The sequence below is a fragment of the Panulirus ornatus genome, chromosome 37 (genome assembly GCF_036320965.1).
Source record: "Panulirus ornatus isolate Po-2019 chromosome 37, ASM3632096v1, whole genome shotgun sequence".
Taxonomy (NCBI): domain Eukaryota; kingdom Metazoa; phylum Arthropoda; class Malacostraca; order Decapoda; family Palinuridae; genus Panulirus; species Panulirus ornatus.
The window spans coordinates 5,789,702-5,861,790 of NC_092260.1; the positions used below are offsets into that span (position 1 = coordinate 5,789,702).

The 72,089-nt window shown below is 42.2% G+C and overlaps 2 protein-coding genes across 2 annotated transcripts in view; one reads left to right on the forward strand and one right to left on the reverse strand.

The window, feature by feature from the left end:
- Positions 1-5,646: 5,646 nt before the first annotated feature.
- Positions 5,647-50,191, reverse strand: ND-B17 (NADH dehydrogenase (ubiquinone) B17 subunit). Its single transcript, XM_071683739.1, has 5 exons — positions 50,146-50,191; positions 49,376-49,491; positions 32,717-32,836; positions 15,618-15,719; positions 5,647-5,998 (listed from the first exon to the last, which is right to left on the reverse strand). The coding sequence occupies exons 1-5, from the start codon at positions 50,156-50,158 to the stop codon at positions 5,858-5,860; spliced, it is 492 nt and encodes a 163-aa protein (XP_071539840.1). The 5' UTR covers positions 50,159-50,191; the 3' UTR covers positions 5,647-5,857.
- A 14,423-nt stretch (positions 50,192-64,614) lies between these two features.
- LOC139760470 (RWD domain-containing protein 3-like) overlaps positions 64,615-72,089 on the forward strand; it is a 66,633-nt gene continuing 59,158 nt past the window's right edge. Inside the window, 1 exon segment of the mRNA XM_071683740.1 lies at positions 64,615-64,833. Within this exon segment, the coding sequence (XP_071539841.1) occupies positions 64,755-64,833 (79 nt within the window). The 5' untranslated portion in view covers positions 64,615-64,754.

A 72,089-nucleotide genomic window follows, 5' to 3' on the forward strand; every position in this document is an offset into this window, starting at 1 on the left:
TCCTCACCCACTCCCCTCATGTCATTTGCTCTAACTTTTTGCCATTCTACACTCAATCTCTCCTGGTACTTCCTCACACAAGTCTCCCTTCCAAACTCACTTACTCTCACCACTCTCTTCTCCCCAACATTCTCTCTTCTTTTCTGAAAGCCTCTATAATTCTTCACATTTGCGTCCACAAGATAGTGATCAGACATATCTTCAGCTTCCCCTATCAGCACTTTAACATTCAAAAATCTCTCTTTTACATGCCTGTCAATTAACACATAATCCAATAATGCCCTCTGACCATCTCTCCTCCTTACATACGTATACTTATGCATATCTCTTTTTAAACCAGGTATTCCCAATCACTAGTCTTTTTGTAGCTCACAAATCCATGAACTCTTCACCATTTCCATTTACAACACTTAACACACCTTAATTATACCCTCAACTGCCACATTACTCACCTTTGCATTCAAATCACCCATCACTATAACCCGGTCTCGTGCATCAAAACTGCTTATATACTCACTCGGCTGCTCTCAAAACACTTGCCTGTCTTGGTCTTTCTTCTCATGACCAGGTGCATAGGCACCAATAATCACCCATCTCTCTGCATCCACTTTCAGTTTTACCCATATCACTCTAGAATTTACTTTCTTACGCTCTATCACACACTCCCACCACTCCTGCTACAGGAGTAGTGCTACTCCTTCCTTAGGTCTTGTCCTCTCACCAATCCCTGCCTTCACTTCCAAGACTTTCTCAAATTCCTCTTCCCCTTTACCACTGAGCTTTGTTTCACTCAAAGCCAGAACATATATTTTTATATTTTTATTGTCCTTAATCACTGTTCCCCGCATCAGTAATGCAGCACCAGGAAACAGACGAAGAAGGCCCATTCACTCGTATACATATATATATACACATGTATATATACATTTATATCCCTGGGGATAGGGGAGAAAGAATACTTTCCATGCACTGACCACGTGTCGTAGAAGTGGAGGGGTAGGAACCCTCCCCTCCTTGTATTTTAACTTTCTAAAAGGGGAAACAGAAGAAGGAGTCAAGCGGGGAGTGCCTCAAAGGCTCAGATTGGGATGTCTAACTGTGTGTGGATGTAACCAAGATAAGAAAAAAGGAGAGATAGGTAATATGTTTGAGGAAAGGAACCTGGATGTTTTGACTCTGAGTGAAACGAAGCCCAAGGGTAAAGGGGAAGAGTGGTTTGGGAAAGTCTTGGGAATAAAGTCAGGGGTTAGTGAGAGGACAAGAGCAAAGGAAAGAGGAGCACTACTCCTGAAGTACGAGTTGTCAGAGTATGTGATAGTGTAAGAAAGTAAATTCTAGATTGATATGGGTAAAACTGAAAGTGGATGGAGAGAGATGGGTGATTATTGGTGCCTATGCACCTGGTCATGAGAAGAAAGATCTTGGGAGGCAAGTGTTTTGGGAGCAGCTGAGTGTGTTAGCAGCTTTGATGCACAAGACCAGGTTATAGTGATGGGTGATTTGAATGTAAAGAAGAGTAATGTGGCAGTTGAGTGTACATGGGGTGTTCAGTGTTGTAAATGGAAATGGTGAAGAGCTTGTAGATTTGTGTACTGAAAAAGGACTGGTGATTGGGAATACCTGGTTTAAAAAGAGAGATATACATAAGTATGCTTATGTAAGCAGGAGAGATAGCCAGAGAGTGTTACTGGATTATGTGTTAATTGATAGGCACGTGAAAGAGAGACTTTTGGATGTCAATGTGCTGAGAGGTGCAACTGGAGGGATGTCTGATCATTATCTTGTGGAGGCGGAAAGTGAAGATTTGTAGAGGTTTTCAGAAAAGAAGAGAGAATGTTGGGGTGAAGAGATTGGTGAGAGTATGTAAGCTTGAAAAGAAGACTTGTGTGAGGAAGTATCAGGAGAGATTGAGTGCAGAATGGAAAAAGGTGAAAGCAAATGATGTAAGGGGAGTGGGGGAAGAATGGGATGTATTTAGTGAAGGCTTGCACAAGTGATGCCTGTGGCACGAGAAAGGTGGGAGGTGGGCAGATTAGAAAGGGTAGTGAGTGGTTGGATGAAGAAGTAAGATTGTTAGTGAAAGAGAAGAGAGAGGCGTTTGGATGATTTTTGCAGGGGAGCAGGGGAGTAGTGCAAATGAGTGGGAGATGTATAAAAGAAAGAAGCAAGAGTCAAGAGAAAGGTGCAAGAGGTGAAAAAGACGGCAAATGAAAGTTGGGGTGAGAGAGTATCATTAATTTTTAGGGAGAATAAAAGATGTTTTGGAAAGAGGTAAATAAAGTGCATAAGAAAAGAGAACAAATGGGAACTTCAGTGAAGGGCGCAAATGGGGAAGTGATAACAAGTAGTGGTGAAGTGAGAGGGAGATGGAGTGAGTATTTTGAAGGTTAATTGAATATGTTTGATGATAGAGTGGCAGATATAGGGTGTTTTGGTCGAGGTGGTGTGCGAATTGAAAAGGTCAGGGAGATTGTTTTGGTGAACAAAGAAGAGGCAGTGAGAGCTTTGCGGAAGATGAAAGCCGGCAAGGCAGGTGGTTTGGATGGTATTGCAGTGGAAGTTATTAAAAAAGGGGGTGACTGTGTTGTTGACTGGTTGGTGAGGATATTCATTGCATGTATGACTCATGGCGAAGTGCCTGAAGACTGGTGGAATGCATGCATAGTGCCATTGTACAAAGGCAAAGGGGATAAAGTTGAGTGTTCAAATTACAGAGGCATAAGTTTGTTGAGTATTCCCGGGAAATCATATGGGAGGGAATTGATTGAGAGGGTGAAGGCATGTACAGAGCGTCAGATTGGGGAAGAGCAGTGTGCTTTCAGAAGTGGTAGAGGATGGGTGGATCAGGTGTTTGCTTTGAAGAATGTATGTGAGAAATACTTAGAAAAGCAAATGGATTTGTATGAAGCATTTATGGATCTGGAGAAGTCATGTGATTGAGTTGATAGAGATGCTTTGTGGAAGGTATTAAGAGTATATGGTGTGGGAAGTAAGTTGTTAGAAGCAGTGAAAAGGCTTTATCAAAGACGTACGGGATGTGTACAAGTAGGAAGAGAGGAGAGTGATTGATTCCCAGTGAATGTCGGTTTGTGGTATGGGTGCGTGATGTCTCCATGGTTGTTTAATTTGTTTATGGATGGGGTTGTTAGGGAGGTGAATGCAAGAGTTTTGGATGAAGGGGCAATTATGTAGTCTGTTGTGGATGAGAGGGCTTGAAAAGTGAGTCAGTTGTTGTTTGCTGATGATACAGCGCTGGTGGTTGATATGGTAGAGAAACTGCAAAAGTTGCTCTCTCAACCACACTCTTTTTATTACCACACATCTCTCTTACCCTTTCATTACTTTCTTGATCAAACCACCTCACACCACATATTGTCCTCAAACATCTCATTTCCAACACATTCACCCTCCTCTGCACAACCCTATCCATAGCCCACGCCTCACAACCATATAACATTGTTGGAACCAGTATTCCTTCAAACATACCCATTTTTGCTCTCCGAGATAGCTTTCTCTCCTTCCACGCATTCTTCATCGCTCCCAGAACCTTTGCCCCCTCCCCCACCCTGTCACTCACTTCTGCTTCCATGGTTACATCCGCTGCTTAGTTCACTCCCAGATATCTAAAACACTTCACTTCCTCCAGTTTTTCTCTATTCAAATTTACCTCCCGATTGACTTGTCCCTCAACCCTGCTGAACCTAAAGACATTGCTCTTATTCACATTTACTCTCAACTTTCTTCTTTCACACACTTTTCCAAACTCAGTCAACAACTTCATCAAATCAGCCACCAGTGCTGTATCATCAGCAAACAACAACTGACTCACTTCCAACGCCCTCTCATCCACAACAAACTGCATACTTACCCCTCTCTCCAAAACTTTTGCATTCACCTCCCTGACAACCCCATACATAAACAAATTAAACAACCATGGAGACATCACACACCCCTGCCACAAACCAACATTCACTGGGAACCAGTCAGTCTCCTCTCTTCCTACTCATACACATGCCCTACATCTTCAATAAAAACTTTTCACTACTTCTAGCAACTTATCTCCCACACCATATACTCTTAAAACCTTCCACAAAGCACCTCTATCAACTCTATCATATGCCTTCTCTAGATCCATAAATGCTATATACAAATCCATTTGCTTTATGCCTTCTCCAGATCCATAAATGCTACATACAAATCCATTTGCTTTTCTAAGTATTTCTCACATACATTCTTCAAAGCAAACACCTGATCCACACATCCTCTACCACTTCTGAAACCACACTGCTCTTCCCCAATCTGATGCTCTGTACATGCCTTCACCCTCTCAATCAATACCCTCCCATATAATTTCCCAGGAATACTCAACAAACTTATACCTCTGTAATTTGAGCACTCACCTTTATCCCGTTTGCCTTTGTACAATGGCTCTATGCATTCATTCCGCCAATCCTCAGGCACCACACCATGAGTCATACATACATTAAATAACCTTATCAACCAGTCAACAACACAGTCACCCCCTTTTTTAATAAATTCCACAGCAATACCAACCAAACTCGCTGCCTTGCCGGCTTTCATCTTCCACAAAGCTTTCACTTCCTCTTCTCTGTTTACCAAACCAATCTCCCTGACTCTCTCACTTCGCACACAATCTCGACCAAAACACTCTATATCTGCCACTCTATCATTTTACACATTCAAAAAACCTTCAAAATACTCACTCCATCTCCTTATCACTTCACCACTACTTGTCATTACCTTCCCATTAGCCCCATTCACCAATGTTCCCATTTGTTCTCTTGTCTTACGCATATTATTTACCTTCTTCTAAAACAGCTTTCATTCTCCAGAAAGTTTAATGATGCTCTCTCATCCCAACTCTCATTTGCCCTCTTTTTCAATCCTTGCACCTTCCTCTTGACTGCCGCTCTCTTTTATACATCTCCCAGTCATTTGCACTACTTCCTCTCTTTTCTCTTTTGCTAACAACTTTATTTCATTCCACCAGGTACACTTACCTTTATCCCCCTTTGCCTTTATACAGTGGAACTATACATGCATTCCATTAATCCTCAGACAACTCACCATGAACAATATGATCATCCCTTTTCTGAAGAAATTCATAAGGTAGTACCATAGACCATGACACATTTCATTTTATGTGGTGCTTACACCACCTCTTCTCTGTTCACTAAACTACTCTCCATGATTATCACTTCTCATGCTTCTGTGTCTAAAATATTCCACACCAGCCATCTGTCTTGTATACATTTAACAACCCTTCAAAATATTTACTCCGTCTTATCTTCACCTCATTTCTACCTGATACATCTTCCCTATTTGCTCCCTTCACCAGTGTTACAATTTATTCTTTTTTTCTCACAATATTTTCCTTCTCCCAAAAACATTTTCTTATTCTCCCTGAAATTTGATAAAACTCACTCTCCTTAACTCTCAATTCCTCTCTGATGCTTTTATGTGAAATATTAGTACCTCACCCTTTTATTCTTTAAATGTTTAAGCAATTAATGTTAGGAAAATGGATATTTATAACTTTTAAGGTCTTTTAAAGTACAGTCCATAGGCACAGTTTAATTTGAGACTTTGCATGATACAATTCCATAAGGTAAAACAAACCAGAAGAATAATGAAATATTGTATTACTGAATATATGTACAATAAATAAACTATAGTTGTAATATCTGTAACTCCTGGTTCTAATGGTCAAAGTAAAGGAACCTATTACACATTCACTGTGATGAGAAAAATTCAATGCTTCAGACCAAAATGGATGTTTCTAGTGAGAATGGTACATTACTATATGTCAATTCCATCCTTGACAACAAAGTAAAGTTTAAATAGGACTGGTCTTAAAACCTCGAGCAGCAAAATCAGCACCTTCCTTTCTGTCTGATACTTGGGGGAATCTGGAGTCGATAGGAGTTATCATCTCTTTGCTCTTAAAAACTCGCCAGCCACCAGCTCGTGACCAGTCCTGTAGGATATACATAAAAAATATATCTTCAGGATCAATAATAGTTTTAACTGCATTTTTCACCAATATTTAGAAACTGTACTTACTGATGCAAGGAGGGTAATATGGTAGGCATGTCTTAATTCAATAACTACTACTCCTACATACTGAGAAACAACATACATGGCATGTCTTGATTCAATAACTACTGCTCTTACATACTGAGAAACAACATATATGGCACGTCTTGATTTAATTACAGGTACACCACCGAATTTTCAACAACTGATGGTTCAGAACCTCCTCTAGTTCGGACAAAATTACATGAGGAACTTGAAATTACCGCAGCCACCAGACTAGTTTACTAGGCGGCCACAGATGGCTTTGTGTGTTGGGGACACTTATTTACATTCTTTACACTGCACTTGTTGGTGGTGATACCGCAATTCTAAGATTCTTAGCTTATTTTGCTTAAATTTAACCCTAGCTATGGCTTCTAAGACATATGAGACTGTCAGTTGTGGTGTCAAATGTAAACATCAGTCCATATCGATCCAAGATAAAGTAGAACTGTTGAAAAAAATGGACCGTGGTGTTTTGGTGCATAAGCTGTGTGACATCTACAGTATTAGTTCATCAACTGTTTATGATATAAAGAAGCAAAGGGAGAAAATATTGAAATTCTATGCAGATAGCAATTCCAAGAAGCACATGATTATTAGAAAACCTATGAAAGACAGTAAAAGTACTGAGCACGATTGAGTGATGATGGAATGGTTTTGACAGCATCGAAGTGGATAATGGACCAGGCTAAGTTGTTCCATTAAGAACTTAAATTACAACATGACTGTGATTATAGTGAAGGATGGCTTCAAAGATTCAAGAAGCGTCATGAAATTTCCATGAATAAAGTGTGTGCAGAAAAGCGGTCTGCAAACCACAAAGGAGCTGCAGAGTATGTGGATGAATTTGCGAAACTCGTAGCAGACAAGCACCTCAGTCCTGAGCAGGTGTATAATGCAGAAGAATACTTTAAACACATGGTATACTCTAGACACATGGTGTACTTTAGACAGATGCAAGATGTATAATTAGTGGGTTAGAGGTGTGTTGATAAATTATCATTAAGTGGCCACGGTTGTTCCAACAAAATGGTTAATCCGGCAAGGCTTTGGAACCAAGAGTGCCGGAAAATCAGTGGTGCACCTGTACTACTCTTACATACTGCAAAACAATATATACCCAAATAAAAGAAAATTTCATACATTTGCTCCTCCACTTCATCCCTTTAATATCAACCTTTTTCTTTACTTTCAATAAATGAGGAAGTATTTCTAAAATTCATACAAAGGTCAAAGAAATAGTAGTAGTAAATCCCTACAATGACCTTCATATTATAAGTGACATTCAAGTTAGCAGTCGTCCCACAAAAAAGTGCAAAGAACTGAAATGGAGCATAGCTGGCTGGGAATATGGAGTTGTTCGTTAAAGTTTACATGGATAGGGCACTAAACGAGATGAGAATGAGGTGGGGTGACTATACTAAAATACTTGATCAAGGAGAAACAGTTTTCCATAGTTGCTAAAAACAATGAGAAAGAGCTGCTCAATATTCTGGATCACTTTCATAATTTTTGTAGGAGGGACAGTGGTGGATTAATGCATAAGCATCTGGGATGTAAGTCCTGGACCTTTGAAAAAGTTGACCTCATGAAAAATGAACATAAGTGAGAGACTAATCATTGAGGTATAGCAAAAATACAAGCAGTTCAAAAATTTGTGTTGGCATACCATTTCTAGTCTTCAAGGTGAAGCCATTGTGAGTGACTCTCGCATAGCAGTCAACTTTGAAATAGGCCAACCCATTTTTTGTCACTGTTGTGGAGGAGGGTGTCAATAATTGTTTGTGTGAGGATGTGCTGTGGGACAGTACCAAATGTTTTATAGATGTCTATTGCCACTAGTAGTGTGTGTGTGTGTGTGTGTGTGTGTGTGTGTGTGTGTGTGTGTGTGTGTGTGTGTGTGTGTGTGTGTTGGACTGAGAGGTGAAAAAGGAAAGAGGTGGATGAAAGAGTGGAAATGTTAATGTGAGAAGTAAGAAAGGGGAGTTGTTGAATCAAAGGAGGAAATGAAAGGAAGATGAAACAATATTTTGAAAAACTGATGAATGTGGGAGAAGATGAGTTAGCTGTTATTACATGCATGGGTATGGAGGAGGGAAAGAAGAGGATACAAGTCCAGGGGTCTATAGCAAAGAGGGAGGTAAGAAGGGCAGTAATGAGGCTGAAGATGAGAAAGGTATATGCCTGAAATGTTGAAGTATGGAGGAGAAAGTGTGATAGAGTGTCTGCATCTGTTATGTAATTTAGCATGGAAACAAGGATATGCCTGAGGATTGGGTGAAAGCTGTTATTGTTCCTTTATTCAAAAGAGAAGGTGCGAAGGATGTATGCAGCAATAATAGGGGAATAAGTCAGTTAAGTATGCTAGTAAAAATGTATGCAAGTGACACAGTGATGAAAGTGACTGACTGCAGAATAAGTGAGAAGCAAGGTGTGAATCAGATTTTGCTGAGAAAGAACTGGGAAAATATTAAGCAAAAGGTAAAAAGTTGTACGCAGCTTTTACTGATTTGCATAAAGCATATGACAGAATTGAAAGGAATGCTTTATGAGATGTGTTAAGGATATATGAGGTCAAGGTACAACTGATGAATGGTGTCTGATAGCCTTCTGTAGAGGAGCAAATGCACATGTATCAGTGGATGGAGAGTTAAGCAAAAGTTTTGGTATACACTTGAGTGTGGGGCAGGGTTGAGTGATGTCACCGTGGCTCTTTCATATATACATGGTTGGGGTGTTAAGAAAGATGAAAGCAAAACTAAGGAAGGGGGGGGTGTGCAGAGATGGAGTATGGTGGTGAAGTACCAAGACTAGTGACAAACCTGTTTCCAAATGATACTGTGTCATTTGCTGAGAGTGAAGAGGAGTTGCAGAAGGCTGTGTTTTATGATGTGGGTAATCAGAACTGATTGAACATTAATGTATATTTAAGTAAATCAATGATGTGTGAAAAGAGTGAAAGGAAACAAAGTGAAAGTACAGATTTCGCAAAGCCCTATAAGATGAGAGAAGTTTACTACTTTCTGTACAGACATAGGGGGAAAAAGAATGGAAGAGGTGACAGAATTTAAGTATCTGGGCACTACCTTGGTTAAGTTTGATGAGATGGAAGGAGAGATATGGAAGAGAACAGTACAGGGTAAAGGAGTCATTGACTCCCTTAATAGAATAATGAAGGATTGAGGTGTTAGTATGAGAGTGATGAAAGGATTAAGGGACAGCATAGTTATCCCAACCCTGACCTATACAGCCTAAATACAGACTTGGAATGAGTCACAGACATCAAGTATCCAGGCTGCAGCAATGAACTATCTGAGAGGAGCATGTGGTATGACGAGATGGAATGAAGAAAGAAATGAGGGAGTGTATGAGAGACGTGGTATGGTAGGGAATGTAAAGGGAATGAGTTGTGGAGTGGCAGAATGGGTGAAACATCATACTTTGAGAAGGTTTAGGCATGTGGAAAGAACGCAAGATGGGAAGCATACAAGGACAGTGTATGATATGATTACAGGGGTCAGTATGAGAGGAAGACCACCTGTGACATGGAGAAACACAGTGGAAGAGAATTGGTGGGAGAGAAATTGGGAAGGATGCATTGAATGGTGTATGCAAGGGGTAATGTAAGGACAGGGATACATAGAGACTTTTAAGGTGGCCACCCCCTTGATGGAAGTTCCTAGAGGAAATGGGAATCAGAGATATTGACAAAAATAGATAGAAACGTTACATCAACTGATGTAACCCAATATTTCTTAAGAATACACTAGTTGATGTATACTATACTACTGTGTGGAATCACCAAGGATGGATTGTTCTATGCCTTTTAAATGGTTAAGTGGTTCCTACTCTCAACTAAATTCCCAAATGATTCTCCTAGAATCACATATATGTGCGAAAGAATGATATGAGCAAACTTGATGGAAAAATATACTTAGAAACTTCAAGCTTTTGACTGCATTTCAAGCCACCTTCATTAATACTCAATCAAGGTGAATAAAAGAATATAAACTATTTATTTATTATTTATTTTGCTTTGTCACTGTCTCCCGCATTAGCGAGGTAGTGCAAGGAAACAGACGAAAGAATGGCCCAACCCGCCCACATACACATGTATATACATACACGTCCACACAAACAAATATACATACCTATACATCTCAATGTATACATATATATCCACACACAGACATGTACATATATATACATGTACATAATTCACACTGTCTGCCTTTATTCATTCCCATCGCCATCCCGCCACACATGAAATAACAACCCCCTCCCCCCGCATGTGCGCGAGGTAGCGTTAGGAAAAGACAACAAAGGCCACATTCGTTCACACTCAGTCTCTAGCTGTCATGTATAATGCACTGAAACCACAGCTCCCTTTCCACATCCAGGCCCCACACAACTTTCCATGGTCTACCCCAGACGCTTCACATGCCCTGGTTCAATCCATTGACAGCACATCGACCCCGGTATACCACATAGTTCCAATTCACTCTATTCCTTGCACGCCTTTCACCCTCCTGCATGTTCAGGCCCGGATCACTCAAAATCTTTTTCACTCCATCTTTCCACCTCCAATTTGGTTTTCCACTTCTCCTTGTTCCCTCCACCTCTGACACATATATCCTTTTGGTCAATCTTTCCTCACTTATTCTCTCCATGTGACCAAACCATTTCAAAACACCCACTTCTGCTCTCTCAACCACACTCTTTTTATTACCACACATCTCTCTTACACTATTACTACTTACTCGATCAAACCACCTCACATCACATATTGTCCTCAAACATCTCATTTCCAACACATCCACCCTCCTCCACACAACTCTATCTATAGCCCACGACTTGCAACCATATAACATTGTTGGAACCACTATTCCTTCAAACATACCCATTTTTGCTTTCCGAGATAATGTTCTCCACTTCCACACATTCTTCAACGCTCCCAGAACTTTTGCCCCCTCCCCCACCCTATGATTCACTTCCGCTTCCGTGGTTCCATCCACTGCCAAATCCACTCCCAGATATCTAAAACACTTCACTTCCTCCAGTTTTTCTCCATTCAAACTTACCTCCCAACTGACTTGTCCCTCAACCCTACTGCACCTAATAACCTTGCTCTCATTCACATTTACTCTCAGCTTTCTTCTTTCACACACTTTACCAAACCCAGTCACCAGCTTCTGCAGTTTCTCACACAAATCAGACACCAGCGCTGTATCATCAGCGAACAACAACTGACTCACTTCCCAAGCTCTCTCATCCACAACAGACTGTATACTTACCCCTCTTTCCAAAACTCTTGCATTCACCTCCCTAACAACCCCATCCATAAACAAATTAAACAGCCATGGAGACATCACACACCCCTGCCGCAAACCAACATTCACTGAGAACCAAGCACTTTCCTCTCTTCCTACACGTACACAAGCCTTACATCCTCGATAAAAAGTTTTCACTGTTTCTAACAACTTGCCTCCCACACCCTATATTCTTAATACCTTCCACAGAGCATCTCTATCAACTCTATCATATGCCTTCTCCAGATCCATAAATGCTACATACAAATCCATTTGCTTTTCTAACTATTTCTCACATACATTCTTCAAAGCAAACACCTGATCCACACATCCTCTACCACTTCTGAAACCACACTGCTCTTCCCCAATCTGATGCTCTGTACATGCCTTCACCCTCTCAATCAATACCCTCCCATATATTTTCCCAGGAATACTCAACAAACTTATACCTCTGTAATTTGAGCACTCACTTTTATCCCCTTTGCCTTTGTACAATGGCACTATGCAAGCATTCCTCCAATCCTCAGGCACCTCACCATGAGTCATACATACATTAAATAACCTCACCAACCAGTCAACAATACAATCACCCCCTTTTTTAATAAATTCCACTATAATACTATCCAAACCCACTGCCTTGCCGGACTTCATCTTCCGCAAAGCTTTTACTACCTCTTCTCTGTTTACCAATTCATTCTCCCTAACCCTCTCACTTTGCACACCACCTTGACCAAAACACCCTATATCTGCCTCTCTATCATCAAACACATTCAACAAACCTTCAAAATACTCACTCCATCTCCTTCTCACATCACCACTACTTGTCATCACCTCCCCATTAGCCCCCTTCATTGAAGTTCCCATTTGCTCCCTTGTCTTACACACTTTATTTACCTCCTTCCAAAACATCTTTTTATTCTCCCTAAAATCTAATGATGCTCTCTCACCCCAACTCTCATTTGCCCTCTTTTTCACCTCTTGCACCTTTCTCTTGACCTCCTGCCTCTTTCTTTTATACAGCTCCCACTCATTTGCATTATTTCCCTACAAAAATTGTCCAAATACCTCTCTCTTTTCTTTCACTAATAATCTTACTTCTTCATCCCACCACTCATTACCCTATCTAATCTGCCCACCTCCCACACATCTTTTGCACAAGCCATCACTGCTCCCCTAAATACATCCCATTCCTACCCCACTCCCTTTACCTCCTTTGTTCTCACCTTTTTCCATTCTGTACTCAGTCCCTCCTAGCACTTCCTCACACTGGTCTCCTTCCCAAGCTCACTTACTCTCACCACTTTCTTCACCCCAACATTCTCTCTTCTTTTCTGAAATCCTCTACAAATCTTCACCCTCGCCTCCACAAGATAATGATCAGACATCCCTCCAGTTGCACCTCTCAGCACATTAACATCCAAAAGTCTCTCTTTCCCACGCCCATCAATTAACACGTAATCCAGTAACACTCTCTGACTTGCATAAGCATACTTATGTATATCTCTCTTTTTAAACCAGGTATTCCCAATCACCAGTCCTTTTTCAGCACATAAATCTACAATCTCTTCACCATTTCCATTTACAACACTGAACACCCCATGTATACCAATTATTCCCTCAACTGCTACATTACTCACCTTTGCATTCAAATCACCCATCACTATAACCTGGTCTCGTGCATCAAAACTACTAACACACTCACTCAGCTGCTCCCAAAACACTTGCCTCTCATGATCTTTCTTCTCATGCTCAGGTATTTAGTTTTAAGTATTTAGATTTAAATTACGAAAATGGGAAACAGAAGGAGAAAAGCGGGGAGTGCTCATCCTCCTTGAAGGCTCAGACTTGGGTGTCTGAATGTGTGTGGATGTAACTAAGATGAGAAAAAAGGAGAGATAGGGAGTATGTTTGAGGAAAGAAACCTGGATGTTTTGGCTCTGAGTGAAGTGAAGCTCAAGGATAAAGGAGAAGAGCGGTTTGGGAATGTCTTGGGAGTAAAGTAAGGGGTTGGTGAGAAGACAAAGAGCTAAGGAAGGAGTGGCACTACTCCTGAAGCAGGAATTGTGGGAGTATGTGATACAGTGTAAGAAGGTAAATTCTAGATTGATTTGCATAAAACTGAAAGAGGACGGTGAGCAATGGGTGTTTACTGGTGCTTATGCAACTGGTCATGAGAAAAAGGATCGTGAGAGAAAAGTGTTTCGGGATCAGCTGAGTGAGTGTGTTAGTAGCTTTGATGCACGAGATCAAGTTATAGTGACGGGTGACTTAAATGCAAAGGTGAGTAATGTGGCAGTTGAGGGTATAATTGGTGTAAGTGGGGTGTTCAGTGTTGTAAATGGAAATGGTGTAGAGCTTGCAGATTTGTGTGTTGAAAAAGGACTGGTGATTGGGAATACGTGAGAGATACACATAATACATATGTGAGTAGGAGAGATGGTCAAAGGGCATTATTGGATTATGTGTTAATTGACAGGCATGTAAAAGAGAGGCTTCTAGATGTTAATGTAATGTGCTTAGAGAGGCAGCTGGAGGGATGTCTGATCACTATCTTGTGGAGGCAAAGGTGAAGATTTGTGGAAGTTTCCAGGAAAGAAGAATGTTGGGGAGAAGAGAGTAAGTGAGCTTAGGAAGGAGATTTGTGTAAGGAAGTACCAGGAGAGATTGAGTGTAGAACGGCAAAAGGTGAGAGCAAATGACGTGAGGGGGGTGGGATGTATTTACGGAAGCAGTGGAAGTAGTGCAAATGACAGGGAAATGTATAAAAGAAAATGGCAGGAGGTCAAAAGAAAGGTGCAAAAGGTGAAAAAGAGGGCAAATGAGAGTTGGGGTGAGAGTTAAATTAAATTTTAGGGAGGATAAAAAGATGTTTTGGAAGGAGGTAAGTAACGTGTGTAAGACAAGAGAACAAATGGGAACATAAGTGTAGGGGGCAAATACGGAGGTGATAATGGGTAGTGATGAAGTGAGAGGAAGATGGGGTGGGTATTTTGAAGGTTTGTTGAATGTGTTTGATGACAGAATGGCAGATATAGTGTGTTTTGGTCAGGGTGGTGTATGAAGTGAAAGGGCCCAGGTTTGGTAAACAGAGAAATGGTAGTGAAAGCTTAGCGGAGGATGAAATCCGGCAAGGCGGCGGGCTTGGATGGTATTACAGTGTAATTTACTGAAAAAGGGAATGACTGTTGTTGATTAGTTGGTAAGGTTAATCAATGTACGTATGGATCATGGTGATGTGCCTGAGCATTGGTAGAATGCATGCATAGTGCCATTGTACAATGGCAAAGGGTATAAAGGTGAGTGTTCAAATTACAGAGGTATAAGTTTGTTGAGTATTCCTGGGAAATTATATGGGAGGGTTTTGATTGAGAGGGTAAAGGCATGTACAAAGCATCAGACTGGAGAAGAGCAGTGTGGTTTCAGAAGTGGTAGAGGATGTGTGGATCAGGTGTTTGCTTTGAAGAATGTATGCAAGAAATACTTAGAAAAACAGATGGATTTGAATGTAACATTTATGGATCTAGAGAAGGCATATGACAGGGTTGATAGAGATGCTTTGTTGAAGATTTTAAGAGTATGGTGTGGGAGGTAAATTGCTGCAAGCAGTGAAAAGTTTCTACTGAGGATGTAAGGCATGTGTATGAGTATGGAGAGAAGAAAGTGATTGGTTCCCAGTGAATATTGGTTTGTGGCAGAGGTGTGTGATGTCTCCATGGTTGTTTAATTCGTTTATGGATGGGGTGGTTAGGGAGGTAAATGCAAGAGTTTTGAAGAGAGGGGTGAGTAAGCAGTCTGTTATTAGGGATACTCAACCTGTAGTTTCTGATACTGAACATTATTAACTTCCAAAGGAACTGCAAAAAGAGACAGCAAAGACAGTGGAAGAGAAAGCTGATGACCATAACCTCAGTCCTTGTCATACATCAATCAGACTAAGGTAGCTGATAAAAACAATTATGTATCTTACTAAGTATCATATTTTCAAGATCAAGGGTACATGTTCTTTGTAAAACTGTTCTCAAATTACTGATTTCCCAATTTTTTGAGATAATTCACATGTATAGAGAGACTGGGGGAAGGGATAAGTGTAAAACGGTAAAACGGTTATGATGCATATAGAGAATGACAACTTATGTTTCACACCATAAACTTACTCAAGATTGTTGCATAAAAATGATTTGAAGTTAAAGCTTTACTAGATGTACTTACATTCTGGTTATATTTGAAGTAATAATATCCAGCATAGACCGCACCAAAAATCATGGCAAACTTTCCAGTGAACCAACGTAACTTTGCTGCACTCTCATAACCCTAGAGGAAACAAAAAATAAAGATCTTATCTAGACAGTACATATATATCTCAACAAAACTCTGTTTTTAATCATATTTCATTTCATTAATGCACATTTAAAAATATTCTGAATGCATTCATCTTTCCTGATCAAACATCTATTAATTTCAGTATTACAGAACAACTAACTTAAATGCATTCATTAGCTCCCCAGGGTTGAGCACATAGCTTCGAATCCTGGATGAAGCAGTCATTCCACAGTCATCTGTTCTTTCACCCCTAGGGGGTGGTCAATAATATGGGTACCTGGCTCAGGATAGCATATACATTTATTCATAAATATCATTATACTTGATCGCCTTTTCCCTCGTCAGTGAGGTGGCACCAAGAAACAAATGAAGAAAGACCCATCCATTCATATACACACATGTATAAATACATGCACATGCACATACATATACATTTATATTTTATCATATTTAGTCGCTGTCTCCCGTGTTAGCGAGGTAGCGCAAGGAAACAGACGAAAGAATGGCCCAATCTAACCACATACACATGTATATACATAAACACCCACACACGCACATATACATACCTATACATTTCAACGTATACATTTTTTTTTTTTTTTTTTTTTTATACTTTGTCGCTGTCTCCCGCGTTTGCGAGGTAGCGCAAGGAAACAGACGAAAGAAATGGCCCCCCCCCCATACACATGTACATACACACGTCCACACACGCAAATATACATACCTACACAGCTTTCCATGGTTTACCCCAGACGCTTCACATGCCTTGCTTCAATCCACTGACAGCACGTCAACCCCTGTATACCACATGACTCCAATTCACTCTATTTCTTGCCCTCCTTTCACCCTCCTGCATGTTCAGGCCCCGATCACACAAAATCTTTTTCACTCCATCTTTCCACCTCCAATTTGGTCTCCCTCTTCTCCTCGTTCCCTCCACCTCCGACACATATATCCTCTTGGTCAATCTCTCCTCACTCATTCTCTCCATGTGCCCAAACCATTTCAAAACACCCTCTTCTGCTCTCTCAACCACGCTCTTTTTATTTCCACACATCTCTCTTACCCTTACGTTACTTACTCGATCAAACCACCTCACACCACACATTGTCCTCAAACATCTCATTTCCAGCACATCCATCCTCCTGCGCACATCTCTATCCATAGCCCACGCCTCGCAACCATACAACATTGTTGGAACCACTATTCCCTCAAACATACCCATTTTTGCTTTCCGAGATAATGTTCTCGACTTCCACACATTTTTCAAGGCTCCCAAAATTTTCGCCCCCTCCCCCACCCTATGATCCACTTCCGCTTCCATGGTTCCATCCGCTGACAGATCCACTCCCAGATATCTAAAACACTTCACTTCCTCCATACATACATACATACATACATATACATTTTTTCTTTTATACTTTGCCGCTGTCTCCTGCGTTAGTGAGGTAGCGCAAGGAAACAGACGAAAGAATGGCCCAACCCACCCACATACATATGTATATACATACATGCCCACATACAGCATATAAACAAACCTATACATCTCAACTTATATATACACATGGACATATACATATATACACATGTACATAATTCATAGTCTGCCCTTACTCATTCCCATCGCCACCCTGCCACGCATGAAATGACAACCTCCGCATGTGCGTGAGGTAGCGCTAGGAAAATATAAAAAAGGCCACATTCGTTCACACTCAGTCTCTAGCTGTCATGTATAATACATATACATACACAGACATATACATATACACACATGTATATATATCCATACTTGCTGCCTTCGTCCATTGCCATCGCCACCCTGCCACACATGAAAATAGGACCCCCTTTCCCCCGCGCGTGCACAAGGTAGCGCTAGGAAAAGACAACAAAGGCCACATTTGTTCACACTCAGTCTCTAGCTGTCATATGTAATGCACCAAAACCACAGTTCCCTTTCCACATCCAGGCCCCACAAAACTTTCCATGGTTTACCCCAGACGCTTCACATGCCCTGGTTCAATCCATTGACATCACGTCGACCCTAATATACCACATCGTTCCAATACACTCTACTCCTTGCACGCCTTTCACCCTCCTGCATGTTCAGGCCCTGATCGCTCAAAATCTTTTTCACTCCATCTTTCCACCTCCAATTTGGTCTCCCACTTCTCCTCGTTCCCTCCACCTCTGACACATATATCCTCTTGGTCAATCTTTCCTCACTCATTCTCTCCATGTGACCAAACCATTTCAAAACACCCTCTTCTGTTCTCTCAACCACACTCTTTTTATTACCACACATCTCTCTTACCCTTTCATTACTTACTCAATTAAACCACCTCACACCACATATTGTCCTCAAACATCTCATTTCCAACACATCCACCCTCCTCTGCACAATTCTATCTATAGCCTACACCTCACAACCATATAACATTGTTAGAACCAATATTCCTTCACACATACCCATTTTTGCTTTCTGAGATAATGTTCTCGCCTTCCACACATTTTTCAAAGCTTCCAGAACTTTCACCCCCTCCGCCACCCTGTGACTCAGGCTTCCATGGTTCCATCTGCTGCCAAATCCACTCCAAGATATCTAAAACACTTTACTTCCTCCAGCATTTCTCCATTCAAACTTACCTCCCAAATGACTTGTCCCTAAACCCTACTGTACCTAATAACCTTGCTCTTATTCACATTTACTTTCAACTTTCTTCTTTCACACACTTTATCAAACTCAGTCACCAGATTCAGCAGTTTCTCACATGAATCAGCCACCAGCGCTGTATCATCAGCAAACAACAACTGACTCACTTCCCAAGCTCTCTCGTCCACAAAAGACTCATACTTGACCCTCTTTCCGAAACTCTTGCATTCACCTCCCTAACAACCCCATCCATAAACAAATTAAACTACCATGGAGACATCACGCACCCCTGCCGCAAACCAACATTCACTGAGAACCAATCACTTTCATCTCTTCCTACATGTACACAAGCCTTACATCCTCGATAAAAACTTTTCACTGCTTCTAGCAACTTGCCTCCCACACCATATATTCTTAATACCTTCACCAGAGCATCTCTATCAACTCTATCATATGCCTTCTCTAGATCCATAAATGCTACATACAAATCCATTTGCTTTTCTAAGTATTTCTCACATACATTATTCACAGCAAACACCTGATCCACACATCCTCTACCACTTCTGAAGCCACACTGCTCTTCCCTAATCTGATGCTCCGTACATGCTTTCACCCTCTCAATCAATACCCTCCCATAAAATTTCCCAGGAATACTCAACAAACTTATACCTCTGTAATTTGAGCACTCACTTTTATCCCCTTTGCCTTTGTACAATGGCACCATGCAAGCATTCCGCCACTCCTCAGGCACCTCACCATGAGTAATACATACATTGAATAATCTTACCAACCAGTCAACAATACAGTCACCCCCTTTTTCAATAAATTCCACTGCAATACCATTAAACCCGCTGCCTTGCTGGCTTTCATCTTCCGCAAAGCTTTTACTATCTCTTCTCTGTTTACCAAATCATTCTCCCTAACCCTCTCACTTTGCACACCACCTTGACCAAAAGACCCTATATCTGCCACTCTATCATCAAACACATTCAACAAACCTTCAAAATACTCACTCCATCTCCTTCTCACATCAGCACTACTTGTTATCACCTCCCCATTAGCCCCCTTCATTGATGTTTCCATTTGTTCCCTTGTCTTACGCACTTTATTTACCTCCTTCCAAAACATCGCCTTATTCTCCCTAAAATTTAATGATACTCTCTCACCCCAACTCTCATTTGCCCTCTTTTTCACCTCTTGAACCATTTCTCTTGACCTGCCTCTTTCTTTTATACATCTCCCTCTCATTTGCATTATTTCCCTTTCCCTTCAAAAATCCTCCAAATGCCTCTCTCTTCTCTTTCACAAATTATCTTACTTCTTCATCCCACCACTCACTACCCTTTCTAATCTGCCCACCTCCCACGCATCTCATGCCACAAGCATCTTTTGCACAAACCATCACTGCTTTCCTAAATACATCCCATTCCTCTCCCACTCCCCTTACGTCCTTTGTTCTCACCTTTTTCCATTCTGTACTCAGACTCTCCTGGTACTTCCTCACACAAGTCTCCTTCCCAAGCTCACTTACTCTCACCACTCTCTTCACCCCAACATTCTCTCTTCTTTTCTGAAAACCTCTACAAATCTTCACTTTTGCCTCCACAAGATAATGATCAGACATCCCTCCAGTTCCACCTCTCAGTACATTAACATCCAAAAGTCTCTCTCGCGAGCTTATCAATTAACACGTAATCCAATAACACTCTCTGGCCATCTCTCCTACTTACATACGTATAGTTATGTATATCTATCTTTTTAAACCAGGTATTCCCAACCACCAGTCCTTTTTCAGAACATAAATCTACAAGCTCTTCATTTCCATTTACAACACTGAACACCCATGTACACAAATTATTCCCTCAACTGAGAGAACAAGAGCAAGGAAAGGAGTAGCACTACTCCTGAAACAGGTGTGGTGGGAGTATGTGATAGAGTGTAAGAAAGTAAACTCTAGATTGACATGGGTAAAACTGAAAGTGGATGGAGAGAGATGGGTGATTATTGGTGCATATGCACCAGGGCATGAGAAGAAAGGTCATGAGAGGCAAGTGTTTTGGAAGCAGACGAGTGAGTGTGTTATTAGTTTTGATGCACGAGACCAGGTTATAGTGATGGGTGATTTGAATGCAAAGGTGAGTAATGTGGCAGGTGAGGGAATAACTGGTGTACATGGGGTGTTCAGTGTTGTAAATGGAAATGGTGAAGAGCTTGTAGATTTATGTAAAGAAAAAGGACTAGAGATTGGGAATACCTGGTTTAAAAAGAGAGATATACATAAGTATATGTATGTAAGTAGGAGAGAAGGCCAAAGAGTGTTATTAGATTACGTGTTAATTGATAGCCACGCGAAAGAGAAACTTTTGGATGTTAAAGTGCTGAGAGGTGCAACTGGAGGGATGTCGGATCATTATCTTGTGGAGGCGAAGGTGAAGATTTGTAGAGGTTTTCAGAAAAGAAGAGAGAATGTTGGGGTGAAGAGAGTGGTGAGAGTAAGTGTGCTTGGGAAGGAGACTTGTGTGAGGAAGTACCAGGAGAGACTGAGTACAGAATGGAACAAGGTGAGAACAAAGGACATAAGGGGAGTGCGGGAGGAATGGGATGTATTTAGGGAAGCAGTGATGGTTTGTGCAAAAGACGCTTGTGGTATGAGAAGTGAGGGGGTTAATGGGGAGGTGATAACAAGTAGTGCTGATGTGAGAAGGAGATAAAGTGAGTATTTTGAAGGTTTGCTGAATGTGTTTGATGATAGAGTGGCAGATATAGGGTGTTTTGGTCGTGGTGGTGTGCAAAGTGAGAGGGTTATGGATAATGATTTGGTAAACAGAGAAGAGGTAGTAAAAGCTTTGCGGAAGATGAAAGCCAGCAAGGCAGCGGGTTTGGATGGTATTGCAGTGGAATTTATTAAAAAAGGGGTGACTGTATTATTGACTGGTTGGTTTGGTTATCTAATGTATGTACGACTCAAGGTGAGGTGCCTGAGGACTGGCGGAATGCTTGCATAGTGCCATTGTACAAATACAAAGGGGATAAGAGTGAGTGCTCAAACTACAGAGGTATAAGTTGTTGAGTATTCCTGGGAAATTATATGGGAGGGTATTGATTGAGAAGGTGAAGGCATGTACAGAGCATCAGATTGGGGAAGAGCAGTGTGGTTTTAGAAGTGGTAGAGGATGTATGGATCAGGTGTTTGCTTTGAAGAATGTATGTGAGAAATACTTAGAAAAGCAAATGGATTTGTAAATAGCATTTATGGATCTGGAGAAGGCATATGATAGAGTTGATAGAGATGCTCTGTGGAAGGTATTAAGAATATATGGTGTGGGGGGAGGGGCAAGTTGTTAGAAGCAGTGAAAAGTTTTTATTGAGGATGGAAGGCATGTGTACATGTGGGAAGAGAGGAAAATGATTGGTTCCCAGTGAATGTTGGTTTGCGGCAGGGGTGTGTGATGTCTCCATGGTTGTTAAATTTGCTTATGGATGGGGTTCTTAGGGAGATGAATGCAAGGGTTTTGGAAAGAGGGTCAAGTATGCAGTCTGTTGTGGATGGGAGAGCTTGGGAAGTGAGTTAATTGTTGTTTGCTGATGATACAGCGCTGGTGGCTGATTCGGGTGAGAAACTGCAAAAGCTGGTAACTGAGTTTGGTAAAGTGTGTGAAACAAGAAAGCTGAGAGTAAATGTGAATCAGAGCAAGGTTATTACGTACAGTAGGGTTGAGGGACAAGTCAATTGGGAGGTAAGTTGGGAGGTAAGTTTGAATGGAGAAAAACTGGAGAAAGTGAAGTGTTTTAGATATCTGGGAGTGGATTTGGCAGTGGATGGAACCATGGACGCGAAAGTGAATCATAGGGTATGGGAGGGGGCGAAAGTTCTGGGAGCATTGAAGAATGTGTGGAAGTCGAGAACATTATCTCGGAAAGCGAAAATGGGTATGTTTGAAGAAATAGTGGTTCCAACAATGTTATATGGTTGGGAGGCATGGGCTATAGATAGAGTTTTGCAGAGGAGGGTTGATATGCTGGAAATGAGATGTTTGAGGACAATATGTGGTGTGAGGTGGTTTGATCGAGTAAGTAATAATACGGTAAGAGAGATGTGTGGTAATAAAAACAGTGTGGTTGAGAGAGCAGAAGAGGGTGTTTTGAAATGGTTTGGTCACATGGAGAGAATGAGTGAGGAAAGATTGACCAAGAGGATATATGTGTCAGAGGTGGAGGGAACGAGGAGAAGAGGGAGACCAAATTGGAGGTGGAAAGATGGAGTGAAAAAGATCTTGAGAGATTGGGGCCTGAACATGCAGGAGGGAGAAAGGCGTGCAAGGAGCAGAGTGAATTGGAACGATGTGGTATACCGGGGTTGACATGCTGTCAATGGATTGAACCAGGGCATGTGAAGCGTCTGGGGTAAACCATGGAAAGTTCTGTAGGGCCTGGATGTGGAAAGGGTCTGTGGTTTCAGTGCATTATACATGACAGCTAGAGACTGAGTGTGAACAAATGTGGCCTTTGTTGTCCTTTCCTAGTGCTACCTCGCGCACATGCGGGGGGAGGGGGTTGTTATTTCATATGTGGTGGGGTGGCGATGGGAATGAATAAAGGCAGATAGTATATATATTTTTTTTTTTTTTTTTTTTTTTGGTTTGTCGCTGTCTCCCGCGTTTGCGAGGTAGCGCAAGGAAACAGACAAAAGAAATGGTCCAACCCACCCCCATACACATGTATATACATACGTCCACACACGCAAATATACATACCTACACAGCTTTCCATGGTTTACCCCAGACGCTTCACATGCCTTGATTCAATCCACTGACAGCATGTCAACCCCGGTATACCACATCGCTCCAATTCACTCTATTCCTTGCCCTCCTTTCACCCTCCTGCATGTTCAGGCCCCGATCACACAAAATCTTTTTCACTCCATCTTTCCACCTCCAATTTGGTCTCCCTCTTCTCCTCGTTCCCTCCACCTCCGACACATATATTCTCTTGGTCAATCTTTCCTCACTCATTCTCTCCATGTGCCCGAACCATTTCAAAACACCCTCTTCTGCTCTCTCAACCACGCTCTTTTTATTTCCACACATCTCTCTTACCCTTACGTTACTTACTCGATCAAACCACCTCACACCACACATTGTCCTCAAACATCTCATTTCCAGCACATCCATCCTCCTGCGCACAACTCTATCCATAGCCCACGCCTCGCAACCATACAACATTGTTGGAACCACTATTCCTTCAAACATACCCATTTTTGCTTTCCGAGATAATGTTCTCGACTTCCACACATTCTTCAAGGCTTTTTCAGGAATACTCGACAAACTTATGCCTCTATCGTTTGAACACTCACCTTTATCCCCTTTGCCTTTGTACAATGGCACTATACATGCATTCCACCAATCCTCAGGCACTTCATCATGATCCATATATACAATGAATATCCTTACCAACCAAATCAACAACACAGTCACCCCTTTTCTTAATAAATTCTACTGCAATACCATCCAAAACTGCCGCCTTCCCAGATTTCATCTTCCACAAGGCTTTCACCACCTCTTCTCTCTTCACCAGACCACTCTCCCCAACTCTCTCACTTCACACACAATCCCAACCAAAACACCCTATATCTGCCACTCTATCATCAAACACATGCAACAAACCTTCAAAGCATTAACTCAATCTCTCACTTCATCACTACCTGTTATTACTTTCCCCCATTGCCCCCTTCACCAATGTTCTAATTTGTTCTCTTATCTTACTTACATTATTTACCTCCTTCCAAAACATCCTTTCATTCTCTCTAAAGTTAAATGATACTCTCTCATACCAACTCTCATATGCCATCTTTTCCACCCCTTGCACCTTCCTCTTGACCTCCTGCCACTTTCTCATACATACATTTCCCAGTCATTTGCACTCCTTCCTTGCGAGTATTATCCAAACCAAACGCCTCTCTTTTCTCTTTCTCTAACAACTTTAGTTCATCCCACCACTCAATACCCTTTCTAATCTGCCCACTCCCACCTTTCTCATGCCACATGCATCTTTTGCACAAGCCATCACTGCTTCCGTATACATCCAATTCCTCATCCATTCCTCTCACATCATCTACTCACTTCTTCCCTAAATACATACAATTCCTCATCCATTCCTCTCACATCATCTGCTCTCACCTTTTGCCATTCTACACGAAATCTCTCCAGGTACTTCCTCACACAAGTCTCCTTTCCAAGCTAACTTACTCTTACCACTCTCTTCTGAACATTCTCTATCTTATCTTCATCTTCGCCTCCACAAAATAGTGATCAGACATCCCACTAGCTGCCCCTCTCAGCACATTAACATCCAAAAGTCTCTTTAACATGCCTATCAATGAACATGTAATCTTATAATGCTCTCTGACCATCTCTCCTACTCTCATATGTATATTTGTGTACATCTCTTTTTAAATCAAGCATTCTCAATCACATCTTTTTTCAGCACACAAATCCACAAGCTCTTCACCTTTTCCATTCACAACACTGCAAACCTCATGTACACCAATAATACCCTCAACTGCCACATTACTCATCTTCGCATTTCAATCACTCATCATTAATACCTGGCCTCATGCACCAGAACTGCTGGCACACTCACTCAGCTGCTCCCAAAATAATTGCCTCTCAACATCTTTCTTCTCACGACCAGGTGTATAAGCATCAATAATTACCCACCTTTCTTCATCCACTTTCTACAACTTACTTTCTTACTCTCTATCACACATTCCCACAACTCCTGCTTTCAAAGCAGTGCTGCTCTTTCCCTAGATCTTGTCCTCTCACCAACCTCTGACTTTATTCCCAAGATGTTTCCAAACCATTCTTCCCCTTTAAGCTTGAGCTTTGTTTCCATTAGAGCCAGAAATCCAGGTTTCTTTCCTCAAACATACTATTTATCTCTTCTTTCTTCTCATCTTGGTTACATCTTCACACATTCTGGCACCCCAATCTGAGCCTTCGAGGAGGATGAGCAATCCCCACCTGACTTGTCCTTCTGTTTCCTCTTTTAGAAACTGAAAGACAAGGGGGGAAGGGTCCACCCCCTCTTGCGCCCTCCTTTTACAACACACAGAGAATACATAGGAAGTGAAGGGTTTTAGATATCTGCAAGTGGACTTAGCAGCAAATGGAACCAAGGAACCGGAAGTGAGTCACAGGGTGGGGACAAGGAAAAGGTCCTTTTAAAGTCAGGGGGTAATAATCCTGGTTTAAGGGGAGTCAGTTTTGATATCTACACTGAAACTAACCGTGTTATGGGCACAAGTGCCTAGATGCCGCAACAAAGGTATTAGCTACTAACAATTCCTTGGATGCATGAACTGAATCGAGTATATTTGTTAAACTCGTTGGCTCAGTTATGGTTTGGTAGAGAAAACTGTCTTTGACAATGTTGATAAGTCTAGCAGATTCTACACTTGAGATAGTTTGCCAGTTGATTTCTGGAAAACCAACATCCCCAAGAATGACTGAGTCTTGATCCTGTTTTGCTCATTATAAACTCTTGTGCATGACAGTGTTAATATCTGCTGGCTGACTTGAGTGTCTACATATGATGTGTATGTATAGTTTGGAAAATTCTGTGCTAATCTGAACACAGCAGCATATATTGTAGTCTGAACTTCAATGGGGTTTTATGTAAGATTTTACATGCAGTGCAGTTTTGCCTCCTCAATCATCCCTAACCCTTACAAATAATTTGTAGTCTGTAGATTGTACTCGCTAATAATGTTGTTTTCCTTGTTAAAAAAATGTTTTTGTTAAACCAGTGATACCAATGTATTAAATGTTTACCAAACAATGTTTCGGATCAATCTTATTACAGGGGAGAGACAATACTTCCCGTGTATTCCTACGTGTCGTAGAAGGCTACTAAAGGTGGCAGCAGCAGGGGGCTGGAAACTCTCCCCTCCTTGTATTTCAATTTCTAAAAGGGGAAACAGTAGAAGGAGTAAAGCAGGGAGTGCTCATCCTCCTTGAAGGCTCAGATTGGGGTGTCTGAATGTGTTTTGATGTAACTGAGATGAGAAGAAGGGAGAGACAGGTAGCATGTTTGAGGAAAGGAACCTGGATTTTCTGGCTCTGAGTGAAAGAAAGCTCAAGGGTAAAGGAGAAGGGTGGTTTGGGAAAGCCTTGGGAGTAAAGTCAGGGTTTGGTAAGAAGACAAGAGCCAAGGAAGGAGTAGAACTACTCCTGAAGCAGGAGTTGTGGAAGTATGTGACAGAGTGTAAGAAAGTAAATTCCAGATTGATGTGGGTAAAACTAAAAGTGGATGGAGAGAGATGGTTGATTATGAGAAGAAAGATCATGAGAGGCAAGTGTTTTGGGAGCAGCTGAGTGTGTCAGCAGCTTTGATGCACAAGAGCGCGTTTTAGTGATGCATAATTTAAATGTGAAGAAGAGTAATGTGGCAGTTGAGGGTATAATTGGTGGACATCAGGTATTCAGTGTTGTGAATGGAAATGATGAAGAGCTTGGGGATTTGTGTGTTAAAAAAAGACTGCTGATTGGGAATACTTGGTTTAAAAAGAGAGATATACACAAGTATGCATATGTGAGCAGGAGAGATGGTCAAAGGGCATTAATGGATTATGTGCTAATTGATAGGCATGTAAAAGAGACTTTTGGATGTTAATGTGCTGAGAGGGGCAGCTGGAGGGATGCCTGATCACTATCTTGTGAAGGCAAAGGTGAAGATTTGCAGAGGTTTTCAAAAGAGAAGAGAGAATGTTGGGGAGAAGAGAGTGGTGAGAGTAAGTGAGCTTGGAAAGGAGACTTGTGTGAGGAAGCACCAGGAGAAATTGAGAGTACAATGGCAAAAGGTGAAAGCAAAGTATGTAAGGGGAGAGGGTGAGGAATAGGGTGTATTTAGGGAAGCAGTGATGGCATGTGCAAAAGATCCATGTGGCATGAGAAAGGTAAGAGGTGGGCAGATTAGAAAGGGTAGTGAGAAGTGGGATAAAGAAGCGAAATTGTAAGAGAAAGAGAAAAGGCAGGCGTTTGGATGATACCTGCAAGGAAGGAGTGCAAATGACTGGGAGATGTATAAAACAAGGCAGCAAGAGGTCAAGAGAAAGTGGCAAGGGTTGAAAAAGAGGGCAAATGAGAGTTTTGGGTGAGAGAGTATCATCAAGCTTTAGGGAGAATAAAAAGATGCTTTTGGAAGGAGGTAAATAATGTGCATAGAACAAGAAAACAAATGGGAATATCAGTGAATGGGGCAAACGGGGAAGTAATAACAGGTAGTCATGAAGTGAGTTGGAGTGAGTATTTTGAAGGATTGTTGAATGTGTTTGATGACAGAGTGGGATGTGGTAATGCTGGGAATGGATAAAGGTAAGCAAGTATGAATGTGTACATGTGTATATATGTATATGTCTGTGTATGTGTATGCATTCATATGTGTATAATTTGATAAGCATATGTATGTACATGTGTGTGTATGGGTGTTTATGTATATATGTGTGTATATGAGCCAATGTGTGTGAAAGAAGAAAGCTGAGAGTAAATGTGAATAAGAGCAAGGTTATTAGGTACAGTAGAATTGAGAGACTAGTCAATTGGGAGGTAAGTTTGAATGGAGAAAAACTGGAGGAAGTGAAGTGTTTTAGATATCTTGGAGTGGATTTGGCAACAGATGGAGCCATGGAAGCAGCAGTGAGTCACAGGGTGGGGGAGGGGGCAAAAGTTCTGGGAACGTTGAAGAATGTGTGGAAGGCAAAAGCATCATCTTGGAATGCAAAAATGGGTTTGTTTGAAGGAATAGTGGTTCCAACAATGCTATATGGCTGCGAGGCATGGGGTATAGATAGAGTTGTGCAGAGGAGGGTGGATGTGTTGGAAATGAGGTGTTTGAGGACAATATGTGGTGTGAGGTGGTTTGATCGAGTAAGTAATAATAGGGCAAGAGAGATGTGTGGTAATAAAAAGCGTGTGGTTGAAAGAGCAGAAGAGGGTGTTTTGAAATGGTTTGGTCACATGGAGAGAATGAGTGAGGAAAGACTGACAAAGAGGATATATGTGTCAGAGGCGGAGGGAACGAGAAGTGGGAGACCAAATTAGAGGTGGAAAGATGGAGTGAAAAAGATTTTGAGCAATCGGGGCCTGAACATGCAGGAGGGTGAAAGGCATGCAAGGAATAGAGTGAACTGGAATGATGTGGTATACAGGGGTCGATGTGATGTCAATGGATTGAACCAGGGCATGTGAAGCGTCTGGGGTAAACCATGGAAAGTTTTGTGGCGCCTGGATGTGGAAAGGGAGCTGTGGTTTCGGTGAACTATACATGACAGCTAGAGACTGAGTGTGAACGAATGTGGCCTTTGTTGTCTTTTCCTAGCGCTACCTCATGCGCATGTGGGGGAAGGGGGGTTGTCATTTCATGTGTAGAGGGGTGGCGACAGGAATGAATAAAGGCAGCAAGTATGAATTATGTGCATGTGTATACATGTTTATGTCTGTGTATGTATATATATGTATATGTTGAAATGTATAGGTATGTATATGTGTTTGTGTCGATGTGTATGTATATACATGTGTATGTGGGTGGGTTGGGCCATTCTTTCGACTGTTTACTTGCGCTACCTTGCTAATGCGGGAGACAGCGACAAAGTATAATAAATGAAATAAAGAATGAGCCAATGGGCGATTCTTCGTCTCTTCCCTGGCGCTACCTCGCTGACACTGGAAACAGCGATCAAGTATTATAAAATGTAATAACAGATATACACTATTTCATTTCTTCGAGTGATTTCTGTATGAGACAGGTGGTATGATTTAGCAACCAAATATTTCTAGAATGAGGTGAGACAAGCTTCCATGTTCTGTCCCCCAGTTGTCACTGTCTGATGGGGTGGGGAGGGATATGATCTGGCCTCCCTCATGTGACATATAATATAACCTGGTCAGACCTTAACTCTTCATTTGATGTCATCAACACAGCAACCTCTATTCAGCCTCAACAAAAAAATTTTCCCCTGCAGTTCTAAGGGTTGGGGTGGGGGTCCCCTATGAGGAAGGAGGAGGGGAAAAGTTGGATGGGTGGTTGAGGTATGACATAAATTTGGAGGAGTTTATGGAAATAGGGCAAGGGAGGGCCTTTGTGGAGGGACAAGACTGGGAGTTTGGGTGAGGAGTTTAAGTGGAAGTGAAAGGAGGTAGCAGAAAAGTGGTGTTTGAAGGGTAGGGTGAACAAGATGGGATTTAGGAGGGGCTGTGGGGCTACAGGCTGTGAGGGCAGGGAATGGGTGATGAATGAGTGTTGAAAGGTAGGTTGCATGGGGAGAGTGCACGTAAGGGAGGAGTGGACCAGGACGGCGATGGGGAAGTAGGCACTGGGAGGGAGATAGTAAAATTAAGGTCACAGTGTGCCATTTTCAAAAGCTATATCTTGTCCCTAAGTATTAAATTTCCACAGTTGAGGCTTTGAGTGCTGCCTTAATTTCACGTAAATTAATTTGTTTAACCTTTTCTTCCAGATTTCTAGGGTTTACACAGAACAAACAATCTTTGTATGCTCCCTCTGGTCCTGTTATCATAAAATCCTCAATAAACCCTCGACCACAGGATGAACATGGGTAGCGAGCAGCTGATGCTGTTGTCATAAAATAGTACACAGATGTAAACTAAAGGGTTAATAAAGGTATATAAAAGAGAAGGAATGCTTAATAGTAACAGAAGCACTTATCAGTGATAATACACTGTGATCTTAGAGACTTGTTGGCTGGATGGTGACCTTACTTAACCTGACAACAAGGCAGAAAGTGACACATCCTACCAGTACAACCTCCTGAGATGAAATGAGCTCCTGAGTATGAGAATGAGAGAAGGAAGCATACTAAACTGCATTACAGATATGGTGGGAAAAAGGTTGGAAGAGGTGACAGAATTGAAGTATTTGGGAGTTATCTTGGATAAGTTCAGAGACATGGAAGGAGATATATGGATGACAGCAGTACAGGCTAGAGGGAGCTTAGGGATCCTTGACAGAATAATGCTGGGCAGAGGTGTAAGTACGGCAGTGAAGAAAGGATTAAGGAAAAGTACAATCCTCCCGACCCTGATCTATGAGGCCAAAACATGGACATGGAACAAGTGACAGAGGTCAAGAATCCAAGCGATGGAAATGAGTTTTTTGAAAGGAGCATGTGGTATGACTAGATGGAGTGAAGAAAGGAATGAGGAGGATGTATATGAGATTCGATATGGCAAGGAATGCAAAGAGAATGAATTGAAGAGTGGGTGTAATGCAATACTTTGAGATGGTTTGGGCAAGAGGAAAGAATGCAAGACAAGGAGTTTACAAGGGGAGTGTATGATAGTACAATTATAGGGCTACGACGTAAGGGGAAAACCACCTGTAACAGGAAAATAGAGTGGAAGAGTACTGGAGGATCAGAAACGGCAGAGGAATGTGTGTAATGGTCTAAGTGCAGGAGGTATGTAAGGACAGGGATAAGAAGAGACTCTTCTGCTGGAAGGAACAGGCATGAGATAGATAGACAGACTGATAGACAGATGGGCAGATAGATAGTTAAATAGAAAATAGGTGTTCATATCTTACGTAAGGCCAAAACAAGAATATGCTTCTCAAGTTTGGTCAGCACACCTACAGAAGCATGAAGAGGTAATAGAGAATGTCAAATAGAAGGCAACAAAGATGTTACCAGAACTGAGAAAGCTGAGTTACAATTAGAGGCTAGAAGCTTTGAACTCTCCTGACTTGAAAGAAAGATGGGTAAGGGGTGGCCTGATCACAACCTTTAAGTTTTGAAAATGGACTGATGACAAATACAGACAATTCTTTGTAAGCTGTAGGGATAGAGGGATGAAGACATAACATGAGATTAAGCAATAAACTTGTTAAAATATATGTAAAGTACTTTTATAAAAAAAATGGCACAAGAATGGAATAAGATGGCTAAGGACATGGTTAATTCATACAGCATACAATAATTAAGAAGTTGTATGACAGAGAGTGTCCAAGATATGGGGACCCATGAGTAAAACTCCCTTCCCATACAGTGCAAATGGGTAATTTCAAGAAACAATTATGACTTCTAAATGAGTAAACAAGGTCAAACTTTGAATATTCAAGTTGCTCGTTATGGTCCTTAAACTCTAAACTGGATGATACTAAACTCTAACAAGCACAAAAAGGGGCTACAAAACTAATTCCAGCTCTTAGAAACTACCATTATCCCAGGGGATAGGGAGAAAGAATACTTCCCACATATTCCCTGCATATCGTAGAAGGCGAATAATAAGGGGAGGGAGCGGGGGGGGCCTGGAAATCCTCCCCTCTCATTTTAAATTTTCCAAAAGAAAGAACAGAGAAAGGGCCAAGTGAGGATATTCCCTCTAAGGCCCAGTCCTCTGTTCTTAATGCTAACTCGCTAAAGCGGGAAATGGCAAATATATATGAAAAAAACTACCATAAGACTGGCTAAAAAGAATTGATCTTGCAGTGACCTGCTACATATTTTCAAAGTTCTGGATAAACTGAATAATATAAATCAACAAGAGCTTGTTGAAAAATGAAATGCTAACATGGAAAAAAGTTTCTTTGCTAAGAGAACCATTAAGCAATTGAACAAGTTACAGTTAAATGATGTTAATGTAGAGACTATAAATACCTTTAAAATAATTAACAAATATTTCATCAGTCACTGTATCTACTGTGTAAAGTGTCTCTCATTCCCCCACAAAAGAATGAAACCTCTGACCAAGACCACTGCCAAAGAGTTGTGTTGTACAACGACAAAATATGTTAATCATTGCCAGTAGTACAGCATATAGACAGCTTTCCATATCATTCTTTCCTATACAATTTCATACTTGCTCTATTTTAGCAATGCATGTTTTTTGTCTTTTCCTTTACCTCCTGGCTATCTCGGTGTTAATGTAGAAACTTACAGGTAACCTCATCATAGGGCAAAAAGCATTGTATTTTCTAAACATCCTATGTACTTCTATTTCCTAAAGCTTAAACTCAGTTTTCTCTTAATCACTCATATCACGCCACAACACCATTATACCATTCACTGCCTAAGGTCATAAAGTTGTTAATGTTACACTCACCTGTAGAAGGTATGGTAATATGGCATATATATCATTTGTTTCTAAAACGAACATGGCAAGTTCTGTGGGGCCTGGTTGTAGATAAGGAACTGTTTTGGTGCATTACAATAGACAGCTAGAGAATGGATGGGAGCAGATATGGTCTTTCTTCATCTGATCCTGGCACTACCTCACTACTCTGAGAAAAAGTTATCAAGAAAAAAAAATCTATATATAATTACCAAGATAGGCACTAAAGGTTTGAAAGCAGTGTCCAGAGGCCAACGATAAAAGCGGCGGATGGGGTTATAGCGAGCCTCATAATATCCTGGGACAACAGCTGGTTCACTTTCAGCAAGAATCTGAAAAATATAATTAAATATAACATACCTCATTTGTTATTCAAACTAGCTACAATTATATAACTAATAAACATCTGTATTAATTCATTACCTTATATTACTTATATCCATACACTGTCCAATAATACATTTGCATTCATTGAAATAATTATTGTTTACATAATCTACGTAATAGGATGTATTTAGGGAATCAGCGATGGAGTGCGCAAAAGATGCTTGTGACATGAGAAGCGTGGGAGGTGGGTTAATCAGAAAGGGTAGTGAGTGGTGGGATGAAGAAGTAAGATTATTAGTGAAAGAGAAGAGAGGCATTTGGATGATTTTTGCAGGGAAAAAATGCAATTGAGTGGGAGATGTATAAAAGAAAGAGACAGGAGGTCAAGAGAAAGGTGCAAGAGGTGAAAAAGAGGGCAAATGAGAGTTGGGGTGAGAGAGTATCATTAAATTTTAGGGAGAATAAAAAGATGTTCTGGAAGGAGGAAATTAAGTGCGTAAGACAAGGGAGCAAATGGGAACTTCAGTGAGGGGCGCTAATGGGGAGGTGATAACAAGTAGTGGTGATGTGAGAAGGAGATGGAGTGAGTATTTTCAAGGTTTGTTGAATGTGTTTGATGATAGAGTGGCAGATATAGGGTCTTTTGGTCGAGGTGGTGTGCAAAGTGAGAGGGTTAGGGAAAATGATTTGGTAAACTGAGAAGAGGTAGTAAAAGCTTTGCGGGAGATGAAAGCCGGCAAGGCAGCAGGTTTGGATGGTATTGCAGTGGAATCTATTAAAAAAGGGGGTGACTGTATTGTTGATTGGTTGGTAAGGTTATTTAATGTATGTATGACTCATGGTGAGGTGCCCGAGGATTGGCGGAATGCGTGCATAGTGCCATTGTGCAAAGGCAAAGGGGATAAGAGTGAGTGCTCAAATTACAGAGGTATAAGTTTGTTGAGTATTCCTGGGAAATTATATGGGAGGGTATTGATTGAGAGGGTGAAGCCATGTACAGATCATCAGATTGGGGAAGAGCAGTGTGGTTTCAGAAGAGGTAGAGGATGTGTGGATCAAGTGTTTGCTTTGAAGAATGTATGTGAGAAATACTTAGAAAAGCAAATGGATTTGTAAGTAGCATTTATGGATCTAGAGTAGGCATATGATAGAGTTGATAGAGATGCACTGTGGAAGGTATTAAGAATATATGGTGTGGGAGGCAAGTTCTTAGAAGCAGTGAAAAGTTTTTATCAAGGATGTAAGGCATGTGTACGTGTAGGAAGAGAGGAAAGTGACTGGTTCTCAGTGAATGTAGGTTTGCGGCAGGGGTGTGTGATGTCTCCATGGTTGTTTAATTTGTTTATGGATGGGGTTGTTAGGGAGGTGAATGCAAGAGTTTTGGAAAGAGGGGCAAGTATGAACTTTGTTGTGGATGAAAGAGCTTGGGAAGTGAGTCAGTTGTTGTTCGCTGATGATACAGCGCTGGTGGCTGATTCATGTGAGAAACTGCAGAAGCTGGTGACTGAGTTTGTTAAAGTGTGTGAAAGAAGAAAGTTAAGAGTAAATGTGAATAAGAGCAAGGTTATTAGGTACAGTAGGGTTGAGGGTCAAGTCAAATGGGAGGTAAGTTTGAATGGAGAAAAACTGGAGGAAGTAAAGTGTTTTAGATATCTGGGAGTGGATCTGGCAGCGGATGGAACCATGGAAGCGGAAGTGAATCATAGGGTGGGGGAGGGGGCGAAAATCCTGGGAGCCTTGAAGAATGTGTGGAAGTCGAGAACATTATTTCGGAAAGCAAAAATGGGTATGTTTGAAGGAATAGTGGTTCCAACAATGTTGTACGGTTGCGAGGCGTGGGCTATGGATAGAGTTGTGTGCAGGAGGGTGGATGTTCTGGAAAATAGATGTTTGAGGACAATGTGTGGTGTGAGGTGGTTTGATCGAGTAAGTAATGTAAGGGTAAAAGAGATGTGTGGAAATAAAAAGAGCGTGGTTGAGATAGAAGAGGGTGTTTTGAAATGGTTTGGGCACATGGAGAGAATGAGTGAGGAAAGATTGACCAAAAGGATATATGTGTCAGAGGTGGAGGGAACGAGGAGAAGTGGGAGACCAAATTGGAGGTGGAAAGATGGAGTGAAAATGATTTTGAGTGATCGGGGCCTGAACATGCAGGAGGGTGAAAGGCGGGCAAGGAATAGAGTGAATTGGATTGATGTGGTATACCGGGGTTGACGTGCTGTCAGTGGATTGAATCAGGGCATGTGAAGCGTCTGGGGTAAACCATGGAAAGTTGTGTGGGGCCTGGATGTGGAAAGGGAGCTGTGGTTTCGGGCATTATTGCATGACAGCTAGAGACTGAGTGTGAACGAATGGGGCCTTTGTTGGCTTTTCCTAGCGCTACCTCGCACACATGAGGGGGGAGGGGGATGGTATTCCATGTGTAGCGGGGTGGCGTTGGGAATGAATAAAGACAGACAGTGTGAACTGTGTGCATGGGTATATATGTATGTGTCTGTGTGTGTACATATATGTGTACATTGAGATGTATAGGTATGTATCATTGCGTGTGTGGACGTGTATGTACATACATGTGTATGGGGGTGGGTTGGGCCATTTCTTTCGTCTGTTTCCTTGAGCTACCTCGCAAACGCGGGAGACAGATACAAAGCAAAATAAAATGAATACATAAATATAAATAATCTACGTATATATATATATATATATATATATATATATATATATATATATATATATATATATATATATATATTTTCCCTGGGGATAGGGGAGAAAGAATACTTCCCACGTATTCCCTGCGTGTCGTAGAAGGCGACTAAAAGGGGAGGGAGCGGGGGGGCTGGAAATCCTCCCCTCTCGTTTTTTTTTTAATTTTCCAAAAGAGGGAACAGAGAATTGCGCCAGGTGAGGGTATTCCCTCAAAGGCCCAGTCCTCTGTTCTTAACGCTACCTCGCTAATGCGGGAAATGGCGAATAGTTTGAAAGAAAGAAAGATATATATATATATATATATATATATATATATATATATATATATATATAGATTATATTATTTTTATTATACTTTGTCGCTGTCTCCCGCGTTTGCGAGGTAGCGCAAGGAAACAGACGAAAGAAATGGCCCAACCCCCCCCCATACACATGTATATACATACGTCCACACACGCAAATATACATACTACACAGCTTTCCATGGTTTACCCCAGACGCTTCAATGCCTTGAGTCAATCCACTGACAGCACGTATATATATATATATATATATATATATATATATATATATATATATATATATATATATAAATATAAATATATATATATATATATATATATATATATATATATATATATATATTTTTTTTTATACTTTGTCGCTGTCTCCCGCGTTTGCGAGGTAGCGCAAGGAAACAGACGAAAGAAATGGCCCAACCCCCCCATACACATGTATATACATACGTCCACACACGCAAATATACATACCTACACAGCTTTCCATGGTTTACCCCAGACGCCCCACATGCCCTGATTCAATCCACCGACAGCACGTCAACCCCGGTACACCACATCGCTCCAATTCACTCTATTCCTTGCCCTCCTTTCACCCTCCTGCATGTTCAGGCCCCGATCACACAAAATCTTTTACACTCCATCTTTCCACCTCCAATTTGGTCTCCCTCTCCTCCTTGCTCCCTCCACCTCCGACACATATATCCTCTTGGTCAATCTTTCCTCACTCATCCTCTCCATGTGCCCAAACCACTTCAAAACACCCTCTTCTGCTCTCTCAACCACGCTCTTTTTATTTCCACACATCTCCCTTACCCTTACGTTACTCACTCGATCAAACCACCTCACACCACACATTGTCATATATATATATATATATATATATATATATATATATATATATATATATATATATATATATATATATAAATATGTGTGTGTGTGTGTGTGCGTGTGTATATGAGACAATAGGTTTCTCTTCATCTGTTTCCTGGTGCTACCTCGCTGATGTGGGAAACTGCAAAAAGTATAATAATATTTTCTTTATTATACTTTGTTGCTGTCTCCCGCGTTAGTGAGGTAGCGCAAGGAAACAGACGAAGGAATGGCCCAACCAACCCACATACACATGTATATACATACACGTCCACACACGCACATATACATACCTATACATCTCAACGTATACATATATATACACACAAAGACATATACATATATACACATGTACATAATTCATACTGTATGCCCTCATTCATTCCCGTCGCCACCCAGCCACACATGAAATAACAACCCACTCCCCCCGCATACACGCTAGGTAGGGCTAGTAAAGACAACAGAGGCCACATTTGCTCACACTCAGTCTCTAGCCGTCATGTATAATGCACCAAAACCAAAGCTCCCTTTCCACATCCAGGCCCCACAGAACTTTCCATGGTCTACCCCAGATGATTCACATGCCTTGGTTCAAACCAATGACAGCACATCGACTCTGGTATACCACGTCGTTCCAATTCACTCTATTCCTTGCACGGCTTTCACCCTCCTGCATGTTCAGGCCCCAATCACAAAATCTTTTTCACTCCATCTTTCCACCTCCAATTTGGTCTCCCACTTCTCGTTCCCTCCACCTCTGACACATATATCCTCTTTGACAATCTTTCCTCACTCATTCTCTCCATGTGACCAAACCATTTCAAAACACACTCTTCTGCTCTCCCAACCACACTCTTTTTATTACCAATCATCTCTCTTATCCTTTCATTACTTATTCGATCAACCCACCTCACACCATATATTGTCCCGAAACATCTCGTTTCGAGCACATCTACCCTCCTCCGCACAACTCTATCTACAGCCCACGCCTCGCAACCATACATCATTGTTGGGACCACTATTCCTTCAAACATACTCATTTTTCCTTTCCGAGATAACGTTCTCAACTTCCACACATTCTTCAACACTCCCAGAACTTTTGCCTCTCCACCACTCCATGATTCACTTCCACTTCCATGGTTCCATCCGCTGCCAGATCCACTCCCAGATATCTAAAACACTTCACTTCCTCCAGTTTTTCTCTATTCAAACTTACCTCAACTTGTCCCTCAACCCTACTGTACCTAATAACCTTACTCTTATTCACATTTACTCTCAGCTTTCTTCTTTCACGCACTTTACCAAACTCAGTCACCAGCTTCTGCAGTTCCTCACACGAATCAGCCACCAGCGAGTGTATCATCAGCGAACAACAACTGACTCACTTCCCAAGCTCTCTCATCCACAACAGACTGCATACTTGCCCCTTTCCAAAACTTTTGCATTCACCTCCCTAACAACCCCATCCATAAACATATTAAACAACCATGGAGACATCATGCACCCCTGCCACAAACCTACATTCACTAAGAACCAATCACTTTTCTCTCTTCCTACACATACACATGCCTTACATCCTCAATGAAAACTTTTCACTGCTTCTAACAAATTACCTCCCACACCATATATTCTTAATACCTTCCACAGAGCATCTCTATCAACTCTGTCATATGCCTTCTCCAGATCCATAAATTCTACATACAAATCCATTTGCTTTTCTAAGTATTTCTCACATCCATTTTTCAAAGCAAACACCTGAACCACACATCCTCTACCACTTCTGAAACCACACTGCTCTTCCCCAGTCTGATACTCTGTACATGCCTTCACCCTCTCAATCAATACCCTCCCATATAATTTCCCAGGAATACCCAACAAACTTATACCTCTGTAATTTGAGCACTCATTTCTATTCCCTTTGCCTTTGTACAACGGCACTATGTAAGCATTCCGCCAATCCTCGGGGACCTCACCATGAGTCATACATACACTAAATAATCTTACCAACCAGTCAACAATACAGTCACCCCCTTTTTTAATAAATTCCACTGCAATACCATCCAAACCCGCTGCCTTGCCGGCTTTCATCTTCCGCAAAGCTTTTACTACCTCTTCTCTGTTTACCAAATCATTCTCCCTAACCCTCTCACTTTGCACACCACCTCAACCAGAACACCCTATATCTGCCACTCTATCATCAAACACATTCAACAAACCTTCAAAATACTCACTCCATCTTCTCACATCACCATTACTTGTTATCACCTCCCCATTAGCCCCCTTCACTGATGTCCCCATTAGTTCCCTTGTCTTACGCACTTTATTTACCTCCTTCCAAAACATCTTTTTATTCTCCCTAAAATTTAATGATACTCTCTCATCCCAACTCTCATTTGCCCTCTTTTTCACCTCTTGCACCTTTCTCTTGACCTCCTACCTCTTTCTTTTATACATCTCCCACTCATTTGCATTATTTCCCTGCAAAAATCGTCCAAATGCCTCTCTCTTCTCTTTCACTAATAATCTTACTTCTTCATCCCACCACTCACTACTCTTTCTAATCTGCCCATCTCCCATGCTTCTCATGCCACAAGCATCTTTAGCACAAGCCATCACTGCTTCCCTAAATACATCCCATTCCTCTCCCACTCCCCTTACGTCCTTTGTTCTCGCCATTTTCCATTCTGTACTCAGTCTCTCCTGGTACTTCCTCACACAAGTCTCCTTCCCAAGCTCACTTACTCTCACCACTCTCTTCACCCCAACATTCTCTCTCCTTTTCTGAAAACCTCTACAAATCTTCACTTTTGCCTCCACAAGATAATGATCAGAGATCCCTCCAGTTGCACCTCTCAGCACATTAACATCCAAAAGTCTCTCTTTCACGCGCCTATCAATTAACACATAATCCAATAATGCTCTCTGGCCACCTCTCCTACTTACGCATGTATACTTATGTATATCTCTCTTTTTAAACCAGGTATTCCCAATCACCAGTCCTTTTTCAACACATAAATCTACAAGCTCTTCACCATTTCCATTTACAACAATGAACACCCCATGTACACCAATTATTCCCTCAACTGCCACATTACTCACCTTTGCATTCAAATCACCCATCACTATAACCCGGTCTCGTGCATCAAAACTACTATCACACTCACTCAGCTGCTCCCAAAACACTTGCCTCTCATGATCTTTCTTCTCATGCCCAGGTGCATAGGCACCAATAATCACCCATCTCTCTCTATCCACTTTCAGTTTTACCCATATCAATCTAGAGTTCAATTTCTTACACTCTATCACATACTTCCACCACTCCTGTCTCAGGAGTAGTGGTACTCCTTCCCTTGCTCTCGTCCCCTGACTAACCCCTGACTTTACTCCCAAGACATTCTCAAGCCACTCTTCCCCTTTACCCTTCAGCTTTGTTTCACTCAGAGACAAAACATTCAGTATCTCTCCTTTTTTCTCATCTTGGTTACATCCACACACATTTAGACACCCCAATCTGAGCCCTCGAGGAGGATGAGCACTCCTCACATGACTCCTTCTGTTTCCCCTTTTAGAAAGTTAAAATACAAGGAGAGGAGGGTTTCTAGCCCCTCGCTCCCGTCCCCTTTAGTCCCCTTCTACACCACGTGAGGAATGTGTGGGAAGTATTTTTTCTCCCCTATCCCCAGGGATAACAGGGATAATAATAATAATGATGATAATAATAATAATAATAATAATAATAATAATAATAATAATAATAATAACAATGATATTGAGGATATTCCAAAAAAGGCCCAGTCCTCTGTTCCCAACGCTACCTCGCTAACGGGGGAAATGGCGAATAGTTTAAAAGAAAAGAAAGAAATATCCCTGGGGATAGGGGATTAAGAATACTTCCCATGTATTCCCTGCGTGTCGTAGAAGGCGACTAAAAGGGGAGGGAGCGGGGGGCTGGAAATCCTCCCCTCTCATTTTTTTTTTGATTTTCCAAAAGAAGGAACAGAGGGGGCCAGGTGAGGATATTCCAAAAAAGGCCCAGTCCTCTGTTCCTAACGCTACCTCGCTAATGCGGGAAATGGCGAATAGTTTAAAAGAAAAGAAAGAAAATAATAATAATAATAATAATAATAATAATAATAATAATAATAATAAGAAGAAGAAGAAGAAGAAGAAGAAGAAAGTTAAGAGTAAATGTGAATAAGAGCAAGGTTATTAGGTACAGTAGGGTTGAGGGTCAAGTCAATTGGGAGGTGAGTTTGAATGGAGAAAAACTGGAGGAAGTGAAGTGTTTTAGATATCTGGAAGTGGATCTGGCAGCGGATGGAACCATGGAAGCGGAAGTGGATCATAGGGTGGGGGAGGGGGCGAAAATCCTGGGGGCCTTGAAGAATGTGTGGAAGTCGAGAACATTATCTCGGAAAGCAAAAATGGGTATGTTTGAAGGAATAGTGGTTCCAACAATGTTGTATGGTTGCGAGGCGTGGGCTATGGATAGAGTTGTGCGCAGGAGGATGGATGTGCTGGAAATGAGATGTTTGAGGACAATGTGTGGTGTGAGGTGGTTTGATCGAGTGAGTAACGTAAGGGTAAGAGAGATGTGTGGAAATAAAAAGAGCGTGGTTGAGAGAGCAGAAGAGGGTGTTTTGAAGTGGTTTGGGCACATGGAGAGGATGAGTGAGGAAAGATTGACCAAGAGGATATATGTGTCGGAGGTGGAGGGAACAAGGAGAAGAGGGAGACCAAATTGGAGGTGGAAAGATGGAGTGAAAAAGATTTTGTGTGATCGGGGCCTGAACATGCAGGAGGGTGAAAGGAGGGCAAGGAATAGAGTGAATTGGAGCGATGTGGTATACCGGGGTTGACGTGCTGTCAGTGGATTGAAGCAAGGCATGTGAAGCGTCTGGGGTAAACCATGGAAAGCTGTGTAGGTATGTATATTTGCGTGTGTGGACGTATGTATATACATGTGTATGGGGGGGGTTGGGCCATTTCTTTCGTCTGTTTCCTTGCGCTACCTCGCAAATGCGGGAGACAGCGACAAAGTATAATAAATAAATAAATAAATATAAATATAATAATAATAATAATTATTCATTTATATATTATTATACTTTGTCGCTGTCTCCCGCGTTTGCGAGGTAGCGCAAGGAAACAGACGAAAGAAATGGCCCAACCCCCCCCCATACACATGTATATACATACGTCCACACACGCAAATATACATACCTACACAGCTTTCCATGGTTCACCCCAGACGCTTCACATGCCTTGATTCAATCCACTGACAGCACGTCAACCCTGGTATACCACATCGCTCCAATTCACTCTATTCCTTGCCCTCCTTTCACCCTCCTGCATGTTCAGGCCCCGATCACACAAAATCTTTTTCACTCCATCTTTCCACCTCCAATTTGGTCTCCCTCTTCTCCTCGTTCCCTCCACCTCCGACACATATATCCTCTTGGTCAATCTTTCCTCACTCATTCTCTCCATGTGACCAAACCATTTCAAAACACCCTCTTCTGCTCTCTCAACCATGCTCTTTTTATTTCCACACATCTCTCTTACCCTTACGTTACTCACTCGATCAAACCACCTCACACCACACATTGTCCTCAAACATCTCATTTCCAGCACATCCATCTTCCTGCGCACAACTCTATCCATAGCCCACGCCTCGCAACCATACAACATTGTTGGAACCACTATTCCTTCAAACATACCCATTTTTGCTTTCCGAGATAATGTTCTCGACTTCCACACATTCTTCAAGGCCCCCAGAATTTTCGCCCCCTCCCCCACCCTATGATCCACTTCCGCTTCCATGGTTCCATCCGCTGCCAGATCCACTCCCAGATATCTAAAACACTTCACTTCCTCCAGTTTTTCTCCATTCAAACTCACCTCCCAATTGACTTGACCCTCAACCCTACTGTACCTAATAACCTTGCTCTTATTCACATTTACTCTTAACTTTCTTCTTCCACACACTTTACCAAACTCAGTCACCAGCTTCTGCAGTTTCTCACATGAATCAGCCACCAGCGCTGTATCATCAGCGAACAACAACTGACTCACTTCCCAAGCTCTCTCATCCCCAACAGACTTCATACTTGCCCCTCTTTCCAAAACTCTTACATTTACCTCCCTAACAACCCCATCCATAAACAAATTAAACAACCATGGAGACATCACACACCCCTGCCGCAAACCTACATTCACTGAGAACCAATCACTTTCCTCTCTTCCTACACGTACACATGCCTTACATCCTCGATAAAGACTTTTCACTGCTTCTAACAACTTTCCTCCCACACCATATATTCTTAATGAATGTGGCCTTTGTTGTCTATTCCTAGCGCTACCTCGCGCACATGCGGGGGGACGGGGTTGTTATTTCATGTGTAGAGGGGTCGCAATGGGAATGAATAAGGGCAGACAGTATGAATTATGTACATGTGTATATATGTATATGTCTGTGTGTGTATATATATGTATATGTTGAGATGTATAGGTATGTATATTTGCGTGTGTGGACGTGTATGTATATACATGTGTATGGGGGTGGGTTAGGCCAATTCTTTTGTCTGTTTCCTTGCTCTACCTCGCAAATGCGGGAGACAGCGACAAAGCAAAATAAAATAAATGTATTCATTTATTTATTTATTTTGCTTTGTCGCTGTCTCCCGCATTTGCGAGGTAGAGCAAGGAAACAGACAAAAGAATTGGCCTAACCCACCCCCATACACATGTATATACATACACGTCCACACACGCAAATATACATACCTATACATCTCAATGTACACATATATATACAAACACAGACATATACATACATACACATGTACATAATTCATAGTCTGCCTTTATCTATTCCCATCGCCACCTCGCCACACATGGAATACCATCCCCCTCCCCCCTCATGTGTGCGTGGTAGCACTAGGAAAAGACAACAAAGGCCCCATTCGTTCACACTCAGTCCCCAGCTGCCACGTAATAATGCCCGAAACCAGAGCTCCCCCTCCACATCCAGACCCCACAGAACTTTCCATGGTTTACCCCAGACGCTTGACATGCCCTGATTCAATCCATTGACAGCACGTCGACCCCGGTATACCACATCGATCCAATTCACTCTATTCCTTGCCTGCCTTTCACCCTCCTGCATGTTCAGGCCCCGATCACTCAAAATCTTTTTCACTCCATCTTTCCACCTTCAATTTGGTCTCCCACTTCTCCTCATTCCCTCCACCTCCGACACATATATCCTCTTGGTCAATCTTTCCTCACTCATTCTCTCCATGTGCCCAAACCATTTCAAAACACCCTCTTCTGCTCTCTCAACCACGCTCTTTTTATTTCCACACATCTCTCTTACCCTTACATTACTTACTCGATCAAACCACCTCACACCACATATTGTCCTCAAACATCTCATTTCCAGCACATCCACCCTCCTGCGCACATCTCTATCCATAGCCCACGCCTCGCAACCATACAACATTGTTGGAACCACTATTCCTTAAAACATACCCATTTTTGCTTTCCAAGATAATGTTCTCAACTTCCACACATTCTTCAACCCCCCCAGGATTTTCGCCCCCTCCCCCACCCTATGATTCACTTCCGCTTCCATGGTTCCATCCGCTGCCAGATCCACTCCCAGATATCTAAAACACTTTACTTCCTCCAGTTTTTCTCCATTCAAACTTACCTCCCAATTGACTTGACCCTCAACACTACTGTACCTAATAACCTTGCTCTTATTCACATTTACTCTTAACTTTCTTCTTTCACGCACTTTACCAAACTCAGTCACCAGCTTCTGCAGTTTCTCACACGAATCAGCCACCAGCGCTGTATCATCAGCGAACAACAACTGACTCACTTCCCAAGCTCTTTCATCCCCAACAGACTGCATACTTGCCCCTCTTTCCAAAACTCTTGCATTAACCTCCCTAACAACCCCATCCATAAACAAATTAAACAACCATGGAGACATCACACACCCCTACCACAAACCTACATTCACTGAGAACCAATCACTTTCCTCTCTTCCTACACGTACACATGCCTTACATCCTCGATAAAAACTTTTCACTGCTTCTAACAACTTGCCTCCCACACCATATATTCTTAGTACCTTCCACAGAGCATCTCTATCAACTCTATCATATGCCTTCTCCAGATCCATTAATGCTACATACAAATCCATTTGCTTTTCTAAGTATTTCTCACATACATTCTTCAAAGCAAACACCTGATCCACACATCCTCTACCACTTCTGAAACCACACTGCTCTTCCCCAATCTGATGCTCTGTACATGCCTTCACCCTCTCAATCAATACCCTCCCATATAATAATAATATAATTGGTGTATATGGGGTGTTCAGTGTAGTAAATGGAAATGGTGAAGAGCTTGTAGATTTGTGTACTGAAGAGGGAGTGGTGATTGGGAGTACCTGGATCAAAAAGAGATCTTTTTTATTTTCATTATTATACTCTGCTGCTGTCTCCTGCATTAGCAAGGTAGTGCAAGGAAACAGATGAAAGTATGGCCCAACCCACCCATACACGTATATAATTCATACTTGCTGCCTTTATTCATTCCCGTCACCACCCTGCTACACATGAAATAACAACCCTCTCCCCCCGCACGTGCATGAGGTAGTACTAGGAAAAGACAACAAAGGCTACAATCGCTCACACTCAGTCTCTAGCTGTCATGTATAATGCACTGAAACCACAGCTCCCTTTCCACATCCAGGCCCCTCAAATCTTTCCATGGTTTACCCCAGAAGCTTCACATGCCCTGGTTCAATCCACTGACAGCACGTCGACCCCAGTATACCACATTGTTCCAATTCACTCTATTCCTTGCACGCTTTTCACCCTACTGCATTTTCAGGCCCCGAACGCTCAAAATCTTTTTCATTCCACCCTTCCACCTCCAATTTGGTCTCCCACTTCTCATTCCTGCCACCTTTGACACATATATCCTCTTTGTCAATCTTTCCTCACTCTTTCTTTCCATGTGACCAAACCATTTCAATACATCCTCTTCTGCTCTCTCAACCACAGCAATATATACATAAGTATAGGTATGTAAGTAAGAGAGATGGCCAGAGAGCATTATTGGATTATGTGTCAATTGATAGGTGCATGAAAGAGAGACTTTTGGATGTTAATGTGCTGAGAGGGGCAACTGGAGGGATGTCTGATCATTATCTTGTGGAGGCAAAGGTGAAGATTTGTAGAGGTTTTCAGAAAAGAAGAGAGAATGTTGGGGTGAAGAGAGTGGTGAGAGTATGTGAGCTTGGAAAGGAGTCTTGTGTGAGGAAGTACCAGGAGAGACTGAGTGCAGAGAGAAAAAATGTGAGAGCAAATGATGTAAGGGAGAGTAAGAAGATGTTTTGGAAGGAGGTAAATAATGTGCGTAAAACAAGAGAACAAATGGGAACATCGGTGAAGGGGGTAATGGAGAGGTAATAAAAAGTAGTGGTAAAGTGAAAAGGAGATGGAGTAAGTATTTTGAAGGTTTTTTAAATGTGTTTGATGACAGAATGGCAGATATAGGGGGTTTTGGTCTCAAGGAGGTGTGCAAAGTGAGAGGGTCAGAGAGAATGGTTTAGTGAACAGAGAAAAGGTAGTGAAAGCTTTGCGGAAGATGAAAGCCGGCAAGGCGGTGGGTTTGGATAGTATTGCTGTGGAATTTACTAAAAAGGGGGTGACCGTGCTGTTGACTGGCTGGTGAGAATATTCAATGTATATATGGTTCATGGTGAAGTGGCTGAAGATTGGCGGAATGCATGCATATTGCCATTGTATAAAGGCAAAGGGGATAAAGGTGAGTGTTCAAACTACAGAGGTATAAGTTTGTTGAGTATTCCTGGGAAATTATATGGGAGGGTATTGATTGAGAGGGTGACGGCATGTACAGAGCATCAGATTGGGGAAGAGCAGTGTGGTTTCAGAAGTGGTAGAGGATGTGAGGATCAGGTGTTTGCTTTGAAGAATGTATGTGAGAAATACTTAAAAAAACAGATGGATTTGTATGTAGCATTTATGGATCTGGAGAAGGCATATGATAGAGTTGATAGAGATGCTCTGTGGAAAGTATTAAGAGTATATGGTGCAGGAGGTAAGTTGCTAAAAGCAGAAAAGTTTTTATCAAGAATGTAAGGCATGTGTATGAGTAGGGAGAGGAAAGTGATTGGTTCTCAATGAATGTCGGTTTGCGGCAGGGGTGCATGATGTCTCCATGGTTGTTAATTTGTTTATGGATAGGGTTGTTAGGGAGGTGAATACAAAAGTCTTGGAGGGAGGGTCAAGTGTGCAGTCTGTTGTGGATGAGAGATCTTGGGAAGTGAGTTAGTTGTAGTTCGTTGATGATACAGCGCTGATGGCTGATTCGGGTGAGAAACTGCAGAGGTTGGTGACTGAGTTTGGTAAAGTGTGTGAAAGAAGAAAGCTGAGAGTAAATGTGAATAAGAGCAAGGTTATTAGGTTCAGTAGGGTAGTAGGGTTGAGGGACAAGTAAATTGGGAGGTAAGTTTAAATGGAGAAAAACTGGATGAAGTGAATTGTTTTAGATAACTGGGAGTGGATTTGGCAGCAGATGGAACCATGGAAGCGGCAGTGAGCCACAGGGTGGGGGAGGGGGTGAAGGTTCTAGGAGTGATGAAGAATGTGTGGAAGGCGAGAACGCTATCTCGGAGCAAAAATGGGTATGTTTGAAGCAATAGTGGTTGTGAGGCATAGGCTATAGACAGGGTTGTGCGGAGGAGGGTGATGTGTGGAAATAGGATATTTGAGGACAATATGTGGTGTGAGCTGGTTTGATCGAATAAGTAATGAAAAGTTAAGAGAGATGTGTGGTAATAAAAAGAGTGTGGTTGAGAGAGCAGAAGAGGGTGTATTGAAATGGTATGGTCACATGGAGAGAATGAGTGAGAAGAGATTGACAAAGAGGATATATATGTCAAAAGTGGAGGGAACGAGAAGTGGGAACCAAACTGGAGATGGAAAGATGGAGTGAAAAAGATTTTGAGAAATCGGGGCCTGAAAATACAGGAGGGTGAAAGGCATGCAAGGAATAGAGTGAATTGGAACAATGTGGTATACTGGGGTCGACGTGCTGTCAATGGATTGAACCAGGGCATGTGAAGTGTCTGGGGTAAACTATGGAATGTTTTGTAGGGCCTGGATGTGGAAAGGTGTGTGTGTGTGTGTGTGTCTGTGTGTGTCTGTGTCTGTGTCTGTCTGTGTCTGTGTGTGTGTGTGTGTGTGTGTGTGTGTGTGTGTGTGTTACTGTTAGCTGATAATGTAGCTCAGGAGGCAAATTTGAGTAAGAAACTGCAGAAGCTGACTTCTGAGTTGAAGAATGTGTGACAGTAGAAATTTTACAGTTAATGTGAATAAAAGGAAGATCATTAGGTTTGACAGTGTAAAGAGACAGGTTAGTTGGAGTGTGAGTTTGAAGAGACAGAACCTGGAAGAAGTAGAGTACTTGATTGGACAGAGAAACATAGGAGCTGAGGTGAACTGTAGGGTGGGTGAAAAGTGTAAGGTCCTGGGTGCAATGGACTGTGTGCAAAGGGAAGTCACTATATGAGAAGGCAAAGATGGGCGTGTTTCATGGTGTTGTATGGATGCGAGAGGTGGGCCCAAGAAGACAAAATAAAGAAGGTGGGTGTGCTGGAAACAAAAAATTTGAGGTCACTGTGGTGTGAGGAGAGTTAGCCAAATAAGATATGATAGGGTAAGAGAAAGATGTGGCAGTAAGAGAGATATTTATGAGGGAATTGAAGAGGGTATGCATAAATGGTCTGAATGGATAGAGATGACTATGAGGTTATACTTGTTGGAAGTGAGAATAAGCAAAAGGGGGCAACAGCGGAGTAGGTGCAAGGATGGAGTTAAAAATTTTTTAAATGTTTGGAGCCTGAATATGCTAGAGGGTTTGAGGCATTAAATGGGAAAAAGCAAATTGGTGCAATGTGGTATAGTGGGGATGAATTGCTGTCAATGGATGTTCATAGCTAGATGAAGCAGGCAGGGAAAACCACAGAAAGGTCTGAGGAACCTGGTTATGGATAAGGGGCTGCATTTTGGTGCATTATACATGACATATAAAGAGTAGATATATGAAAATAAGGACATTTCTTTGTCTAATCCTGGTCCTACCTCAGTGATGTGAGAAATGACAAACAAATGTGAAAAAAAAAATTTACCTTCACCTTACTGCCCTAGGTACCACTTCCCAGGACTGCCCTTGGTGCTCACAAAGCCAGACATGTCCATTGGTTGAACCACTGGGCAAGGAATGTTATGATATTATTTGTAAGTCTATATGACATGAATGCAAGATGATTTAGGAGTAAGTGATCACTGTCTTCAAATTAGAAATTGCCTCTTGGGAATGAGGGTTCCTGAGTTATAATTAAAGTCTGTAATGTTTATGAGCACAAACAAGAAAGTGTAACCTGTATGTGTTAAGAGTGTGGTTTCAGATCCGGTGGGTGGTGTTAAAAAAAGGGTTAAAGGGTGGTTGTTTCCTGCTTGTTGGGTCATGCTGGTTTCTATATGTACATGTAAGCAGGGGTTGCTGATTTATTCAATATCAATTATCTTATAAACTAATACTTATATGAACACTAACTTGATCCTTCAGCCACTGCCTTCGATATGCTCGATCAGCATCAGTCATGCCCTCCAAACGAGCTCGCTCTCTTTTAAAGGGTCCCTCAATGGGAAATGCCTTTACTCCTCCAGTATCTGAAAAAAAAAAAAGTGAGCTCTGAAGAAGAAAAAGGTTCTGGTGTGATGCCCCGTGAGTTATGAGTCAATCTCCATGATATCTGGGGATTACTCTCTGACCACTTACCCTTTGCTAACTACCTAGTTATGAATACACATGACCTAGCATGGGTCAATATACATGACCTAGCATGGGTCAATATACATGACCTAGCATGGGTCAATATACATGACCTAGCATGGGTCAATACACATGACCTAGCATGGGTCAATATACATGACCTAGCATGGGTCAATATACATGACCTAGCATGGGTCAATACACATGACCTAGCATGGGTCAATATACATGACCTAGCATGGGTCAATATACATGACCTAGCATGGGTCAATATACATGACCTAGCATGGGTCAATATACATGACCTAGCATGGGTCAATATACATGACCTAGCATGGGTCAATATACAACTGTTGTAGTGTCCTTATATGTTGTTATACCGGCAGAGGTTGACCAGATTTATCCTCACAACACTCTCTCCTTCCCCTTCTCTCTTTCTCCCTCCATTCCTATCTTAATACAGAAACTATATACAATTTTTCATGCAAGGTGCAGTGATTACTACAACATGAGTGATTGTAATGGCATGAGTAACAAGAAATAAACATTACCGTGTTCCGCCATCTTGCGCTCCTCACAACAGCTGATCACATTTCCACTAGAACCAATATTTTTATGCACCAGTGATAAGTAATCACAAATATCATTCTTATATTTCTATTCATTATTTTAATATTAAGTAAATAAAACATAGGAAAATTAAAGAGATTAAGTAAAGTTGGTATACAACTGCAAAGGAAATTTTCCGTTTAATTGCGAACGTTCTCGATATGTAGATAAATTGTTACACATATCATTTATTATCATATATTACCATCATTCATGTACATTCTAATATTTTCATCATAATATATGTAGATAAATTGTTACACATATCATTTATTATCATATATGACCATCATTCATGTACATTCTAATATTTTCATCATAATATATGTAGATAAATTGTTACACATATCATTTATTATCATATATTACCATCATTCATGTACATTCTAATATTTTCATCATAATATATGTAGATAAATTGTTACACATATCATTTATTATCATATATTACCATCATTCATGTACATTCTAATATTTTCATCATAAAATATGTAGATGAATTGTTACACATATTACATATTACCATATGTTTACCATCATTTATGTACATTTTAACATTTTTAAATGTAGATAAACTGTTACACATTTATCATATAATCAACATCATTTATCTACATCTTAATATTTTTATCATAATATATGTAGATAAATTGTTACACATACAATGCACCGAAACAACAGCTCCCTTTCCACATACAGGCCCAACAAAACTTTCCATGGTTTACCCCAGACGCTTCACATGCCCTGGTTCAATCTATTGACAGCACGTCAACCCCGATATACCACATCGTTCCAATTCACTCTATTCCTTGCTAGCCTTTCACCCTCCTTCATGTTCAGGCCCCGATCACACAAAATCTTTTTCACTCCATCTTTCCACCTCCAATTTGGTCTCCCACTTCTCCTCGTTCCCTCCACCTCCGACACATATATCCTCTTGGTCAATCTTTCCTCACTCATTCTCTCCATGTGACCAAACCATTTCAAAACACCCTCCTCTGTTCTCTCAACCACGCTCTTTTTATTTCCACACATCTCTCTTACCCTTACGTTACTTACTCGATCAAACCACCTCACACCACACATTGTCCTCAAACATCTCATTTCCAGCACATCCATCCTCCTGCGCACAACTCTATCCATAGCCCACGCCTCGCAACCATACAACATTGTTGGAACCACTATTCCTTCAAACATACCCATTTTTGCTTTCCGAGATAATGTTCTCGACTTCCACACATTCTTCAAGGCTCCCAGAACTGTCGCCCCCTCCCCCACCCTATGATCCACTTCCGCTTCCATGGTTCCATCCGCTGCCAGATCCACTCCCAGATATCTAAAACACTTTACTTCCTCCAGTTTTTCTCCATTCAAACTTACCTCCCAATTGACTTGACCCTCAACCCTACTGTACCTAATAACCTTGCTCTTATTCACATTTACTCTTAACTTTCTTCTTTCACACACTTTACCAAACTCAGTCACCAGCTTCTGCAGTTTCTCACATGAATCAGCCACCAGCGCTGTATCATCAGCGAACAACAACTGACTCACTTCCCAAGCTCTCTCATCCCCAACAGACTTCATACTTGCCCCTCTTTCCAAAACTCTTGCATTCATCTCCCTAACAACCCCATCCATAAACAAATTAAACAACCATGGAGACATCACACACCCCTGCCGCAAACCTACATTCACTGAGAACCAATCACTTTCCTCTCTTCCTACACGTACACATGTCTTACATCCTCAATAAAAACTTTTCACTGCTTCTAACAACCTTCCTCCCACACCATATATTCTTAATACCTTCCACAGAGCATCTCTATCAACTCTATCATATGCCTTCTCCAGATCCATAAATGCCACATACAAATCCATTTGCTTTTCTAAGTATTTCTAACATACATTCTTCAAAGCAAACACCTGATCCACACATCCTCTACCACTTCTGAAACCACACTGCTCTTCCCCAATCTGATGCTCTGTACATGCCTTCACCCTCTCAATCAATACCCTCCCATATAATTTACCAGGAATACTCAACAAACTTATACCTCTGTAGTTTGAGCACTCACCTTTGTCCCCCAAGGTTACATTAGATTAGGTTAGGTTAAGTTAGGTTAGGTTAGGCTTGGCTATGCTAGGCTAGGCTAGGCTAGGTTAGGTTTTAGGTTAGGGTATGTTGAGTTCTTTGAATTGAGTTGGGTTAGGGTAGGCTAGCTAGGCTAGGCTAGGCTACGTTAGGGTAGGTGTCAGGTTTAGATAGGTTAGGTGTTAGGTTAGATTAGGTTTAAAAATTAGGTTGGGCTAGGTTAGGTGTTAGGTTAGGATAAGTTAGGTGTTAGGTTAGTTTAGGTTAGTGTAGATTAGGTTTAAAAAGTTTAGGTTAGGTGTTAGGTTAGGTGAGTTTAGATTAGGTTCAAAATTTAGGTTAAATTAGGTTAGGTTGGGTTAGGATAGGTTAGGTTAGGGTAGTTTAGGTTTTAGGTTGGGTTAGTTTGTTTTAGGTTAGGTTAGGTTAGATTTTAGGGTAGGTTAGGTTAGATTTAGGTTAGGTTAGGTTAGATGTAGTAGTGTGAATATCTGAAGTCATGTTGTGTGGACTCAGAGTGTAGAGTGGTGTGGTGGTTGTGGTGTGTATGTCTGAAGCCATCTTGTGTGTATGTCTGAAGCCATCTTGTATGTATGTCTGAAGCCATCTTGTGTGTATGTCTGAAGCCATCCTGTGTGTGTGTCTGAAGCCATCTTGTGTGTGTGTTTGAAGCCATGGTGTTGTGTGTATGTTTGAAGCCATGGTGTTGTATGTATGTTTGAAGCTATCTTGTGTGTATGTTTGAACCCATGTTGATGTGTGTATGTTTGAAGCCATGGTGTTGTGTGTATGTTTGAAGCCATCTTGTGTGTATGTTTGAAGCCATGTTGTGTGTATGTTTGAAGCCATCTTGTGTGTATGTTTGAAGCCTTGGTGTTGTGTGTATGTTTTAAGCCATCTTGTGTGTATGTCTCAAGCCACCTTGCGTGTATGCCTGAAGCCATCTTGTGTGTATGATTGAAGCCATGGTGTTGTGTGTATGTTTGAAGCCATCTTGTGTGTATGTTTGAAGCCATGGTGTTGTGTGTATGTTTGAAGCCATGGTGTTGTGTGTATCTTTGAAGCCATGGTGTTGTGTGTATGTTTTAAGCCATCTTGTGTGTATGTCTGAAGCCACCTTGTGTGTATGCCTGAAGCCATCTTGTGTGTATGTTTGAAGCCATGGTGTTGTGTGTATGTTTGAAGCCATCTTGTGTGTATGTTTGAAGCCATGGTGTTGTGTGTATGTTTGAAGCCATGGTGTTGTGTGTATCTTTGAAGCCATGGTGTTGTGTGTATGTTTGAAGCCATGGTGTTGTGTGTATGTTTGAAGACATGGTGTTGTGTGTATGTTTGAAGCCATCTTGTGTGTATGTTTGAAGCCATGGTGTTGTGTGTATGTTTGAAGCCATGTTGTATGTTTGAAGCCATGGTGTTGTGTGTATGTTTGAAGCCATCTTGTGTGTATGTTTGAAGCCATCTTGTGTGTATGTTTGAAGCTATCTTGTGTGTATGTTTGAAGCCATGGTGTTGTGTGTATGTTTGAAGCCATGGTGTTGTGTGTATGTTTGAAGCCATCTTGTGTGTATGTTTAAAGCCATGGTTTTGTGTGCATGTTTGAAGCCATGTTGTGTGTATGTTTGAAGCCATGGTGCTGTGTGTATGTTTGAAGCCATCTTGTGTGTATGTTTGAAGCCATGGTTTTGTGTGTATGTTTGAAGCCATCTTGTGTGTATGTTTGAAGCCATCTTGTGTGTGTGTTTGAAGCCATGGTGTTGTGTGTGTCTGAAGCCATCTTGTGTGTATGTTTGAAGCCATGGTGTTTTGTGTATGTTTGTAGCCATCTTGTGTGTATGTTTGAGGCCATCTTGTGTGTATGTTTGAAGCCATGGTGTTGTGTGTATGTTTGAAGCCATGGTGTTGTGTGTGTTTGAAGCCATGTTATGTGTATGTTAGAAGCCATGGTGTTGTGTGTATGTTTGAAGCCGTGGTGTTATGTGTATGTTTGAAGCCATTTTGTGTGTATGTTTGAAGCCATGGTGTTGTGTGTATGTTTGAAGCCATCTTGTGTGTATGTTTGAAGCCATGGTGTTGTGTGTATGTTTGAAGCTATTGTGTTGTGTGTGTTTGAAGCCATCTTGTGTGTATGTTTGAAGCCATGGTGTTGTGTGTATGTTTGAAGCCATGTGTGTATGTGTTGTATGTTTGAAGCCATGTTGTGTATGTGGATGTGGTATGTTTGAAGCCATGGTGTTGTGTGTATGTTTGAAGCCATTGTGTGTATGTTTGAAGCCATGTGTTGTGTATGTTTGAAGCCATGGTGTTGTGTGATGTTTGAAGCCATGGTGTTGTGTGTAGTTTGAAGCCATGGTTTGTGTGTATGTTTGAAGCCATGTTTGTGTGTATGTTTGAAGCCATGTCATGTTGTTGTATGTTTGAAGCCATGTGTTGTGTGTATGTTTGAAGCCATTGTTGGTGTTATGTTTGAAGCCATGGTTGTGTGTATGTTTGAAGCCATGTGTGTGTATGTTTGAAGCCATTGTGTGTATGTTTGAAGCCAGTGTTTGTGTGTATGTTTGAAGCCATGGTGTTGTGTATGTTTGAAGCCATGTGTGTGTATGTTTGAAGCCATGGTGTTGTGTGTATGTTTGAAGCCATGTTGTGTGTATGTTTGAAGCCATGGTGTTGTGTGTATGTTGAAGCCATGTTGTGTGTATGTATGAAAGCCATGGTGTTTGTGTGGTAAGTTTGAAGCCATGTTGTTGTGTATGTTTGAAGCCATGGTGTTGTGTGTATGTTTGAAAAGCCATGTTGTGTGTATGTTTGAAGCCATGGTGTTGTGTGATGTTTGAAACATGGTGTTGTGTGTATGTTTGAAGCCATGTGTGTGTGTGTTTAAGCCATCTTGTGTGTATGTTTGAAGCCCATGGGTTTTGTGGTATGTTTGAAGCCATGTTGTGTGTATGTTTGAAGCCATGGTTTAGTGTGTATGTATGAAGCCTGGTTGTGTGTATGTTTTGAAAGGCCATGGTGTTGTGAGTGTTTGAAGCCATGTTGTGTGTATGTTTGAAGCCATGGTGTTCGTGAGTATGGTTTGAAGCCATGTTGTGTGTATGTTTGAAGCCATGGATGTGTGTGTATGTTTTGATGCCATGGTGTCGTGTATGTTTGAAGCCACTGGTGTTGTGTGTATGTTTGAAGCCATGGTGTTGTGTATGTTTGAAGCCATGGTGTTGTGTGTATGTTTGAAGCCATGGTGTTGTGTGTATGTTTGAAGCCATGGTGTTGTGTGTATGTTTGAAGCCATGGTGTTTGTGTGTATGTTTGAAGCCATTGTGTGTGTATGTTTGAAGCCATGGTGTTGTGTGTATGTTTGAAGCCATGGTGTTGTGTGTATGTTTGAAGCCATGGTGTTGTGTGTATGTTTGAAGCCATCTTGTGTGTATGTTTGAAGCCATGGTGTTGTGTGTATGTTTAAAGCCATGGTGTTGTGTGTATGTTTGAAGCCATGGTGTTGTGTGTGTATGTTTGAAGCCATGGTGTTGTGTGTATGTTTGAAGCCATGGTGTTGTGTGTATGTTTGAAGCCATGTTGTGTGTATGTTTGAAGCCATGGTGTTGTGTGTATGTTTGAAGCCATGGTGTTGTGTGTATGTTTGAAGCCATGGTTTGTGTGTTGTTGAGCATGGTGTTGTGTATGTTTGAAGCCATGGTGTTGTGTGTATGTTTGAAGCCATGGTGTTGTGTGTATGTTTGAAGCCATGGTGTTGTGTGTATGTTTGAAGCCATGGTTGTGTGTATGTTTGAAGCCATGGTGTTGTGTGTATGTTTGAAGCCATGGTGTTGTGTGTATGTTTGAAGCCATGGTGTTGTGTGTATGTTTGAAGCCATGTTGTGTGTATGTTTGAAGCCATGGTGTTGTGTGTATGTTTGAAGCCATGGTGTTGTGTGTATGTTTGAAGCCATGGTGTTGTGTGTATGTTTGAAGCCATGTTGTGTGTATGTTTGAAGCCATGGTGTTGTGTGTATGTTTGAAGCCATGGTGTTGTGTGTATGTTTGAAGCCATGTTGTGTGTATGTTTGAAGCCATGGTGTTGTGTGTATGTTTGAAGCCATGGTGTTGTGTGTATGTTTGAAGCCATGTTGTGTGTATGTTTGAAGCCATGGTGTTGTGTGTATGTTTGAAGCCATGTTGTGTGTATGTTTGAAGCCATGTGTTGTGTGTATGTTTGAAGCCATGGTGTTGTGTGTATGTTTGAAGCCATGGTTTGTGTGTATGTTTGAAGCCATTTGTGTGTATGTTTGAACCAGTGGTTTTTAGTGTGTGTTATGTTTGAAGCCATGTTGTTGTGTATGTTTGAAGCCATGGTGTTTGTGTGTATGTTTGAAGCCATGGTGTTGTGTGTATGTTTGAAGCCATGTTGTGTGTATGTTTGAAGCCATGGTGTATGTGATGTGTGTATGTTTGAAGCCATGTGTGTGTATGTTTGAAGCCATGGTGTTGTGTGTATGTTTGAAGCCATCTTGTGTGTATGTTGAAGCCATGTTTGTAGTATGTTTGAAGCCATGGTGTTGTGTGTATGTTTTGAAGCATGGTGTTGTGTGTATGTTTGAAGCCATGTGTTGTGTGTATGTTTGAAGCCATGGTTGTGTTGGTGGTGTTGTATTTGAAGCCATGTTGTTTTGTTTTGTTTGAAGCCATGGTGTTGTGTGTATGTTTGAAGCCATGTTGTGTGTATGTTTGAAGCCATGTTGTGTTTTTTGAGCCATGGTTGTGTGTATGTTTGAAGCCATCGGTTGTGTGTATGTTTGAAGCCATGTTGTGTGTATGTTTGAAGCCATGGTTGTGTGTATGTTTGAAGCCATGGTGTTGTGTGTATGTTTGAAGCCATGTTGTGTGTATGTTTGAAGCCATCTTGTGTGTATGTTTGAAGCCATGGTGTTGTGTGTATGTTTGAAGCCATGTTGTGTGTATGTTTGAAGCCATGGTGTTGTGTGTATGTTTGAAGCCATGTGTTGTGTGTATGTTTGAAGCCATGTTGTGTGTATGTTTGAAGCCATGTTGTGTGTATGTTTGAAGCCATGGTGTTGTGTGTATGTTTGAAGCCATGTTGTGTGTATGTTTGAAGCCATGGTGTTGTGTGTATGTTTGAAGCCATGGTTGTGTGTATGTTTGAAGCCATGTTGTTGATGTATGTTTGAAGCCATGGTGTGTGTGTATGTTTGAAGCCATGGTGTTGTGTGTATGTTTGAAGCCATGGTGTTGTGTGTATGTTTGAAGCCATGGTGTTGTGTGTATGTTTGGAAGCCATGTTGTGTGTATGTTTGAAGCCATGGTGTTGTGTGTATGTTTGAAGCCATGGTGTTGTGTGTATGTTTGAAGCCATGTTGTTGTGTATGTTTGAAGCCATGGTGTTGTGTGTATGTTTGAAGCCATGTTGTGTGTATGTTTGAAGCCATGTTGTGTGTATGTTTGAAGCCATGGTGTTGTGTGTATGTTTGAAGCCATGGTGTTGTGTGTATGTTTGAAGCCATGGTGTGTGTGTATGTTTGAAGCCATGTGTTGTGTGTATGTTTGAAGCCATGGTGTTGTGTGTATGTTTGATAGCCATGGTGTTGTGTGTATGTTTGAAGCCATGGTGTTTGTGTGTATCTTTGAAGCCATGGTTTGTGTGTAATGTTTGAAGCCATGGTTGTGTGTATGTTTGAAGCCATGGTGTTGTGTGTATGTTTGAAGCCATGGTGTTGTGTGTTGTTTGAAGCCATCTTGTGTTGTATGTTGAAGCCATGGTGTTGTGTGTATGTTTGAAGCCATGGTGTTGTGTGTATGTTTGAAGCCATGGTGTTGTGTGTATGTTTGAAGCCATGGTGTTGTGTGTATGTTTGAAGCCATGGTGTTGTGTGTATGTTTGAAGCCATGGTGTTGTGTGTATGTTTGAAGCCATGTTGTGTGTATGTTTGAAGCCATGGTGTTGTGTGTATGTTTGAAGCCATGGTGTTGTGTGTATGTTTGAAGCCATGGTGTTATGTGTATAATCACAAGAGACGTGAGGTAATAAAGACTACTAACAACATTGTGTGTTATGTAATGATGGTCATGAGTGGTAAGGTTGTTGCCTGTGTGACACAGGACATTATGGGTTGTGAGTGATCATATGATGAGGGTTTTAGTCTTGAGAATGTTGGTTGTATCGGTAGATGATCATATGGAATGATAATAATACGAAGAACATTTGTTACTCTGTCGTTGTAGTAAGTTTAGCCATGTGAGGGAAGGGTCTTCGCGCTACCTGAAGTGGGTGTGTTGTTGTTGTGGTGGTGATACATCAAGTGGTGTTGTGGTGGTGATACATCATCAGATGGTGTTGTGGTGGTGACATATCCTCATCAGGTGGTGTTGTGGTGGTGACACATCATCATCAGGTGGTGTTGTGGTGGTGATACATCATCATCAGGTGGTGTTGTGGTGGTGACACATCATCATCAGGTGGTGTTGTGGTGGTGACACATCATCATCAGGTGGTGTTGTGGTGGTGACACATCATCATCAGGTGGTGTTGTGGTGGTGATACATCATCATCAGGTGGTGTTGTGGTGGTGACACATCATCATCAGGTGGTGTTGTGGTGGTGACACATCATCATCAGGTGGTGTTGTGGTGGTGACACATCATCATCAGGTGGTGTTGTGGTGGTGACACATCATCATCAGGTGGTGTTGTGGTGGTGACACATCATCATCAGGTGGTGTTGTGGTGGTGACACATCATCATCAGGTGGTGTTGTGGTGGTGACACATCATCATCAGGTGGTGTTGTGGTGGTGATACATCATCATCAGGTGGTGTTGTGGTGGTGACACATCATCATCAGGTGGTGTTGTGGTGGTGACACATCATCATCAGGTGGTGTTGTGGTGGTGATACATCATCATCAGGTGGTGTTGTGGTGGTGACACATCATCATCAGGTGGTGTTGTGGTGGTGACACATCATCATCAGGTGGTGTTGTGGTGGTGATACATCATCATCAGGTGGTGTTGTGGTGGTGACACATCATCATCAGGTGGTGTTGTGGTGGTGACACATCATCATCAGGTGGTGTTGTGGTGGTGACACATCATCATCAGGTGGTGTTGTGGTGGTGACACATCATCATCAGGTGGTGTTGTGGTGGTGACACATCATCATCAGGTGGTGTTGTGGTGGTGACACATCATCATCAGGTGGTGTTGTGGTGGTGATACATCATCATCAGGTGGTGTTGTGGTGGTGACACATCATCATCAGGTGGTGTTGTGGTGGTGACACATCATCATCAGGTGGTGTTGTGGTGTTGACACATCATCATCAGGTGGTATTGTGGTGGTGACACATCATCATCAGGTGGTGTTGTGGTGGTGACACATCATCATCAGGTGGTGTTGTGGTGGTGACACATCATCATCATGTGGTGTTGTGGTGGTGACACATCATCATCAGGTGGTGTTTTGGTGGTGACACATATCATCAGGTGGTGTTGTGGTGGGGAATACATCTTCATCAGGTTGGTGTTGGTGTGGTGACACATCATCAGGTGGTGTTGTGGTGGTGACACATCAGCATCAGGTGGTGGTTGTGGTTGTGACATCATCATCATTAGGTGGTGTTGTGGTGGTGACACACTCATCAGCAGGCGGTGTTGTGGTGGTGACACATCATCAATCAGGTGTGTTGTGGTGGTGACACATCATCATCAGGTGGTGTTGTTGGTGGTGACACATCATCATCAGTGGTGTTGTGGTGGTGACACATCATCATCAGGTGGTGTTGTGGTGTGACACATCATCATCAGGTGGTGTTGTGGTGGTGACACATCATCATCAGGTGGTGTGGTGGTGATACATCATCATCAGGTGGTGTTGTGGTGGTGACACATCATCATCAGGTGGTGTTGTGGTGGTGACACATCATCATCAGGTGGTGTTGTGGTGGTGACACATCATCATCAGGTGGTGTTGTGGTGGTGACACATCATCATCAGGTGGTGTTGTGGTGGTGACACATCATCATCAGGTGGTGTTGTGGTGGTGACACATCATCATCAGGTGGTGTTGTGGTGGTGACACATCATCATCAGGTGGTGTTGTGGTGGTGACACATCATCATCAGGTGGTGTTGTGGTGGTGACACATCATCATCAGGTGGTGTTGTGGTGGTGACACATCATCATCAGGTGGTGTTGTGGTGGTGACACATCATCATCAGGTGGTGTTGTGGTGGTGACACATCATCATCAGGTGGTGTTGTGGTGGTGACACATCATCATCAGGTGGTGTTGTGGTGGTGACACATCATCATCAGGTGGTGTTGTGGTGGTGACACATCATCATCAGGTGGTGTTGTGGTGGTGACACATCATCATCAGGTGGTGTTGTGGTGGTGACACATCATCATCAGGTGGTGTTGTGGTGGTGACACATCATCATCAGGTGGTGTTGTGGTGGTGACACATCATCATCAGGTGGTGTTGTGGTGGTGACACATCATCATCAGGTGGTGTTGTGGTGGTGACACATCATCATCAGGTGGTGTTGTGGTGGTGACACATCATCATCAGGTGGTGTTGTGGTGGTGACACATCATCATCAGGTGGTGTTGTGGTGGTGACACATCATCATCAGGTGGTGTTGTGGTGGTGACACATCATCATCAGGTGGTGTTGTGGTGGTGACACATCATCATCAGGTGGTGTTGTGGTGGTGACACATCATCATCAGGTGGTGTTGTGGTGGTGACACATCATCATCAGGTGGTGTTGTGGTGGTGACACATCATCATCAGGTGGTGTTGTGGTGGTGACACATCATCATCAGGTGGTGTTGTGGTGGTGACACATCATCATCAGGTGGTGTTGTGGTGGTGACACATCATCATCAGGTGGTGTTGTGGTGGTGACACATCATCATCAGGTGGTGTTGTGGTGGTGACACATCATCATCAGGTGGTGTTGTGGTGGTGACACATCATCATCAGGTGGTGTTGTGGTGGTGACACATCATCATCAGGTGGTGTTGTGGTGGTGATACATCATCATCAGGTGGTGTTGTGGTGGTGACACATCATCATCAGGTGGTGTTGTGGTGGTGACACATCATCATCAGGTGGTGTTGTGGTGGTGACACATCATCATCAGGTGGTGTTGTGGTGGTGACACATCATCATCAGGTGGTGTTGTGGTGGTGACACATCATCATCAGGTGGTGTTGTGGTGGTGACACATCATCATCAGGTGGTGTTGTGGTGGTGACACATCATCATCAGGTGGTGTTGTGGTGGTGACACATCATCATCAGGTGGTGTTGTGGTGGTGACACATCATCATCAGGTGGTGTTGTGGTGGTGACACATCATCATCAGGTGGTGTTGTGGTGGTGACACATCATCATCAGGTGGTGTTGTGGTGGTGACACATCATCATCAGGTGGTGTTGTGGTGGTGACACATCATCATCAGGTGGTGTTGTGGTGGTGACACATCATCATCAGGTGGTGTTGTGGTGGTGACACATCATCATCAGGTGGTGTTGTGGTGGTGACACATCATCATCAGGTGGTGTTGTGGTGGTGACACATCATCATCAGGTGGTGTTGTGGTGGTGACACATCATCATCAGGTGGTGTTGTGGTGGTGACACATCATCATCAGGTGGTGTTGTGGTGGTGACACATCATCATCAGGTGGTGTTGTGGTGGTGACACATCATCATCAGGTGGTGTTGTGGTGGTGACACATCATCATCAGGTGGTGTTGTGGTGGTGACACATCATCATCAGGTGGTGTTGTGGTGGTGACACATCATCATCAGGTGGTGTTGTGGTGGTGACACATCATCATCAGGTGGTGTTGTGGTGGTGACACATCATCATCAGGTGGTGTTGTGGTGGTGACACATCATCATCAGGTGGTGTTGTGGTGGTGACACATCATCATCAGGTGGTGTTGTGGTGGTGACACATCATCATCAGGTGGTGTTGTGGTGGTGACACATCATCATCAGGTGGTGTTGTGGTGGTGACACATCATCATCAGGTGGTGTTGTGGTGGTGACACATCATCATCAGGTGGTGTTGTGGTGGTGACACATCATCATCAGGTGGTGTTGTGGTGGTGACACATCATCATCAGGTGGTGTTGTGGTGGTGACACATCATCATCAGGTGGTGTTGTGGTGGTGACACATCATCATCAGGTGGTGTTGTGGTGGTGACACATCATCATCAGGTGGTGTTGTGGTGGTGACACATCATCATCAGGTGGTGTTGTGGTGGTGACACATCATCATCAGGTGGTGTTGTGGTGGTGACACATCATCATCAGGTGGTGTTGTGGTGGTGACACATCATCATCAGGTGGTGTTGTGGTGGTGACACATCATCATCAGGTGGTGTTGTGGTGGTGACACATCATCATCAGGTGGTGTTGTGGTGGTGACACATCATCATCAGGTGGTGTTGTGGTGGTGACACATCATCATCAGGTGGTGTTGTGGTGGTGACACATCATCATCAGGTGGTGTTGTGGTGGTGACACATCATCATCAGGTGGTGTTGTGGTGGTGACACATCATCATCAGGTGGTGTTGTGGTGGTGACACATCATCATCAGGTGGTGTTGTGGTGGTGACACATCATCATCAGGTGGTGTTGTGGTGGTGACACATCATCATCAGGTGGTGTTGTGGTGGTGACACATCATCATCAGGTGGTGTTGTGGTGGTGACACATCATCATCAGGTGGTGTTGTGGTGGTGACACATCATCATCAGGTGGTGTTGTGGTGGTGACACATCATCATCAGGTGGTGTTGTGGTGGTGACACATCATCATCAGGTGGTGTTGTGGTGGTGACACATCATCATCAGGTGGTGTTGTGGTGGTGACACATCATCATCAGGTGGTGTTGTGGTGGTGACACATCATCATCAGGTGGTGTTGTGGTGGTGACACATCATCATCAGGTGGTGTTGTGGTGGTGACACATCATCATCAGGTGGTGTTGTGGTGGTGACACATCATCATCAGGTGGTGTTGTGGTGGTGACACATCATCATCAGGTGGTGTTGTGGTGGTGACACATCATCATCAGGTGGTGTTGTGGTGGTGACACATCATCATCAGGTGGTGTTGTGGTGGTGACACATCATCATCAGGTGGTGTTGTGGTGGTGACACATCATCATCAGGTGGTGTTGTGGTGGTGACACATCATCATCAGGTGGTGTTGTGGTGGTGACACATCATCATCAGGTGGTGTTGTGGTGGTGACACATCATCATCAGGTGGTGTTGTGGTGGTGACACATCATCATCAGGTGGTGTTGTGGTGGTGACACATCATCATCAGGTGGTGTTGTGGTGGTGACACATCATCATCAGGTGGTGTTGTGGTGGTGACACATCATCATCAGGTGGTGTTGTGGTGGTGACACATCATCATCAGGTGGTGTTGTGGTGGTGACACATCATCATCAGGTGGTGTTGTGGTGGTGATACATCATCATCAGGTGGTGTTGTGGTGGTGACACATCATCATCAGGTGGTGTTGTGGTGGTGACACATCATCATCAGGTGGTGTTGTGGTGGTGACACATCATCATCAGGTGGTGTTGTGGTGGTGACACATCATCATCAGGTGGTGTTGTGGTGGTGACACATCATCATCAGGTGGTGTTGTGGTGGTGACACATCATCATCAGGTGGTGTTGTGGTGGTGACACATCATCATCAGGTGGTGTTGTGGTGGTGACACATCATCATCAGGTGGTGTTGTGGTGGTGACACATCATCATCAGGTGGTGTTGTGGTGGTGACACATCATCATCAGGTGGTGTTGTGGTGGTGATACATCATCATCAGGTGGTGTTGTGGTGGTGACACATCATCATCAGGTGGTGTTGTGGTGGTGACACATCATCATCAGGTGGTGTTGTGGTGGTGACACATCATCATCAGGTGGTGTTGTGGTGGTGACACATCATCATCAGGTGGTGTTGTGGTGGTGACACATCATCATCAGGTGGTGTTGTGGTGGTGACACATCATCATCAGGTGGTGTTGTGGTGGTGATACATCATCATCAGGTGGTGTTGTGGTGGTGACACATCATCATCAGGTGGTGTTGTGGTGGTGATACATCATCATCAGGTGGTGTTGTGGTGGTGATACATCATCATCAGGTGGTGTTGTGGTGGTGACACATCATCATCAGGTGGTGTTGTGGTGGTGATACATCATCATCAGGTGGTGTTGTGGTGGTGACATCATCATCAGGTGGTGTTGTGGTGGTGACACATCATCATCAGGTGGTGTTGTGGTGGTGATACATCATCATCAGGTGGTGTTGTGGTGTTGACACATCATCATCAGGTGGTGTTGTGGTGGTGGACAAGCAGCAGTGGTCGTGCAGTGTCTGTCCTGTGTTTGGGTTGTTATCGTTAACGTGATGGAAGATATTCTTGATGAAGTAGAAGCCATTCAAGCCATATACTGTGGAGATAATGAATTCTGTTTACTTGATAAAGGTAATGATGGGGAGAGGCAGGTCTAGTGTGATAGTGATGGGGAGAACCAGGTCTAGTATGATAGTGATGGGGAGATTCAGGTCTAGTTTGGCGGTGATGGAGAGAAGCAGGACTAGTATGACAGTGATAGGGACAATCAGGTCTAGTATTGTGGTGATGGGGAAAACCAGGTCTAGTATGGTAGTGATGGGGAGAAGCAGGTCTAGTATGGTAGTGATGGGGAGAACCAGGTCTAGTATGGTAGTGATGGGGAGAACCAGGTCTAGTATGGTAGTGATGGGGAGAACCAGGTCTAGTATGGTAGTGATGGGGAGAAGCAGGTCTAGTATGGTAGTGATGGGGAGAACCAGGTCTAGTATGGTGGTGATGGGGAGAAGCAGGTCTAGTATGGTAGTGATGGGGAGAACCAGGTCTAGTATGGTAGTGATGGGGAGAAGCAGGTCTAGTATGGTAGTGATGGGGAGAACCAGGTCTAGTATGATAGTGATGGGGAGATTCAGGTCTAGTATGGTGGTGATGGGGAGAAGCAGGTCTAGTATGGTAGTGATGGGGAGAAGCAGGTCTAGTATGGTAGTGATGGGGAGAAGCAGGTCTAGTATGGTAGTGATGGGGAGAAGCAGGTGTAGTATGGTAGTGATGGGGAGAAGCAGGTGTAGTATGGTAGTAGTCTGGTAATGGGGAGAAGCAGGTCTGGTGTAGGTAGCACAAGGGAGGTTAATGATGACCCTACATAATGGCAGGCGAATCATCATTATAATAATTTTCTTTCGAATAATAACGGCTCAAGATTGTCTGTGTTGGTTAGAGTTCAGAACGGCAATTTATTATCTTTCAATATTGACTGATTTACAGTTTTAGTGTCAAGGAATATTGTTGGTGATCATCAAATGTTATTAACTGATGATAATCAAAATGATAAAGGTTATCTATTAGTAGTTGATGGAATTAAATGGACTTAATGTAGGTAGTTTACTTGTTGTTTAATGATTAAAACATTTTGATAACAGAAATATAACAATATTATTCATCTGCTGCTGTATGGCCCCATGCTGTGTCATCTGTTTGTTGACATCTGGGGCCACATTTTTGTGAGCGTTAATGATGTTTTTCACAAGAAAATATTAAACATTGAATTAAGTCTTAATTGGCAGGCAGGTGATGGAGCTTTTCAACATTATTGGACCTGTCTGCCTTACACACTACTTTCCTTGCATGTAATGTGATTCAATACAAACATTTGTCTTACAAAGATATTTCTAGTATCACAACAATATAGGTAAAGATTCTAACAAGTATGTATAACATTATAGAAAATGAAACACGTTCCAGAAAGAGTTAACAAGGAAAACCTAACAACCAAAATAGATGCTGAAAATAATTTGTAAACTTCTTAAGGAAAAGATTTATATCATATCTATGTACAGAAACAGTTTTATTAGAGTTGTTTATTTTATGTTTACTTACTGTTCTTATGAAGTCTATGTCTCTTGCACTCAGTCTTTGAGGAACTGAAACATATTTTGCTGTGAATGGAGATAATTGTGCATAATATGTACAGAGCATCAAATTGGGGAAGAGCAGTGTGGTTTCAGAAGTGGTAGAGGATGTGTGGATCAGGTGTTTGCTTTGAAGAATGTATGTGAGAAATACTTAGAAAAGCAAATGGATTTGTATGTAGCATTTATGGATCTGGAGAAGGCATATGATAGAGTTGATAGAGATGCTCTGTGGAAGGTATTAAGAATATATGGTGTGGGAGGTAAGTTGCTAGAAGCAGTGATAAGTTTTTATCAAGAATGTAAGGCATGTGTACGAGTAGGAGAAGAGAGTGATTGGTTCTCAGTGAATGTCGGTTTGCGGTAGGGATGTGTGATGTCTCCATGGTTGTTTAATTTGTTTATGAATGGGGTGCAGGAGTTTTGGAGATTGGCAAGTATGCAGTCTGTTGGGGATGAGAAGGCTTGGGAAGTGAGTCAGTTGTTGTTTGCCGATGATACAGCTCTAGTGGCTGATTCGTGTGAGAAACTGCAGAAGTTGGTGACTGAGTTTGGAAAAGTGTGCGAAAGGAGAAACTTGAGAGTAAATGTGAATAAGAGGAAGGTTATTAGGTACAGTAGGGTCGAGGGAAAAGTTAATTGGGATTTAAATTTGAATGGAGGAAGTGAAATGTTTTAGATATCTGGGAGTGGACTTAGCAGTGAATGGAACCACGGAAGCAAAAGTGAGTCACAGGGTGGGGCAAGAGGTGAAGGTTCTGGGAGCAATGTTATCTTGGAGAGCAAAAATGGGTATGTTTGAAGGAATAGTGGTTCCAACAATGATATATGGTTGCGAGGCGTGGGCTGTGCGGAGGAGGGTGGATGTATTGGAAATGAGATGTTTGAGGACAATATGTGGTGTGAGGTGGTTTGATTGAGTAAGTAATGAAAGGGTAAGAGAGATGTGTGGTAATAAAAAGAGGGTGGTTGAGAGAGCAGAAGGGGGTGTGTTGAAATGGTTTGGTCACATGGAGAGAATGAGTGAGGAAAGATTGACAAAGAGGATACATGTGTCAGAGGTGGAGGAAAGAAGGAGAAGAGGGAGACCAAATTGGAGGCAGAAGGATGGAGTGAAAAAGATTTTGAGCAATTGGGACCTGAACATACAGGAGAGTGAGAGGCATGCAAGGAATAGAATGAATTGGAACAATGTGGTATACTGGGGTCAATGTGCTGTCAATGGACAGAACCAGGTCATATGAAGCATCCGGGGTAAACCATGGAAAGGTCTGTGCGGCCTGAATGTGGAAAGGGAGCTGTGGTTTCAGTGCATTACACATGACAGCTAGAGATTGTATGTGAACGAATGTGGCCTTTTTTGTTTGTTTTCCTGGCCCTACTTCACTGAAGCAGGGGATAGTGATGCTGTAGTGACACAAATGGATGAAGGCAAGCAAGTATGAATATGTGCTTATGTATGTATGTATGTGTAAATAAATTTTGTGTAAATAAATTTGTGTAAATAAATTATACATTTCCTTTTTTCCATAGCCAGAGGTTGAACCATTATGTGACATTCATTTTTTCATTCATTTCAAGCTAGAAGTTTCAGTTTTCTAAATTGTTTCCTACATTTTTCATATGTATATATATGTATGTGTGTGTGTGTGTGTGTATATGTGCGTATGTATGTGTATGTGTGTGTATGTGTATATGTATATATATGTGTATATTATCCCTGGGGATAGGGGTGAAAGAATACTTCCCACGTATTCCTCGCGTGTCGTAGAAAGCGACTAGAGGGGACGGGAGCAGGGGGCCAGAAATCCTCCCCTCCTTGTATTAACTTTCTAAAATGGGAAACAGAAGAAGGAGTCACGCGGGGAGTGCTCATCCTCCTCGAAGGCTCAGAGTGGGGTGCCTAAATGTGTGTGGATGTAACCAAGATGTGAAAAAAGGAGAGATAGGTAGTATGTTTGAGGAAAGGAACCTGGATGTTTTGGCTCTGAGTGAAACGAAGCTCAAGGGTAAAGGGGAAGAGTGGTTTGGGAATGTCTGGGGAGTAAAGTCAGGGGTTAGTGAGAGGACAAGAGCAAGGGAAGGAGTAGCAATACTCCTGAAACAGGAGTTGTGGGAGTATGTGATAGAGTGTAAGAAAGTAAATTCTCGATTAATATGGGTAAAACTGAAAGTTGATGGAGAGAGGTGGGTGATTATTGGTGCATATGCACCTGGGCATGAGAAGAAAGATCATGAGAGGCAAGTGTTTTGGGAGCAGCTGAATGAGTGTGTTAGTGGTTTTGATGCACGAGACCGGGTTATAGTGATGGGTGATTTGAATGCAAAGGTGAGTAATGTGGCAGTTGAGGGAATAATTGGTATACATGGGGTGTTCAGTGTTGTAAATGGAAATGGTGAAGAGCTTGTAGATTTATGTGCTGAAAAAGGACTGATGATTGGGAATACCTGGTTTAAAAAGCGAGATATACATAAGTATACTTATGTAAGTAGGAGAGATGGCCAGAGAGCGTTATTGGATTACGTGTTAATTGACAGGCGTGCGAAAGAGAGACTTTTGGATGTTAATGTGCTGAGAGGTGCAACTGGAGGGATGTCTGGTCATTATCTTGTGGAGGCTAAGGTGAAGATTGGTATGGGTTTTCAGAAAAGAAGAGTGAATGTTGGGGGTGAAGAGGGTGGTGAGAGTAAGTGAGCTTGGGAAGGAGACCTGTGTGAGGAAGTACCAGGAGAGACTGAGTACAGAATGGAAAAAGGTGAGAACAATGGAAGTAAGGGGAGTGGGGGAGGACTGGGATGTATTTAGGGAATCAGTGATGGATTGCGCAAAAGATGCTTGTGGCATGAGAAGAGTGGGAGGTGGGTTGATTAGAAAGGGTAGTGAGTGGTGGGATGAAGAAGTAAGAGTATTAGTGAAAGAGAAGAGAGAGGCATTTGGACGATTTTTGCAGGGAAAAAATGCAAATGAGTGGGAGATGTATAAAAGAAAGAGACAGGAGGTCAAGAGAAAGGTGCAAGAGGTGAAAAAAAAGGGCAAATGAGAGTTGGGGTGAGAGAGTATCATTAAATTTTAGGGAGAATAAAAAGATGTTCTGGAAGGAGGTAAATAAAGTGCGTAAGACAAGGGAGCAAATGGGAACTTCAGTGAAGGGCGCAAATGGGGAGGTGATAACAAGTAGTGGTGATGTGAGAAGGAGATGGAGTGAGTATTTTGAAGGTTTGTTGAATGTGTTTGATGATAGCAGTGGCAGATATAGGGTGTTTTGGTCGAGGTGGTGTGCAAAGTGAGAGGGTTAGGGAAAATGATTTGGTAAACAGAGAAGAGGTAGTGAAAGCTTTGCAGAAGATGAAAGCCGGCAAGGCAGCAGGTTTGGATGGTATTGCAGTGGAATTTATTAAAAAAGGGGGTGACTGTATTGTTGACTGGTTGGTAAGGTTATTTAATGTATGTATGACTCATGGTGAGGTGCCTGAGGATTGGCGGAATGCGTGCATAGTGCCATTGTGCAAAGGCAAAGGGGATAAGAGTGAGTGCTCAAATTACAGAGGTATAAGTTTGTTGAGTATTCCTGGTAAATTATATGGGAGGGTATTGATTGAGAGGGTGAAGGCATGTACAGAGCATCAGATTGGGGAAGATCAGTGTGGTTTCAGAAGTGGTAGAGGATGTGTGGATCAGGTGTTTGCTTTGAAGAATGTATGTGAGAAATACTTAGAAAAGCAAATGGATTTGTATGTAGCATTTATGGATCTGGAGAAGGCATATGATAGAGTTGATAGAGATGCTCTGTGGAAGGTATTAAGAATATATGGTGTGGGAGGAAAGTTGTTAGAAGCAGTGAAAAGTTTTTATCAAGGATGTAAGGCATGTGTACGTGTAGGAAGAGAGGAAAGTGATTGGTTCTCAGTGAATGTACGGTTTGCGGCAGGGGTGTGTGATGTCTCCATGGTTGTTTAATTTGTTTATGGATGGGGTTGTTAGGGAGGTAAATGCAAGAGTTTTGGAAAGAGGGGCAAGTATGAAGTCTGTTGGGGATGAGAGAGCTTGGGAAGTGAGTCAGTTGTTGTTCGCTGATGATACAGCGCTGGTGGCTGATTCATGTGAGAAACTGCAGAAGCTGGTGACTGAGTTTGGTAAAGTGTGTGGAAGAAGAAAGTTAAGAGTAAATGTGAATAAGAGCAAGGTTATTAGGTACAGTAGGGTTGAGGGTCAAGTCAATTGGGAGGTGAGTTTGAATGGAGAAAAACTGGAGGAAGTGAAGTGTTTTAGATATCTGGGAGTGGATCTGGCAGCGGATGGAACCATGGAAGCGGAAGTGGATCAAAGGGTGGGGGAGGGGGCGAAAATTCTGGGGGCCTTGAAGAATGTGTGGAAGTCGAGAATATTATCTCGGAAAGCAAAAATGGGTATGTTTGAAGGAATAGTGGTTCCAACAATGTTGTATGGTTGCGAGGCGTGGGCTATGGATAGAGTTGTGCGCAGGAGGATGGATGTGCTGGAAATGAGATGTTTGAGGACAATGTGTGGTGTGAGGTGGTTTGATCGAGTGAGTAACGTAAGGGTAAGAGAGATGTGTGGAAATAAAAAGAGCGTGGTTGAGAGAGCAGAAGAGGGTGTTTTGAGGTGGTTTGGGCACATGGAGAGAATGAGTGAGGAAAGATTGACCAAGAGGATATATGTGTCGGAGGTGGAGGGAACGAGGAGAAGAGGGAGACCAAATTGGAGGTGGAAAGATGGAGTGAAAAAGATTTTGTGTGATCGGGGCCTGAACATGCAGGAGGGTGAAAGGAGGGCAAGGAATAGAGTGAATTGGAGCGATGTGGTATACCAGGGTTGACGTGCTGTCAGTGGATTGAATCAAGGCATGTGAAGCGTCTGGGGTAAACCATGGAAAGCTGTGTAGGTATGTATATTTGCGTGTGTGGACGTATGTATATACCTGTGTATGGGGGGGTTGGGCCATTTCTTTCGTCTGTTTCCTTGCGCTACCTCGCAAACGCGGGAGACAGCGACAAAGTATAATAAATAAATATAAATAGTATGTATGTATATGTCTGCATATGTGTATGTATATGTATGTCTATGTTGATATGTATATGTATGTATATGATGATATGTATATGTATGTATATGTGCTTATATGGGTGTTTATGTATACATATGTGTATGAGTGGATGGGGAATTCTTCATCCATTTCCTGGCACTACCTCACTGATGTGGGAAACAGTGATTATTAATAATAAAGAAAATATATATATATTTGCAGAAGAGGGTGTTTTGAAATGGTTTGGGCACATGGAGAGAATGAGTGAGGAAAGATTGACCATGAGGATATATGTGTCGAAGGTGGAGGGAACGAGGAGAAGTGGGAGACCAAATTGGAGGTGGAAAGATGGAGTGAAAAAGATTTTGAGTGATCGGGGCCTAAACATGCAGGAGGGTGAAAGGCGGGCAAGGAATAGAGTGAATTGGATCGATGTGGTATATCGGGGTCGACGTGCTGTCAATGGATTGAATCAGGGCATGTGAAGGGTCGGGGGTAAACCATGGAAAGTTTTGTGGGGCCTGGATGTGGAAAGGGAGCTGTGGTTTCGGTGCATTATTGCATGACAGCTAGAGACTGAGTGTGAACGAATGTGGCCTTTGTTGTCTTTTCCTAGCACTACCTCGCACACATGAGGGGGAAGGGGCATGTTATTCCATGTGTGGCGAGGTGGCAATGGGAATGAATAAAGGCAGACAGTGTGAATTGTGTGCAT

What these genes read in the sequence shown, in the direction of transcription:
- ND-B17 (XM_071683739.1), bottom strand. An exon ending in AACCTTTAGTGCCTATCTTG is followed by an intron (nt 15,720 to 32,716) that starts GTAATTATATAT and finishes TGTTTCCTCTAG; the next exon opens with GGTTATGAGAGTGCAGCAAA. An exon ending in ACTTCAAATATAACCAGAAT is followed by an intron (nt 5,999 to 15,617) that starts GTAAGTACATCT and finishes TATATCCTACAG; the next exon opens with GACTGGTCACGAGCTGGTGG.